Source organism: Ipomoea nil, unplaced genomic scaffold, assembly GCF_001879475.1.
Source record: "Ipomoea nil cultivar Tokyo-kokei standard unplaced genomic scaffold, Asagao_1.1 scaffold3030, whole genome shotgun sequence".
Taxonomy (NCBI): Eukaryota; Viridiplantae; Streptophyta; class Magnoliopsida; order Solanales; family Convolvulaceae; genus Ipomoea; species Ipomoea nil.
Window position 1 is genome coordinate 4,865,423 of NW_017619458.1, and position 71,062 is coordinate 4,936,484.

At 39.0% G+C, this 71,062-nt stretch overlaps 4 protein-coding genes, 4 long non-coding RNA genes and 1 other non-coding gene across 12 annotated transcripts; 5 read left to right on the forward strand and 4 right to left on the reverse strand.

Moving 5' to 3' along the window:
- The first annotated feature begins 4,607 nt into the window (after positions 1-4,607).
- On the forward strand, positions 4,608-13,841 carry LOC109163496 (heparan-alpha-glucosaminide N-acetyltransferase-like). The gene is made up of 13 exons (XM_019312245.1): positions 4,608-4,895; positions 5,530-5,667; positions 6,633-6,714; positions 7,611-7,687; positions 7,800-7,918; positions 8,958-9,069; positions 9,184-9,300; positions 10,209-10,300; positions 10,408-10,474; positions 10,569-10,650; positions 11,635-11,726; positions 11,848-11,991; positions 13,457-13,841. Exons 1-13 carry the CDS (start codon positions 4,656-4,658, stop codon positions 13,601-13,603), a joined length of 1,509 nt encoding a protein of 502 aa, XP_019167790.1. The 5' UTR covers positions 4,608-4,655; the 3' UTR covers positions 13,604-13,841.
- A 4,951-nt stretch (positions 13,842-18,792) lies between these two features.
- LOC109163459 (E3 ubiquitin-protein ligase RFWD3) lies at positions 18,793-25,089 on the forward strand. Of its 2 annotated transcripts, XR_002051275.1 has the most exons (15): positions 18,793-19,408; positions 19,667-19,742; positions 19,836-19,925; positions 20,035-20,079; positions 20,713-20,793; positions 21,281-21,347; positions 21,446-21,498; positions 21,638-21,748; positions 21,845-21,981; positions 22,068-22,107; positions 22,818-22,880; positions 22,966-23,162; positions 23,998-24,493; positions 24,917-25,022; positions 25,071-25,089. XR_002051275.1 is itself a non-coding variant. In XM_019312204.1 (14 exons), exons 1-13 carry the CDS (start codon positions 18,942-18,944, stop codon positions 24,485-24,487), a joined length of 1,917 nt encoding a protein of 638 aa, XP_019167749.1. In that variant the 5' UTR covers positions 18,793-18,941; the 3' UTR covers positions 24,488-24,493; positions 24,917-25,064. The 2 variants fall into 2 exon arrangements, 1 of the variants encoding a protein (XP_019167749.1); XM_019312204.1 differs by lacking the exon at positions 25,071-25,089 and having other exon boundaries at positions 24,917-25,064.
- A 1,462-nt stretch (positions 25,090-26,551) lies between these two features.
- TRNAY-GUA lies at positions 26,552-26,639 on the reverse strand. The gene is given in 2 exon segments: positions 26,552-26,587; positions 26,603-26,639. It is a non-coding gene; the product is annotated as a tRNA-Tyr (tRNA).
- A 5,700-nt stretch (positions 26,640-32,339) lies between these two features.
- On the reverse strand, positions 32,340-44,432 carry LOC109163609. Its single transcript, XR_002051297.1, has 3 exons — positions 44,107-44,432; positions 37,886-37,892; positions 32,340-32,350 (listed from the first exon to the last, which is right to left on the reverse strand). It is a non-coding gene; the product is annotated as an uncharacterized LOC109163609 (long non-coding RNA).
- Positions 44,433-44,492: 60 nt separating this feature from the next.
- LOC109163608 lies at positions 44,493-44,841 on the reverse strand. Its single transcript, XR_002051296.1, has 2 exons — positions 44,757-44,841; positions 44,493-44,658 (listed from the first exon to the last, which is right to left on the reverse strand). It is a non-coding gene; the product is annotated as an uncharacterized LOC109163608 (long non-coding RNA).
- Positions 44,842-45,127: 286 nt separating this feature from the next.
- Positions 45,128-45,465, reverse strand: LOC109163610. The gene is made up of 3 exons (XR_002051298.1): positions 45,442-45,465; positions 45,235-45,351; positions 45,128-45,164 (listed from the first exon to the last, which is right to left on the reverse strand). It is a non-coding gene; the product is annotated as an uncharacterized LOC109163610 (long non-coding RNA).
- Positions 45,466-55,078: 9,613 nt separating this feature from the next.
- LOC109163492 lies at positions 55,079-59,958 on the forward strand. 2 transcript variants are annotated; one of them, XR_002051284.1, is made up of 3 exons: positions 55,079-55,174; positions 59,706-59,813; positions 59,893-59,958. It is a non-coding gene; the product is annotated as an uncharacterized LOC109163492 (long non-coding RNA). The 2 variants fall into 2 exon arrangements; XR_002051285.1 differs by having other exon boundaries at positions 59,710-59,813.
- On the forward strand, positions 56,106-59,190 carry LOC109163491. Of its 2 annotated transcripts, none has more exons than XM_019312241.1 (3): positions 56,106-56,179; positions 58,792-58,918; positions 59,020-59,190. In XM_019312241.1, the coding sequence occupies exons 1-3, from the start codon at positions 56,121-56,123 to the stop codon at positions 59,164-59,166; spliced, it is 333 nt and encodes a 110-aa protein (XP_019167786.1). In that variant the 5' UTR covers positions 56,106-56,120; the 3' UTR covers positions 59,167-59,190. The 2 variants fall into 2 exon arrangements, with proteins under 2 accessions (XP_019167786.1, XP_019167787.1); XM_019312242.1 differs by lacking the exon at positions 56,106-56,179 and adding an exon at positions 58,505-58,717.
- A 7,757-nt stretch (positions 59,959-67,715) lies between the features above and the next one.
- Positions 67,716-69,464, forward strand: LOC109163578. The gene is made up of 3 exons (XM_019312326.1): positions 67,716-68,006; positions 68,082-68,507; positions 68,616-69,464. Exons 1-3 carry the CDS (start codon positions 67,716-67,718, stop codon positions 69,462-69,464), a joined length of 1,566 nt encoding a protein of 521 aa, XP_019167871.1.
- The last annotated feature ends 1,598 nt before the right edge of the window (positions 69,465-71,062 follow it).

The following is a 71,062-nucleotide window of genomic DNA, read 5'->3' on the forward strand; positions in this document are numbered from 1 at the left end:
AAATTCAATGGTTCAATACTTTCAAATGGATTTACTTGAGATGTTGAATCTTCAAAATTCTTTCTTTTAAAGAAAAGATCAATTCTTTGTGTCTTTTTCATTTCAACTCAATCTTCTCATGTTCACACTATTAATATTTTGACAAATCAATTGAATTAACTAAAACCAAAAGAAAAAAAAAATAAACACAAGTATACTCATCAAATCAATATTGTGTACTGTCACTAATTAAACACAATTATATTAATTGCATATTAAGTAGTTAATAAACACATCAAATCACCAAATTAATAAACACAAATAAATCCTCAATTAATACTTTGTACTACCATTTTCAAAACTCACCAAATCACCTAATTACTTCTCATGCATATACTTTGTATACTATATACCTAGTGCTTAGACACTTAGGCCTGTGAGTCTCATTTCTGTTACCTTTGAGCGGTGACTCTAGTTTCTGGGTCAGTGAACCCCTTTATGTTTATTTTGAGGATTGATCTTCGCAGACTAGCCGGGTAGCCATCTTAGTGTGGATTGCTACGGCAGTAGAATCCCCAAACTATTAGAAATGAATGATCCTTTATTTATATCTTTACCTTCATTCCTTCTATCAAGTATTGAATTAACCTAGGCTCATGAGTTGTAAATTTGGGGGTGTTATAATAAGGGGTGGACTGATGGGATTCTTGATGGAATTCCTAGGGTTAATTTCCAGTGTGGGCTTAATATGGATATGTTTAGTGGGTCAAGATCTACTTCTTTTAATCATTGGTTAATGATTAATAGAAGTGGGGGGACTCATGATGGGATATTGGAGATTGGGCCTAGCCCACTGGACTTTGGATGTTAGAGAAAAGGCCTAAGGAGGAGGGCTGATGGGTTGGCTATTGAGGCGAGGTGCGGTGGCGGCAGGGGGGTCGTCGTCGGCGCCAATTGGGGGCGCAGGGGGAAGGGGGTGCGATGACCTCCAGCGGGTGAGGCACCCCAGGTCAGTCGTCGTTGCCTCGGATCAGCCAGGTGGCAGGCAGGTGGTGTGACGGCACGGACGTGGGGCGGAGTGGACATATGGCGGCGCGGACGTGCGAGGCGCGACGTGCGAGGTGTGGCGGCAGAATGCACAACGACGTGCGCAGGGTGGTCGACTTGCACGGCGACGTGCGTGGGGTGGTCGACTTGCATGGCGTCGCGGGGTGGTCGACTCTTGCATGGAGGCGACGGGGAGGGTGACGTGCCCGGTTTATGGGGAGGATGACGTGCCTGGCGTGCGAGGAATGTGGGCGTACGACTCAAGCAAGCATGTGGACACGTGGATGGCGGTAGTTAATATATATATATATATATATATATATATATATTATAATAATAATAATAATAATAATAATAATAATAATAATAATAATAATTGTATACTTATATACATGGTTGAAAAAATAGCTAGGCAATCCTCAGGCACTCGGGGGAGCCTAGCGCCAAGGCGCCCGTGTATTTTTTATTTTATTTTTTATTTATTTTTAAAATTTTTTAAAATTTTTAAGACTTGATAATTATTAATTATTTAATATTTTAATAGTTAATACTAAAATATTAAATATTAACTTAAAAACATATAGAGTTTAAGCAATTTAGGGTTATTTCACTCAAAACAATGTCGTTTTGAGTAAAATAACCCATTTAAAAAAGAATGAAACAATAGCTAATTGGCCGACTAGGCGGTTTTGATGGCGCCTAAGAAGCCTAGTCGGCTGCCTAGCCGACCAGCTGCCTAGGTAATTGGTTAAGATTTTTAAAATTGAGGGATTTAATTGGTCAAAAAATAGTCTTGGACCAAATCGATAATTTTGCTATAGTCAAGAGACCATTTCGATAATTAACTCATTTTTGTATGTATAAAATGGATTCCCCTGTCTTTAAATGTTAGGTTGTCCTCATTCCATCCAACATCACTTGCTAAATGATGTGGAATAAAATAATAATTTTTTTATGTACACACGGTTAGCAAGCTTGCTAATGGTAGCTTTTGCTGCCCCACGTGTACCTTTGAATTTATTAAATGCTACTGGCTCTATTATAATGTAGTATGTGTTCATAAACTACTTTCCCAACCTAATGAAGCACAAAGAGTCAATGTTGCCCCCATTGAGGCTCAATCCCACGACCTCTCATATGGGAATCCAACCTTGGTGCCACTAGACCACAAGGTCTTGGCATTTTGGTTAATATTTAATGTTATATATATTAATTTTTAAAGTGATGTGAAATTGAGACTATTTTTTAAAGCTAATTGGATTTATAGGGATTTAGTGAGAATAGTAAATGAATTGTAAATTTAGTTATGTGTGAGTAGAATTTACTTTTGAAAGTGAGAGTATTGCACGGATAAGAATAGCATTAGAAACCCTCTATTTTTATATGCTTTTATGTTTTTATATAGCCAATCATGTCTGGATACAGGATGTACATACTATTACAGGGCGTTTGGTTGGAGGGGGGAATTATGTGGGAAAGGAATTGTAATTCCATGGGAGTTGAATTACTTGGAATAAAGTGGGAATTTAAATTCCAGTGTTTGGTTGACAGGAATAGAATTACTGGGAATTTCAATTCCAATGTTTGGTATACATGGGAATTGAAAGGGAATAAGTAATATAAAGTCAAAAATGTTCATTATTGTTGTTAGACATTAATTTTAGGTTAAAAAAGGAAGGGGTAATTTTGACTCATCACTATCTTTTTTTCCCAGGAATTAAAACCCGGGGGGACATGGGATTTTAATTCCATAAAAATGGGGGAATTGTAATTCCCTCCAACCAAACTACGGAATTTAACGGTCTTTGAAATTAGGTGGGAATTAAGTGGGAAGGGAATTTAAAATCCCTCCAACCAAACGCCATGTTAGTACTCTGATTACTTCTTACATTTGTTTTTTATTATTTTTTTTTTGACTATTACACATCCACATTTAGTGTACAAATATGTTTTTTGTTGTCACATTTAATCTTGCCGGTCAAATCTCAGGCAATTACTTGAACCTTGTGGTCAAGTGGCACCAAGTTGCTTCTCTATGTGAGAGTTTGTGGGTTCGAGCATCAGTGAAGGTTGCGTTGACTCTTTGTGCGGTTGAGAAAGTATTCTATAAACAGATACTACATCAATACATTGTAATAGAGTCAGTAGCACTCTATATATATATATATATATTCTCTCATCCAAAATTGCTATAATGGAAAATTTTAGTAATAGTACGTATTGTGCATTTAGATTTGAATGGATGATTTTTTCATTTTAGCAACCTGGATGAGAGAAATTTATATTTTTTTTTTTTGGCAAGTAGTTGTCAAAGATTTGATCGGTAGGATTAAATGTGGGAACAAAAGTATACTTATGCATCAAATGTGATAAAATTAATATTTAAGAACCAAATGTAGAAAGCAATGGTGTGGTTGACACCAAAAAATAAAAAATGTAGAAAGCAATTAAATAATAGTCGATGAACAAAAAGTGACAATAACTCAAATGTACTACGGAGTACAATCCAATTTCTTACATACTCCACTATATCGATCATTATTGTGTGGACTATGGTCCACACAAGCTCTGTGGACCATATTTTGTATATTATAAAATAATGTATATTTAGTACAAAAATAATGTACTTTTAGTATATTAATAATGTATATTATATTCAAGAAAAGTACATTATTTGAGTATTGAAAATACATTATTTTGTGTAATGTACATTCAATACACAAATAATGTAAATCATAAAAAATGCCCCTCTATAATATGTCAATTATCAATGTCACCCCTGAATTATGAGTGGTGTAAATGTTGTCCTTCAATTATCAAAACGGTGCACATATAGCCCCTCCCGTAACGGACATGTAGTTCTCCGTTAGTGTACGACACCGTTAAGTCGGAGTAAATATGTAATTTAGTTGTATTTTCTCTCCCTCGATTCGAAGTACCAACGATGGACAGCGGTGGGGAACCACAGATCCGTTACGGGAGGGGCTATTTGTGCACCATTTTGATAATTGAGGGGCAACATTTACACCACTCATAATTCAAGAGTGACATTGATAATTGGCATATTATAGAGGGGTATTCTTTACAATTTTTCCTTTAATATATTAAAAATATACTTTTTGTTATGGTCCATACAACACTGTGTGGACTATAATTTGCCTCACTATATGATCTGGGGTGTGTTTTATAAGTTTAGATATAACAAGTGTCTTGAACAAAATTAAACTATTTTGTCATATCTCTTGTTAATCGAGATATTTGACTGGACAACCAAAAATATTTGATAAATTTAAATTTCAATTGGACTATTGTGTTGGACCATTAAATTATCATTCCCCAACAATTTTAAGCAATACTCCCTATTATTGTTCTTGTTGTTATTTATTATTTATTTAATTTAGCGACAATCCAATTTATAATTCAATTCGTTCCACGGATCATATATGGTCCTATCCGCCAGTCCATGGCCGGCGTTTGACTTCATCTTTGTCCCATTATTTATCTTTTAGGGTATGGGTTCAATGGAATCATTATTTAATTAGCTGTGCATATAAACTTTAATTTATACGGACTATACAATATATGCCAAGTTTAGCTAAGAACTAGCTAAGCAACTTGGCATTGTAACAATGGAGGACCCAAAGAAGTTGGAAGAAGGCTTAGCTAAACACTCACAATCTATCACTGAGGAACCAATTAACAATCCCCATGGCATGAAAGAAGGCGGTGGCGGCGGTGGCCATGGACATGAGCTTAAGGGAAGAGTTAAAGAAGAGTTGGAGAACAAGGAGGAGGAGCAGCAGCCATTGGTTAAGCAGAAAGCCAAGAGGATTGCAACCTTGGACGCATTTAGAGGCCTCACCATAGTGGTATGGTTTATCTTACTTAGTTTTTTGCTTTTATTGACGGTATATTTTTAATGAGTAACACTTTTGATTATGAGAAAATTGATGGTATATTTTTATTAAGTGACACTTTTTTATTAAGATCAAACGCTTATTACTCTATATGCCAAAAGTTATAGTTCACAGTGAAGGTTAAGGTGCTGGACTTGGCCCTTCACCCGCCTCCGCCCAACAATATTCCCCTAGCCAATTGCCAAACTTAGCCTTTTCACCGGCTTCCGTCCAACAATCTCATAGCCACCAATTACTGGACTTGTCCCTTTCACCGCCTTCCACCCAACGTAACAATTCCCCTCCTAGCACCTCTCAATCTTAATTAACTGATGCTGCCCCCCCCCCCCCCCCCCCCCCCACGCACTAGTCTTAACTACATAGTCGAGGCCCATGACCTGATACGCCAAAAGCTATAGCTCGCGAAGGCATAACTTTATTTTTTTTATATACAATTACATTTTTGAGAGGTTACTGTTGAATTTGGTCCTTCATCAGCCTACACCTAACACTTTTGATTATGAGGAAATTATATTTGCAATGATGATTCTTGATATGATTGATGATGATTACTTTTTCTTTGGCACTGATATTGAAAACATTTTAGTTGATGATATTGGTTGATGATGGCGGAGGAGCATATGCCCGAATTGATCATTCTCCATGGAATGGATGCACCTTGGCTGATTTTGTTATGCCATTTTTCCTCTTCATTGTTGGGGTTGCAATTGCCCTTGCCCTAAAGGTAGATCATCTTCTTTTCTTTTCTAGACATTATATAACCAAAAATCAAAATAAAAGATAAATTAAGTAAATAATATAAAATAATGCTCAAGTCGAGATTAGTACATAATATTATTGTCTGCACTAGTTCACTGGTTCAGTTGTCCGTATTTGAGAAAATAGATCAAGGTTTGAATCTTGACAGCGACAGTGTGGGGATTATACCTAGCTAAAGTGTGGAGATTAGTAATATTATTGACTCATCTAACTTATTATTATAACCTCATCTTTGGTTTAATGGTTGAAAACAATATATGACTATTTATATTAACTAGTAATTCACCCGCGCGATGCACGGGAAAAAATTATGTTATTATAAATATAAATGAAAAATAGAAAAACTAAAATATTTTAAATTATTTAATATAAAAATATTTTTGAGCTTCCATTGGTCAAGTATTTATTATTTTTATAGAATACAAAATTACAATTAAAATTAAAATTAAAATTTTGTAAGGTTAATATAATCTCTAATTATGTGTATATTCAAATAAACTTATTCTTAATTGTATTTCATCTATATTATAATTTTCACAATACGAATAATAACTAAGATAATTACATTTGGAAAGCAAATTTCAAATTTTGTATATGGAAATTTAAACTCTAATTGAACACATTTTTTATATGATTATATAATATATAGCTATTTTATTTTTCAAAAGTATATTTTTATATGATTATATAATATATAGCTATTTTATTTTTTAAATGTTGTGTTTTTTTTTTAATAATAAAGGATGTTGTGGCATTAATTGTAATATTAAATATTTCTCAAACCATATAGCTTTATTATATAAAGGATTAATAAAGTTAATTTATAAGGTGAATGAGTATGCATGCATTTCGCACATGGACAATCTGATTTTCTTAAAATATGAAAATCTTTATATATACTCTAACATGCTACCATTGTTAATGTTTCAGAGAATTCCTAAGGTCAGCTATGCAATTAGAAAAGTGATCCTCAGGACTTTGAAGCTTCTCTTTTGGGGAGTTTTACTCCAAGGTATATATATTAAAAAAATTTTATGGTGTTGATCGATTGGCTATAATACTAAATTCAAGTATAGTTTAAAGGAAAATTTGCATCTTTAGTTCCTGAGTTATACCGTACCCAAGTTCAGATTCAGTCCCTCAGTAATGAACGAAGTGTCATGTTTGATCCTCGACGTTAGGAATCCGTCTCAACCTGATGAAAAACTCAAACCCCATTTAAAATTGAAGTAGAAAATTCGCATCTTATTCTCATTCTTATACTGAAACCACTTTCATTCGCAACATTATTTTTCACTTTGCAGCCTCCTATTTCAAGGTTATCAACTCCAAAAGCATTTCAATAACCGCCAATGACTTATTAGGAATTTGAGTCTCGTATAATGAACTTGAGACTCAGTACAAACAATAGAACATTTGATTACCGTCTTCAGACATGTGAAATATACTATCCTCAAAGTTTTTAATTTTCCTTACTAAGCAACAAGGGTAACCAAACCATAACTTTTGAGATACAAGAAAATGTCAAAATTTCCAGGTTGCTTTTGTGAGAGAAATTCACCAAGGACTGAGGGGTAAAAATGGATACGGTCATAAATGAGGGATTGAGTCATCAATACGAGTATAACTCAAGAACCAAAAATGTCATTTTTCATAGTTTAAATTGATAATTAGACTGCACATTTATTATTAATATACATACTATATTCAACACAACCAAGTATAATATATATGATTGTACCGGATATCATTCTCACTAATGCTAATAATATCCGACACAATTAAGTATAGTATACCTATTATACTTGGTACTAACAATATTAGTGTCGATTGATACCATAGAAAGTTACTATGTGATTTTTATCACATGTTTTGCTATCCTAAGGTGGGTATGTGTGATTAATGCAGGAGGGTACTCCCATGCACCAGATGACCTGTCTTATGGAGTCGACATGAAGCATATCAGATGGTGTGGCATCCTCCAGGTGATCCCTATCTTCTTTATCCTTAATTATTTGAAAAATCTTTTGAGAAAATTAATGTATGAAAATATATAATACATATGTTTTGTTTTTCACCTTGTCTTTATGCAAGCAGAGAATTGCGCTTGTATACCTCATTGTAGCTCTAATAGAGATCCTAACCACAAAACTGAGACCAGCCACCCTCAACCCTGCAGCCAAATTCTCCATTTTTACAGCATACAAATGGCAATGGTAAGCTAAATCATTAGTAGAAATGTCATAGTACACCGAACTGCATACAAAAATGTAATTGGAACATCCAATTCAAAAAAATTACAATTGGATTCCTGAATAATTTAAAATCATACAATTAAATCAAAATTAATATATTCTGTTGGTATCAGTTGAAGTAGCAGTTACCTCAAGGTAACCGCCACGGCCCACGGATACCAGTAGAACAAGTCAGTTTTGACTTAATTGCATGACTTTGAATGATTGCAATTTTTTTAGTTGGATTTCTCAGCAATTGTATTTTCGCGTATAATTCGGTGTCCTATTTAAACATTATTCCTAAAATTTTGATAGAACTTTTATACTTTTAATTCCATGATTATTAGGTCATTTTCAAATTTGGTCATGACTTATTATTTCTACCACATTTGTTGCACAACTTTCATTTATTTTTTTTTATTTAATCCTTTTGATCAATGTTTTTGTAGAAAACAATAAGTTATCACATTTCCATTTCAAAACTATATTGGTTTGAACACCTTGACATTTTTAGGGAGAAAATGTATGGTTCCAAATTAAAAATGTGACGCATTTTGACCTTTTCAAAAAAAAAAAAAAAAAAAAAAAAAAAAACTTTAGCCAGAATGACCAAATGTAACAAAAAAGTGAAACTCATACGCCAAATGATGTAACAAATATAATACATACTTTGACACCAAATATTTCAAATTTAATACATTCAACTTCAAATTTTTATCCAAAGCATAATATATATTTGAGAAATCAACATTTTAGTCCCTCTATTGTTTCTTAATTGTCAATGTAGTCATTAGTTTTCAATTTCAACCAATTTGATTATCTAATTGTTTAAAATTTCTCAATTAAACCCTTTCAGAGACCAAATTAACAAAATTTTAAAAATGTAAAAATCATCATTTTGGTTCCTAAAAAGATTTAATTGACGAAATTCTAAACAATTCAAAAATCAAATTAATTAAAATTAAAAATTAATGACTATATTAACAGTTGAGCTCTATATATTTTTATCTTCAACTTTCAGGCTTGGAGGATTCATTGCATTTGTGATATATATGGTCACCACATACTCTGTGTTCGTTCCTGACTGGAGCTTTGTGGTGGTGGATCAGGAAGGCAAACGACAACAATTCACGGTACATAGAAGCCTGCAACATTATATTGATGAACAGTTGCAGAAACATCATACCATTCATTTCCTTAAATTAAATCGAACAAAAAATGAAGGTGTTTTTGCCTAAACTTTTCAGGTGAAATGTGGGATGAGAGGCCATTTAGGCCCTGCCTGCAATGCAGTAGGCCATGTGGATCGTCAAGTTTGGGGCATCAATCATCTCTACCAATACCCTGTCTGGCAGCGCTTAAAGGTCAGTTAGTTCATACTTGAACTGTTAGGATCAAATGGCTATCGTTAGTACTCGAATCCGTGACTTGGTTCTGATACTACTTATTAAGATCAAGCGCTTACTTAAAAGCTATAATTAATAGTGAAGAATCAACTTTATTTCCTTACAGATCGACATCACATTTTCGAGAAGGGACTTGGCCTTTTAAGTCCTTTACCGGCCTCCGTCCAACAATCCTTAGCCATCGGGTATTAGGTATAGACTTAACTTTTACCGGCCTCTGCCAAACTTGAACAACAAATTGACAATCACAGAATCAAAGTTTAAGCTATAGAGACCAACAGTCACTATCCAAGAATGTATATTTATTTCATACTTTAACAACAAATTGATAGTCACAGAATCAGAGTTTAAGCTATTGAAAGCTAGTTTATACTTTTTGAGCAAACTCACACTTACTACTTGAGAGTGTATAAAGGTAAATCTCATCTTGTGACCCTAGCTAGCAAAGCTCATAAGGAGGTAAATTAGTTTAGGTTGTTCATAGTTCACATGTTCAAACGAAGAAGGCCAATAGGTAGCACCTGTTGGGAGTCAAACGAACTTGTAACCTTATAATTACCAAGTCAATAGTCTAACCAAGGTTTATTATTTGGCCAATAGACCTACAGTCATTACCCGAGAATATATATATATATATATATATATATATATATATATATATATATATATATATATACTGGGTAAACCCGCATTGTTATCTTAGCCGGCAAATGATCACAAGCAATAAACCAGATTAGGTTGTTAATAGTTGACCGTCTTAAACCAAGAAGGCCCGCTTTAATGGGAGTCAAACTTGTAACTTTGTAAACTCGTGGTTACCAAATCAACGGACCGAAGTTTATTATTTTTCTTGAATTGTAATGCAGGCATGCACGTTTAGCTCTCCGAATTCTGGTCCATTTCGCGTTGATGCTGCTAGCTGGTGCCATGCTCCCTTTGAACCTGAAGGCCTGCTAAGGTATTCATGGCAAATAAACTCAAGAAATTATCATAGTAATAGTTGCTCTGAATAACTATGAAAATTTTGTTGTTTTTTCACCTTTGAGTTTCTTGTTTTGTTTTTAGTTCGGTTTCTGCTATCATGTCTGGGACAATTGGCATCCATTACGGGCATGTCTTGATTCACTTCAAGGTTATATACGTACTGCTTATAATAAAAACTTTTAAGAATTTTTACCAGATTTGTCCACAGAGCCTGAAAAAAGATTAGATGGTTGAACTTGCAGGGTCATGCTGAGAGGCTCAAGCAATGGCTGTCAATGGGGTTTTGCTTCTTCATCCTAGCCATTATTCTCCATTTCACTGATGGCAAGAATCTTCTATTTTGGTTTTTTCTTTAATTTTTTAATTTGAAAGATCAATTCAATAAAAATTAAAAATAAAATTTCACTTTTGGTCCTACGACTATCCACGTTTAGTCCCCGAGTATTAATTTTTGCATATGATTTCATGAATTTTAAATCATTATCACATTTGATTCTTCCAACCTAATTCTTTGTTTTCGGTGAACAAATTTTAGGCAAGTGACTTGTCTTGAAAAGCAAAATTGTCGGTCACCCTCCCAAGAAGTTTAAGGAAAAAATAATTAAAAATGACAATTTTGCCTTATAAGTCACTTGCCTAAAGTTTCATCACCTGCGACTGGAAATTAGATTGGAAGGATCAAATGTGTCAATGATTTAAAAGTTCTGGGATTAAATGTGAGAAAATTAATAGTCATAAACCAAATGTTGAAATGGGTCCATAGTCATGGGATAAAAATGGAAAAACTCTAAATGGGTTGTTTGGTCGGATGTAGTTGCAATTCAATTACAGCATAATTCTTCTTTCCAAATGGGTTGTTTAGTCAGATGTAGTTGCAATTCAATTACAGCATAATTCTTTGGTCATCCGAATTACAGTGTTTGGTTTGAGGGAATTGCAATGCCACCGAATTGCAATTCCCTCATTTTGTTGAATTGCAATTCATATCCTCCTCCATATGAATTGTCATTCAATAGGAAAGGAAAGGAAAAAAAGAAAAAAAAAATGACTTTTTTTACCCTTGATTATTATTAATAATATTATTACACAGACATTTTAGTCTTTATACTACTCATTTCCAATAATTTTATTCCTCTCTACTAAATAATGTAATTTAAATTCCTATTTCATTCTCACCTTATTCTTTTCCTACCAAATTACAATTTTTTTCTCCTAATTTCTTCCTTCCAATCAAATGGCCCGTAAAAGAATAATAATACTGTAATAATAATAACATCAGCGTCAGCATCTTCTCAACTGATTCTGCAGCTATCCCAATTAACAAGCAGCTGTACAGCTTCAGTTATGTTTGTTTCACTGCTGGTGCAGCTGGGATTGTATTCTCTGCATTCTACATACTGGTAAAACGAAATTTGGGAAACATTATTCTTTTTTTTTTGCTGGTGTTATCTTTCACCATTTGTATGCAAGTGACTTGTGATATATCCTTACATATGTTAAAAAATAATGATCAAACTGCAGATTGATGTTTGGGGATACCGGATGCCATTCCTGTTCCTGGAATGGATAGGCATGAACGCCATGCTAATATTCGTGATGGGTGCACAAGGCATCTTTGCAGGCTTCATCAATGGATGGTACTACGAGAATCCCGACAAGACTCTTGTAAGTATCTTATAGCCTAATATTACCACTACGTCAAAAGTTATAATTTGTATTTTGTAACGAATGCACAAAGTTATTTCCTTATAGTATCACATTTTAAAGAGTTGGGGTGCTGGATTTGGTCATTCGCCTACCTCCGCCCAACAAATACGTGTTGAGCAAATACCAATTTTGATCCCACGAGTATTAGCAAAATGACGGTTTTGCTCAACATGTTTAATTACTACCAATTTTAATTCACGACGACTACTATTTTTAATACCAAAATTCGTCACGCCGGTCACCCCTCCATTTAAGACATGCCGAAATCTAAAAATTTTAAAGGCACTTTCGTCCTTTTTCAACTTAAGATTCCAATTTGAGCATGAATAAAGGGATTTAAGCTCTAAGATCGATCCTAATTTGCAGTTCTCATCCTCATCCTACCTTAATTTGAGGAGCAAAATTGCGAATTGAGATAGATCTTATGACTTAAATCCCTTTATTCATGCTCAAATTGGGATCTTAATTATGGTCAAAAATACTCTTAATAATTTCATATTTCGGCATGTCTTAAACGAAAGGTGACCAACCTAATGAATTTTGGCACTAAAACAATAGTCGTGGATGAAATTTGGTATTAAAACAATAGTCGTGAGTGAAAATTGGTAGGAATTAAACAGGTGGACCAAAACTCATTTTGCTCCAAAACGAGCAAATACCAATTTTGGTCCCACGACTATTAGCAAAATGATGGTTTTGGTCCATACGTTTAATTCCTACCAATTTTCATCCACGACTATTGTTTTAGTATCAATTTTCATCCACGACTATTATTTTAGTATCAAAATTCATCACGCCAGTCCTCCCTCCATTTTAAGACATGCCGAAATCTAAAAATTTTAAGGGAATTTTTGTCCTTTTCAACTTAAGATTTCAATTTGAGCATGAATAAATGGATTTAAGCCCTAAGATTGATCCCAGTTCGTTGTTCTCCTCCTCATCCTACCTTAATTTGAGGAGGAGAACTGCGAATTGAGATAAATCTTAGGGCTTAGATCCCTTTATTCATGCCCAAATTGGGATCTTAATTTGAAAAGGACGAAAATACCCTTAATAATTTCATATTTCGGCATGTATTAAACGAAATTAAAGGGTGACCGGCATGATGCGTTTTGGCACTAAAACAATAGTTGTGGATGAAAATTGGTACTAAAACAATAATCGTGGATAAAAATTAGTAAAAATTAAACATGTGGACCAAAACTGTCATTTTACTAATACTCATGACAGTCATGGGATCAAAATTGGTATTTGCTCCTCCAAAACAATCATTTTGATAATTTTCGTGGGACCAAAATTGCTATTTTCTCTTACCTCAACTAAAAACTTGAACGAGCTGAGTGTGGAGTGAATGTCTTTTTGATTGGCATATTTAATTTAAGCTGTTATTGATCTTTATTCTATGATGCTAATTCTTGTTCAGGTGCACTGGATTCAAAAACATGTATTTTTTGATGTATGGAAGTCTGAAAGAGTGGGAACACTGCTGTATGTAATCTTCGCAGAGATTACTTTCTGGGCAGTGGTTGCTGGGGTGTTGCATAGACTGCGCATATACTGGAAACTTTAAGAAATCAGAAAGCCAGGTTTCAAGGTGGATTATATTATGTGATGTTTGTATCTATAATTGTTATGATTCGAGTTCTTAATGAGTTCATGTTTTTTACATTAGTTGTCAAAAATCTTGTAGACCAGTGACATAAACTTGTGATTTTGGGTAGAAAGTCATAGATTTGGTTAAACGTTCATACTATGTGTTGATTGATGAGCAAGTTAAATTGTAATAATTCAAATGGATTTGTTTGGTACGGTAAAGCCGTGTTTTGACAAAAACAAAAAAACAAAAAAAAAAACAAAAACAAAAACAAAAAATTTTAAAAAAAAATATTTTTTTAAAAAAATCAGTGTTTTTCATGTCAAAATGCTAAAATATTTTGATGCCAAAATGCTATGAGTTATTTTTACTTTCGGTCTCACGAGTATGAGACTATTTTCACGTTTGGTCCATGACTATTAAAATTTTTAAATTTGATCCCATGACTTTTAAATTATTGTCGTATTTGGATCTTGACTAAAATTTTTAGATTGAGGAAATTTCAATTTTGGTCATATGACTATAGGGGTCTTGTTAATTTCAGTCCCTGACTTTCAAAAGTGTCAATTTAGTACCTTAACTATACAATTTTTGTCAATTTTAGTCACTCCGGCCAAATTGCCGATCAAATTTCGCCGAAAAATTTTAATAGTTAAAATAATGAGGGTATTTTGGTCGTTTCACGCCTCTTTTCTTCTTCTCCGGTGGTCCATCTCTTTCTCTCCCGTTTCTGGCGTTCTTTCTCCCTCTAAACCCTATCTTTAATATCATCAAGCCTCCTTACCCCATCATCTTAGTTCATTGCATTCACTGGAAACAGGAGAGGAATGGATGGACTCGCCTGGGAAGAAGAAAAGAGACGTGAAATGATCAAAATACCCTCATTATTTTAACAATTAAAATTTTCCGGTGAAATTTAGTCGGTAATTTGGCCGGAGTGACCAAAATGGACAATAATTGCATAGTTAATGTACTAAATTGACACTTTTAAAAGTCAATGACTGAAATTAACAAGACTCCTATAGTCATATGACCAAAATTGAAATTTCATCTTTTTAGATTTTGTCCAACTACTTTTAAATCCTTATCACATTTGGTCCCCAACTATTAAAATTTTTAAATTTGGTCCCATAATTTTAAATCTTTGCCACATTTAGTCCTTGACTATTAAAATTTTCAGATTTGATCAGGTGATTCTCTAATCCAAAATTAACAACTAATCTCCCTTCTAATTAAATAAATTGTATTTTTTTTACAAAATATTTAGTGTTTCTAAATTTAAATTTGTAATATACTTTTAATTTATTTAACTTAGATTTTAACATTATTAAAGTTTGTATATAATATTTGTATTCTGTAATCATAATATCATTAATTCAACACCATATTAACTTATAAAGTTGATAAAATATATAGTTTATAACTTTATTTAGTCTCATTGGAGAAAAACGAAGAAAGTGGTGATTTGGGAGGAAAAATATAAGTTCATGAAAAAAGTATTAGGAAAAAAAATAATTTTACCGTTAAGATAATTCACTTGCTTGAAATTTATAATCGATAACTAAAATTTAGGTTGAATCGCCAAATGTGGCAATGATTTAAAAGTCTTGGGACCAAATAAATCTGAAAATTATAATAGTCGGGGAGCATATGTGGCAAGGATTTAAAAGTCATGAGATCAAATATGAAAATTTTAATAGTCGGGAACCAATGTGGCAAGGATTTAAAAGTCGTAGGACTAACTCTGGAGATTAAATAGTCGGGGACCAAATATGGAAATGATTCCATACTCGTGAGACCAAAAGTGAAAATAACTCTGTATAAGTGTGTTGAGAATAAATTGTAATAGATTTTGATATGTCAAATTGTATTTTAGGTCCCCAATTTTAATTTTTAGTGGTATAAGTTTTTCGTGTCAAAGACCAAAAGGAAATTCCATGTAAAATTCGAGCAAGATGTATGCATATGAAAGTTCACAAGAATTAATTCGAAAGAAGAAGAAGAAGACGTAATTTGGAGAAGATGATGGCATTGCATGAAGACATCTTGAAGATCAAGTATTTGTGGAAGAAAAGGAGTACATCAAAAAGAATAAAATATTAACCAATAATCCGTATAGGTGAAGTGGTTTTAAAATAGGTAAAATTGATTAAAGGGCCGAGATATGAGATGAAGTTTCAAAATTAAATGAAGGAGGAATTCCGAAATTAATATGAGATGAAGTCTGATTGGGATAAAGTTTTGAATGAAGGAAAGAAATTCGAAAATAAATTGGCGTAAAAAGGAGGAGAAGAGATCACTACAAGAAAAATGCACATAGACAACACTAGAAAGACAACAGTTTTTAACAAAAGTGTTGTCTTTTGTATAAAAGACAACAGTTTGGTCCAAAATCGTTGTCTTTGATGCAACACTTTTGTCAAAGACAATGATTTTTACTTAACCGTTGTTATAAGTGTGTTGTCTTTGTGCAATTTGAGAAAAGACAACACTTCAACGACAACGGTTTTTAAAAACCGTTGTCTATGTGCGTTTTTTAAAAAGACAACGGTTTTATTTAATCGTTGTCTTTGATATGTTAAAGTGTACTTGAATAAACAACACTACAAAGACAACGGTTTTTTAAAAATCGTTGTCTTTGCGCATTATTATTTTTTAAAAGACAACGGTTGTATTTAACTGTTGTCATTTGTATGTTGTCTTTAATAACACTTGAATACACAATACTACAACGACAACGGTTTTATAAAATCGTTGTCGTTGCGCATTCTTTATTTTTTTAAGACAACGGTTTTATTTAATCGTTGTCTTTGGTATGTTGTCTGTCTTTGTTCATCATTTTTTGGGTCAGAGCTCTCAGCAGCTTGTGAATTCAACACTGCTCTTGTTGCTTTTCTTCTTTTCGTTTCTATAAGAACTTCTTTTAGTGTAGGTTCACACTCAATTTCTGTAAATAAGAATGTTATACATGCAGAACTATTAAGCTATACATTCATAATTATAAAGCTACACATCCAAAATTACATAACTATATGTACACAGATCTTTCAAAAGCACCAAAAGAGAAAGCATGAATGATATTTTCATATATTCATAAGTATTAAACTATAAATTCACATTTATAAAGTTACCCCATCCATAATTTCATAACTATATGTCCACAGATCATTCAAAAGCACCAAAAGATAAGGCATGCATGATATTTTCATATATTCAGAAGTATTAAACTATACATTTTCAATTATAAAGCTACACATCCACAATTTCATAACTATATGTTCACAGATATTTCAAATGCACCAAAAGAGAAGGCATGAATGATATTTTCATATATTCGGAAGTATTAAACTATACATTCACAATTATAAAGCTACACATCCACAATTTCATAACTATATGTCCACAGATCTTTCAAAAGCAAGAAAAAAACAGAGTACTGTTATGTATTTGTTTGGGAATAATCATACATTGTTTGAATCCACATTTACAATTTGTGAACTATATATCCACGACTTTTGTTCTTTATATTCAAAATCATTTAAATACGTGTTCATAATGTTCAGATTTATACTACTTGTTGATAATATTCATAAAATCAACGTTAAAAATCCAAAATCACATTGCAAAACCCTACTCAAAAAACACAAAAATGTATTCCGAATCTTCATGTTAATGGTCTATAAGTCTATAAAATGCATAATACCTGAAGAAGAAGTAGAGTTTTGTATAAAATGGCGAGAAAAGTGGGCAGCAAATCACGATCACGGTGAAGTCGGCGACAATGCGATGAAGAAGGCAACAACTTTGACTCCGAGTAGACCGAGAGATCGTCGATGAAAATTGCAACAATTGCGATGAAGCTCTGTTGGGTGTGTGAAGCTTGTTGTAGACGAAAGGTCGGAAATGGCGGAAAAAACTTCGATTGACGCTTTATACTAATAATAAATAAAATTAAAAAAAAAATTGATTGGTGGAGCTAAACGGTGCCACTAATGGTACCGTTACTCCTATATTGTTAAACGAAGTTGTTTTCAACTGTGTGCACCAAGAATGGTGCACACGATTGCACGGCATAATAATTGCCAATTAGGAGTATATGTGCCAAAATATGTCCAACAAAGCCCATGGAGCGTCACATGTAAAAAACCAATCGTTATACTCTACCCCACGGCGCGCGTAGCACTGTGCGCCGCGCGCCTTCCAAAACGACGTCGTTTTGGGAGGCGCGGTAGGAAGTTGCTGCGATTATGTATATTTGTTCACACAATTATGTATATTTGTTCATACAATTATGTATATTTGTTCATACAGTTATGTATATTTTTTATACAATTATGTACATTCTTTTTATATAATTGTACATCTGAATCAGAAAATTTGTGTGTATTATGTTAAGAGTTGATGTGTATTATGTTAAAAGTTTATGTTTATTATGTATTATGTTAGATTATGTGTATTATCTTTTAAAAAGAGTATGTATATTTTGTTATATAATTATGTACATTCATGTATACAATTATGTGTATTCTAGTATAACATTATGTACATTTTTGAACATGAGTTTTTTTTTTTTTTTAAAGAAAAATTAACTGCCATACACTGGGGCGGGAAATTAAAAAAAAAAAAAAAAAAAAAACGACGTCGTTTTGCATCTGGGCGCACAGTGCAACGCGCGCCGTGGTGTAGGATATAAATTGCCGTAAAAAACTGCCAATGTTTATATCATGGCTCATGGTCCATATTGCATTGTAAACTTTGATATGCATTTAATATATTATGTGTGTTCAATTAATAAATTATGTGTCTATAAATAAATTGAATGTATATAATATGTTAACTGCATATATATAACTTGCCGTTAATATATTATGAGTACATAATTAATATGTGTTTGCATTTAATATATCAAGTATGTAATAGAGGGACTAGTACTAAAAAAATGTGTCTTCAATTTAAGGGACCAATTTCACCATATTTCTCTAAGGGCTCCTCACATTCCGACAGAGCATTGTCGGAAGATATAAATCACGGTGACTTAAGGAATCTGTCCACTTTGAATATAATTCTCAAATACGATTGTCGAGATTCAAACTTTGGTCTCTTCTCCCAAATACTGTCCACTAAATCAATAAGTAAGCCCGCAAGTGGTTAGTGATGATGACGTGTAGTACTACTGTGATTTATCGAAAGTTGAAATCCGGGTTCACCAATTAGCCCGCCAAGTCGCCAACTCTAAAATTCCCGGCAGCCCCGCAGGCCGCAGGGATAATCGATGCATTTACCTCTGTGAAGCGCTTCAATCCACATTTGTTCCATGCCCCGAAGGTTGGTCGGTTTCGATCCGGCCTTTATAGCCGGATTCGACGACATCTACGAGGAAGATGAGCGTTTTCTCTATCACGACGAAGAAGACGATGATGATGAAGAAGAAGAAGAGGAAGAGGAGGAAGATTCTGAAGAAGAAACAGATGGAGGAGAGGAGGAAGAGCAGGATACTTCGAGGTTGATGCCGCGTAGGGTTTTACAAGGCGATGGAGGGGCTACGACGTCGTCACAAGAAGCGGTGGTTAATGTTCAAGGTTCCGAGAGTATAATGGAGACGATGGCTGAGGATGGAGGAGCTCAAGGTGCGAAACCGGTCGAGAAATTGGCAGTGATTAACAGTGAGGTGGTGGACGGCAGTGGCGGTGGGGGAGAGGAGTGGAGTAGGAGTGACATTGATGGCTTGTTTTGTCCAATTTGTATGGAGGCTTGGTCTAACGGTGGTAACCATCAAATCTGGTCCGTTCTATACTTTGTTTCTCCAACTTTATTTACTTATATTGCTTAAATTGTTTGTATGAAGTGAAAAAGATCTGGTTTTGTACAATGACTTATCAATGAAGACATTCAGCTTATCCTCTGTGAAAAAGTTGTGCATTTTCTTAACAACTTGTTTTACTATTGAAGTTCAATCTTGATGTCTCATGTCTAAGATGCCCTATCCTCTTAAATTTTACAATTTGATTTTTAATGTTGGTTTTATGGATTCATTTGCAGTTGTCTTCCTTGTGGGCACATATATGGTATATCTTGTATCAAGAAATGGTTACAACAGAGAAAAAGTTCCGGAAAGGTTGATTATTTCCTTTTTTTCTTGGTGGAGTCTGTAAATAAATCCTTCTTTCTTATGTTCATCAACTTCATCCCATCTTTTCCCTTTTTGTAGTGTCCTCAATGCAATAAAAAATGTACAATGAAGGATGTCCGACTGCTTTATGCATCTCAACTTCATGTTGTAGATGAAGAGCTACAAAAGGTGATATCTGATAGGATGAACTTTTTTAATAAGTTTATAACAATACCAGATGAGATTTATAATATACAATTGATCCAAACTCTTTTATTTATTTATTTTTATTTTTCAGAAAATTCAATCACTTGAAGCTCAATGTGCTTCACTGGAGAAGAAGGTGAGAAAAATTAAAGCTTAGAACTTATACTTATCAAAAAAAAAAAGAACTTATACTTATCATTTGGTGGAGATGGTCTAATTTGTTTCTAATGCGTATGGATTTATATTCTATAATAATAGCTTTGTGCTACAAACTGATGTAATCAACTCAACCTTATAAAATTTCTTACTGTGTATAGTTGTTTCTGGTAGCATAGGCTATGAATTCTGTGAGGATTTGAGGCTATCACTTATAAATCACTAAATATTTCGACTTGAATGAATTTGGGCTTTCCTTTCTAGAAGTTCTTTGTGTCATCTTTACTACTGATAACTTCAATATCTAATAGAGTAATCCATATTAAAACTCTACTCTGGTTTCGATGTCTGTCATGGCATCTGCTACAGTTCGCTGGCATAACAAACTCAACTTACACTTTTAGGTTTTCTACATGTTTTCTGGTTCTTGTTTACATTTTTATAATTGCCTTTCACTGCATCTTATTTGTGTGTCAGGTCAACTTGAGTTAAGCATATTGTTGCTTTTCAGTTAATAGTGCCATAAATATAAGCACTGTTATAATCCAGTCTTAAGTCTTCACGTTTTTCTGTATTTGGTTAGATCTTAAGTTACTGAATCTCTTTGCTACAGTGTTCAGATTTGTGCAAGAAAGAAGTTGAGTGGGAAAGGAAGGAAGCAAATTTACAATTGCAAGTGCGCGAGTTAAAGGAGGCATGTTTCTTGTCTAGTAAATTTACAATATTCCACTTTTTTACTGTTAGGAAGAGTACCTTTGTGTTGGCACAGGTTGTTCAAGGTGTGGTTTACCATCATTAGACGTGTTCTTGCTTGCTCCTTAGGCACCCTAAAATCTTCCTCACTTGGGTACAGTATTTTTAGGCATGCAGAACCTGATTTATATGTTTAGTGATTCTTCACATCGTTAAGCCTATTTTATCAACCTTTTTATACTTGTACTTTTCCATCTTTAAAAAAAAAAAATCTATGGAGTACATTGGTTTTCATGGAAGTCAATTATTTGGATCCTGAAAGAAAGGTATATTACAAATGTTATTTACATTTCTATTGCTAATGCAACACTGTGAAGTATGAACATATTTTGTAATGATTTATATTTTATAGTGCATCTTTATCAATTTGGTTAGAGAAAATTTGAATAGGATTAGCAGATTTCTTATTTGCAAATTTGACTTCGCAGAGGAGAACTAATTCCGATTATTTGCCTAGAGACAAGCAAAGCAGGCCATCAGAATTGTACACTTCTGGTAAAAGGATCTGTTGGGAATACTTTTTCTTTTAGTCATTTTATGACAAACATTTGACTAGATTTTAGCAGAGTTCTAATGCTTGTAGTGATGTGTAGGGCATAGTTGCAACTATGCTTGGCGCGGATATTTCAATGGGTTTTCCTTGAAGGTCTGCCATTCTTCCTCTTATATGATTTTTGGTACTTATGTCGTGCATGTGTCTTTGTTTTTGGAAGCTGGAATGCATTTATTCCTATTATGTTTGTTGACTTGTTCAGTTTCTCACATTATGGCTCCATCTTTTACAGGAAGAGATGAGGATCGAAGGTGCTCGCTTCTTTGACGTCGATGTTTCTGGTCAAATTCTCATAATTGCCAGAAGGCTTCCTGGAATGGGGGGAATTCATGTGCTTACAAAAGTAAATCATCACCTTTTGATTGTAAATGCAAACCTCTTCAGTTTTTTTTTTAATCCTAATAGATGTAAACAGGTTTCTTCAACATGATTTTGACAGATGAGTTTGTTATCTCATCATGAAAAGGAAGATATTCAGCTTCCTTTGAACATAAAAGCTATCAAAGACCTTCACATATCACCATACGACAGACTTGTGCTTGTGGCTTCTTTGGGGAAGAAGTTGTCGGTTCTTAGGTAGGTGATCCCCCCATTCCGCTTTAAATGTCTAGCTTAAAAGAATATATATGGGCTTACTTTTGCTTATTTGTTTTTTGTTTCAGTACAGAAAGCAACAATACAGTTCTGACGTATGATTTACCGGTACTATCTCTTGCCTTTTATTTGGTTGTAGAACAAGTTTGATTGTTTAAGTGTTATGGCTTATACAATTTGGTACTCCCTCCGTCCCATTTTGTGTCTGGTTTGGTTAACGAGGCTTGATTGAAGTTATTTTTAATTCAATTTTTCATAATGTTCAGTTTATTATTAATATATAAAATTTATATATTTAGAAACTACATTAAAAGTACTATTAAACAGAAAAAATAAAATTTAAAAATATTTTTAAAATACTAAAGAAAATAAGCAAAGAAGAAAAAGTCAGTTTGACCAATTAATAGTAAATAGGATAGGTAAAATGGGACAGAGGGAGTATTTGGTTATAGTTGCTAAGCTTCTTGTTCTAAGCTAGTGTACTACTCTGCAACATTCACTAGAGCAGTTGATAGTGGTCCTCAATCTCTAGTATGATATTCAGTACTATATCTTGATTCTGTTTTAGCATTTTCCCATCCTGTTCTTTCTTAAACACGAGTGCATATGTTCAATTTTGGTAAGCTTTTTGATGTGGATTTCTTTTCTGTTAAGAATTTAAGATTCAAGGACTCTGGTTACTGTTTGCAAGCTGTGGTATTACTTATACTGTTATCAGTAGTTTGCTAGCATAATGTATTTTATGAGGCAGCATTCTTAATACTTAGTATGGCTTTCCCAATTGTTAAGTATATTCTCCAATGACCTTTGTTGTGCAGGCTGCGGCTTGGTCTTGTTCATGGGATGTTAACAATTCCTATTATGTTTATGCTGGTTTACAGGTCCTAACTTATTTTCTCAGAGAAAGCTTTTAAAATTTTGTGATTTTTTGACTTACTGAAGGTGTAATTGTGTAAATTTTTGCAGAATGGTATGGTAATGGAGTTTGATAGGCGTCAAACTGTGAAACCGGTGGAATCCATGAATGGATTAGCAGCCAAGCCTATTCATACTGTGCACTCCGTTTTAAGTAATCCAGTAACGGGTTCTGGTTTGAGAAGAAGCATTCTAACTGCGTCTTCAGTAGGCTTGTGTCATTGGAACTTTGGTTGTAGTGAGGAAAGGTAACTTCTTTTTTTTTTTTTTTTTTTTTTTTTTTTAAATTAACTTAAATGTTTTCTTTCTTGCACTTGATTCCCTTTTTATGTTAGCTTTAATGTGCTTAGGATGTTATATTTGGTAGTGGTTGTATAGATAATTTTGGCATTTTGAATTGGTATATTCATTGCAAGCTGCTGAAGCTTGAAAACCTGAAACCAGAATTTATTTTAGGGAAAAGGGTCAAATAGGAACTTTACTGGAAATGTCAATCAGGTCCTTAAACTTTTAAAAGGAGCAATTAAACCAATCTTATTTTGGTGCATTGAAGTCCAAAAACCCGTTAGTGACCTGTAATAGCAGGTCACATAGGGTTTCGGCGACCATCCGACCAACTTCCAGGGAGCAGAAGGCAACCAAATATGGTCACCTTCTTGCGGAGTTGAAGAAGGTGATCCAGTTTTGGTCTCCTTCTTCAAAGGCGACTGTTCGATAGTCGCCGGTGTTTGTCTCTGGAATCTCGCCGGAGTTGATCGAAGGGTTGCCGGAACCCTAGTCACCTACTATTACAGGTTACTAACTGGTTTTTGGACTTCAATGCACCAAAAAAACACGTTGATGAGTTTAATTGCACATTTTGAAAGCTTAGGGGCCTAATTGACTTTTCGAGTAAAGTTTAGGAGCCTATTTGACCCTTTTCCCTTTATTTTATAGTTGGTTAGCAGAATATGTTTTTTCTACTATTCTTAAGATTTAAATATAAAGGTGCCATATATCCTGTACTAAGAATTGCAAGTTGCATAAAAACAATGATCTCTTTATTATGTCATTGTATTGATGACTTGTAATCTTTTACTGAAGGCCGCACCTTATTCCTGAATCAGAGGATCAAGGAGTTTGTATTTCTCTAGCTTATGCATCAAGAACCAATGACATTGTTGCCTCATTCCGCCCTAAAGTGGAAATGCCAGGCGACTTCGCTGCTACTCAAACAATGCTTTCTCCCTCTGCTTCTCCCATGGAACAGGCAGTACAAGGCTCTCATGTTGTCTACAGGGTAGCAGGTAGTGGTTATCACAAGGTGGGATCTTCTTGCGCAAATGTGAGTGGTATCCGGTTCCCCAAGTCTACGATCATAGAAAGAGATGGTACAAAGCCTATATTTGCTTACGGGGATGAAGCATCCAGTGAGCTGGTGTTGCAAGAGTTGCCATCTCTGAAGGATGTTATGCGGCTCCAAGCTCCTAGAAATCCCATCCGTGATGTGAAGTATACACATGCATTAAATTCCGGACTGCTGAGTTGTTTGCGCCAGGATACAATGCAGCTTTTTACCGTTAATGGTTCATGAAGAAAGGTAATTGCATGTCACTGTTTCTCTTGTGTTTTCTCATTCATGTTCCAATCATAGCCTTAAATCTCCAGGTAAGTTGTCCCACCCATTAAAGGTACTTACAATTCAGCGAGAGGATTAGTCGCTATGTCCGACAGTGCAAACCCTGGTACACCCCAAAAAAAAAAGAAGTTTCAGTCACACTTATGGCTTAGCATGATTGTTTAGTCATACATGATCACACTCTATCAAGGTTGAAAAAAATCGCTAGGCGCTTGGGGACCGCCTAGGGCGCCTAGTGCGATTAATCGGCGCCTAGAGCGCCTAGGCGGGTGCCTAGGGCACTTAGGTGGCCGACCGCCTAGCGCCTAGGCGCCGATTTTTGCAACACTGCTCTATCTACTACACTCTTTTATCTGTCTGACCATTTTTTGAATTTTGTTGCAGGCTGTCAACATTCTAAAATACAAATGAAGCTGGTTGTACATTCATCATCTTCACTGAATAGATTAGGATTTTGGGTACTCATCTCTTCTGCGCAAGCTATGAGGTGGTTGCTCTCTCACTCTCTCTCTCTCTGTTTTTTTTTTTTTTTTGGTAGCTTGCTTTTAACTCTCTCTCTCTCTCTCTGGTTTTTATTATTATTATTATTATTATTATTATTATTATTATTATTATTATTATTATTATTATTATTATTATTATTTAAAATTACCTGTATAATGGTTTACTTGAAGGTTGAGAGATTGTATTTCTTTGTAATTTGCCTTTGGAACTTATAGTACTCAGCTGCGTCTATTATGGGTTATTATTTCTCCTTTTATTTAATTTTTTACGGAGTAATTCTTTTTTGTAACATCTTTGTTTAGTACTTTATTCTTTTTACAGGTAACATATTACAAGTTTGAACATTGAAACTTTATAAAATGTATGACATTTCAAAATTGCTTTTAGAAAATGTTGTGTCTTTTAAAATTGGACAAAAGCGAGCTACTCCGTATTTATTTATTGGTGACGAGAGATTCACAGTTACTCCCCTATTTCATTTTATCTGTCATACTTATTATTTATTGGTCAAATTAATTCTTTCTTCTTTGTTATTTTTTTTAGTATTTTTTTACTCATTTTTAATTTTTTTTAATTTAATAGTATTTTTGTGTAGTTTCTTAATTATATAAATTTTGTATACTAATACTAAACTTAATATTATAAAAATTTAAATTAAAAATACTTTCAGTCAAGTCTTGTTAATCGAATTAGACACAAAATTGGACGGAGGGAGTATTATTTAATAGTGTGCAATTAATAACTTTTGCTTTTATGTGATAGTTTGTAAATTACACATAAATAGGGATGTGTATTCGGTTAATTGATTCGAATTAACTGAAGTTTTCAAAGTTTTAACTGTTAATTGAACCAAGCTTTTTATCACCGAAATAACCAAACTAAATTTCTGGTTAATTGATTAATTGAAAACTTGTTAACTAAAATTTTAAATTCTTAAAATTAACTGAATTAAAGTTTTTGGTTCAGTGGGTGGTTTGGATTTAGCTACCACATTAACCCGTTCAGTTAAAGTGGCAAGTTCTAATTGGTTAAGATATGAAATAAAAAAGAGGAAAAAGAAAAATAGAACCAATTAAAACTTGCTACATTAAGAAGTGGCAAGTTTGTGACTTGTGAGTGATTAATATAGGAACACTAGACATTTTTCTAAAACATTTAATGATTAACCGAATTAAACTATTTCGGTAAAAAACGGTTAATCGAAATTTTTTGGTTCAGTCAGTTAACCAAATTTATACTAAAGTATGTATACCTCTACGTATAAAAGATAAGTTATATTAGGAAGACTTTGTGCTCCACTTGGTCACCCATGTTGGGCACTTGGGCAACGCAAGCTATTTAGTTGGAATAGTTCCTTTGAAAATAATATGATTCTGGAAGTGATTGTTAATAAAATAGAACAAAAATGTTTCAGAATTTTGTTGAAAGATAAGAGTAGTTTTGGGAATTTCTTTTTTTTTTTTAAAAAAAGAACTCTCCACAAGGCGCAAGCTATTATTTCAAAATAGGAGCTAATCCGACCTGCCGGATTCGAACCAGCGACCTAAGGATGGCTGGATTGACCCACTACAGTCCTCCGCTCTACCAACTGAGCTAAGGTCGGTTTGTGCTCTTAGTCGCCCAAATATTTACTAATACGTAAATTTAGACAAACTGGCGAAATGAAAAAAGAGGAAATACGGAATAACACTTTTATAAAATATTAAAATGTAAGAGCCGAAACGCAAGGAAAATGTATATATCTGCATAGTTTTTTCAAATTGTCAAAAATGGCTATTCCCCCAAAAAAGTTATATGATCTATTCTTTTCACAAGTGAAAAATAAAAATATTTCTTATAAAATATTAGGTCATATAACAACATGTTCTGTTTTACCTCGATGAGTGCTAAGATCAACAAATCAATAAACAATGGGTCCACTCTTCCCATTTTCATAATATATGGTCAGAATTTTCATCGTATTGGTAGCTTAATACCGCATGAGGGGTGCGAACCGAAATTTGCATAATTGTATATTCACGATACAGATAATGAAATTGCAAACCGTATTGCCTCTGTCATGTAAATTAGATAACATTTTCTATGCCAAGCACCATGTGCTCAGATGACACCTCTGTGACTCTCCTTAAGGGAAGGTCACAGAACCGAACCCCGGTGGTGGGTGTTGACTCTTTGGGCTGCAATAGTTAGAGAAGGTATAGAACAGATACTACCTTGTAAGATGTTAACTCTGTTAACTATAGTAGTTAGAGAATGTACATATACTACCTTGTAATAGAGTCAATAGTATTAAAAAAAAAGATAATATTTTCTATTATGAATTTTAAAATCACTTTTTAAAATTGTCTAATCAAATTTATTCATTAATAGTTGTCCAGGGAAAATCAAGCTAAACAAAATTTGCATGTTGAGGTGGTGCATGGAGGATATTAAGGATGTTTTAGATGTAAATAATGTCTTAGTTAAATCATTTCGTATGGCTATGGCAGAAATCGAATGTAATCCACGAGTAGAGGTTAAAATGAGATTAATTGGTAAATGGACTAAGGATGCAAGAACTTATAACCTACCAACAACGTCAGAGGTTGCAACACTTATTGTTGGCGATTTGGATCTAACGATGAGTCATCGTGACATTTTGGTGGAGTGCAAATGTGACAACCCAAAAAATTATTTTCCTAAATTCTATTTAATAAATCTCAAAATGATTATTTTTACTCCTTCAATTTTTTTTTTTTTTTTTTTTTTTTTAAATCGGTGTATGAATTAAATATTTTAAATCGTGATTTTAAACCAATTCAACACCAAGAAGTAGTCTATTTCGAAAAATCCTAAGTTTCGGGTATATCTATGTACCAAGTTTTGACCCAAAAAGTCAATATGAGTGAAACCTATGAAACTTGAACCAAATGTTTTACACTTTTACTTAGAAAAAATCTTATAGAAAATCTATTTATAACCTCAAAGTTGTGTAAAATCATTTTAAAGCCTTAGCTTGTATTAAAGGAGTCTGATGAATTTTACAAACTCTTTTACCCTTTTGCCCTCCTAAGCCAATGATTTGTCACCTAGGGTTTTGCACCCATATAAATAGAACAATATTCTCTTTGTTTCTCTTGATCCCCTCCATTTTGCCTCTTCACTCCAAGCGTTAAGAAATCTGTTAGCAAAGAGAAGAAATCACAGTAAGTGTCTCTACCTTCATCTTCTCCATTCATTTCATCTTCCTGGCTTATTCATTCATCCTCTGCCTCCCATCTCTGAGTTTGCCTTAAGCTTTGTATGTGTTTATGTTTGTTTGAGAAAATAGGCGGTGAGGGTGGTAATCTCTGAAGAAGACAGGAGAGGGATCCACACTAGAGGAGGACAAGCTCAAGGTATAAACCATGGATTCCCAAAACTAAGATTTTTAGTCTGTTAAATGCTAGAATCTTGAGATTAAATGTTTATAAATGTTAGAAGATGCTTGTTGTTGAGTCATTTGTGTGTTGTTGGTATTATATGATTGATTTATTGTGATCTGAAAGCTTTTACTTGAGCTCAGTGTTGAAGTTTTGGAGAAGAAGACCTCTGCTGCACACTGTCTAGTGCACCAGACATGCCTTACGGCCCTAGCCAACGGATCTAGGGGAGATCCGCTAGCCCTAGGACCGTGGTCCAACGGACCAGGGCGCGGATCTCAACGAAATCTGTCACTCAAGGCCGTTGCTTGGCGGAGCCAAGTGGCGGGGCTTCTCAAGCCTCGTCAACAAGCTCCGCCAGGCCAAGTTCAAGAAGGCCGGACCCTTTGAGGCTCGGACACTCGGGCTCGTAACGACGCGCTAGAATGCGTTGTTTTCATTTGATTTTTGAGTAGAAGCATGTTTAGCAGACAAGAATGAAAGTTGAGCTCTGTGTTGTTTTTTGCTCTGAATAGAAGTCTGTGAAGGGAAATTCTTAGCATTTGATTATGTGAGTGTTTGGGTGATTATGATATCTTGCTCTATTTAACCCTTGATTAGAAGAATTGTTGAGTTATTGAATTTACATCCATGAGGTAGTGTATTTCTTTCCAAGCTTTACAGAAAAAAGAGCATTTTAGCATGTTTTAAAATTTAAGTACATTAAAGGCTCTAAGTAAAGCCTAGGTCACATTTCAAAACCTATATCTATTTTGGAAAATCTATATCTTTTTGCATTGAGAAGTTTGCATGATAAATTGATTTCCAAAACTTGAAAGAGAAGTTATATGATATGTGCTTGTGCATTGAGAAGCTTGCATGACATCTAGATTATTTGCATGAGAAAAGAAGTTGCATGAGATATATATACTATGCATTTGGTGAGGAAAAACCCATGTTTTGGAGGTCCCCGTTAGGACTATGTCCTTTCGGAAGAAAAGAGAAAGAAAGAAGTTTGAGAAAAGAAAGAAAAGGTCACAGAGGACCGACAGTTGATTTAGAAGTAACTTGGTCGATATTTCCGAGTTGCTAGGTTGGATACTACCCGTTGGGCTTGAAATCCCGGTTAGGGGGTGTGCACACTGACAAGTACGATACCTGATTCCACATAGTTTTTATAAGAACCATGGGTACTGGTTCTGTGGGCGAGATGGGTATTAGGCCGTCTAGATGCCGAGCCCGGATAGGTCCATTCATGATTCGTGAAGTTCCTACCTCGCCCGCGAGTTTAGAATGAAAGCAAGAAAGAAGAAAGAAGAGAAAAGTGACTCAACAGAGATCCTTCACAGAAAAATGTTCATTTTTATATAAAAAGCGAGAGTATATCTATATATTTATATCATCATATCCTTACCTGTGTCATGACTTAGCATATGTTTCATTTAGAGCAATGTGCGGATTGGCTTGCCAACCTTGGCCAGAATATTGATTGGGGAACTCTCATCCTGGATTCGCCTCCGACGGATCTAAATGCTTTATTGGATGCCGATGCTCGTAGTAGACCCGTCCCAAGGATTAGATAACGCCTTCTGCTGAAGGCGTCAATTGCACCTAAAAAAAAAAAAAAAACAGAATGCCAACAATCCTAATTCTAATTACAATAAACAAACCACAAATCCTAATTGAAATAAAAAAAATCCTAATTAATTGCAGTAAACAATAAACAAATCTAGTTACAATAAACAGTAAAACATAATACCAACAATCCTAATTCTAATTACAGTAAACAAATCACACATTCTAAATTTCCAATTCACTGCATACTAAGCACTTAGGGCAGTAAAACTTGAAATCAAAAAATACCTTTGCAATTAGGGCATTAGGTCGTGAGCCTGTGAAAGTTAATGGTGATTAGGCGAAGGTGGATTGCGGAAGGTCTGGTGGTAAATGGTATTGAACTAATTGAAGGCGAATTTGCAGATACCCAGATAGGACCGTTGAAATTGATTGTCGCCGATGGTGAATGGTGGATAAGTGGATTTGCAGATTGCAGTTTGCTTCTAACTTCTGAACTGTTATTGATGGATTTGATGACACAATTTTTACCGTTGAGAAGGCCTGGCAATCGACGAGTTGGCGACGCTTGGGGTGGGTGCGAGTCTGCAAGAGAGTTTACGTCTCAAGTCTCCTCGTCTTCTCGTCTTTTTCGACAGGGGCCCGTGTTCCTCGTAAAGTCTCAGAGATGCGACCAAAACGGAAAAATAATAAAAGAATTTTTTTTATAATTATATATATATATATATATATATATATATATATATATATATATATATATATATATATATATATATATATATATATATATATATAACTATGGACTATGGGCCCCTAGGTAGAGATGGGCCAGGGCAAGGGCCCAGCCTGCACTTACCTAGGGCCGGGCCTGCTGATGGTGAAGACGAAATCTAACGGTGTTAAATGCTTCTTCCTTGAAGAAGACAGAAGGCAGAGGCATCGCAGCCTAGTGGTGGAGCTAGCGTTGGATGCATGGGGTTTTCTCTTCAATTTTTTTTAATGCCACTCTTCATTTTTCTTCACTGAATGTCATTTTTCATTTTTTTAACTGAATGCTTGGCGAAGTTACAGCTGGAAAAACGAGAAGGAAAGATGGTCGAATTGAACTCCCCCGGAACTGCCCCTCATCTTCTCCCTTTCTCGCCGGTTGACCCTCTCCCGTTTGATGGTTGAGGAACATGGCTTTTTTGTCGCGATCCCCATAGACCACGTCAAAATGATGGTGTTAATTCTCGTGTATGTAGAACGTATATTGTATGTATAAACAATAGGGTAGACAAGAGAAAATAGCTCAAAGGAATCTCTTATTCATTGATGTTTTTGTTTGTTGTATAGTACATATTCTAGAGAGAGGGGAGAGGTCTATATCTTAGAGAGAGAGAGAGAGAGAGAGAGAGGAGAGGGTCCTCAACATGAAGGGCTAAAGCCCTTTATATAGGCCCAAGCATTGACCTTGACTTTGACCGGCTGACCCGAACCGTTTGACCCCGACCCGTCTATGAATGAGAGCATGGACGTACATAGAGGTACAATCCGGGGTATATATCCTATCAGACTTACTTCCAAAGAAACCTATTTTTGTTCATGGTCAATTGTATGTTGTAATGTGTAATATTCAATTTACTTTTTATTATTATTTAATAATAAGTTTTGTTTTTAAAATTATTATTTTTTAATTCATGTATCTATTTAATTTATTATACTTAAATTAGGTCTATCATAAAGAACTTAAAATAATTATAGTAATATTATCTCATATAACACAATAACAATATTTCTAATATTTAGTCCGTGCAATGCACGGATAAAATACTAGTTATTGAACAAAAAATGATAAACGTTAAGTACTAATAAGGACACAAAGATAATATTGTGATGCACCATTGTTGTAAACTTTAATTGGCCATCATATTTGCCTTCAACACTTCAAAAATTCTTTTGCCAACCAAACATTAGAGTTCAAGACTTCAAGAAATTGTTGAAATTAAAAAATAATTTAAATTCTTCCGAACCAAATGGACAATTTTTTTTGGAATGAATTGATTACCTCTTTGCGGAGCATAGAGCTAGGTGTGAATGCTCAACCAGTACCACACATTCGGCAATCATGATGTCAAAAATTTTTGGATGACGAGAAAAATCTGCAATCACTAATTGAGAGTGTGTACGAGATAAACTCGTCTTGTGACCCTAGTCAGTAAAGTATCACAAAGAGGTAAATCAAGTTAGGTTGTTCATAAGTGATTGGTTAAACCATGAGGCCAATAGGTTGCTCGACACTAGTACAAAAAAAGCCATCTGAGTCTCCTATATAACACTTTCCGAGTCACCTGTACAGGTGACTCGGATTCCAGAGCCTCTGAAAGTGTTTAGCTTTCCGAGGCACCTGTATAAGGTGTCGCGAAAAGCTAAATAAGCATTTTTTATTTTTTTTATACAGACTTTCCGAGGCACCTGCTATGCTGCAGGTGCCTCGGAAAGTTTTTTATTAATTAATAACCGCGACACCCAAGCACTGGTGGGTGTCGCAGAAAACTTTTTTTTTTTTTTTTTTTTTTTATAATTTCTTTCCGAGGCACCCTCAGCACTGAGGGTGCCTCGGAAAGTTCCCATTTAAAAAAAATAAAAATAAATAAATAAATAAATAAATAAATAAATAAATAAATATATATATATATACATATATATATATATATATATATATATATATATATATATGTATATATATATATATATATGTATATATATATATATATGTATATATATATGTATATATATATGTATATATATATATATATATATATATATATATATATATATATATATATATATATATATATATATATATATATATATATATATATATGGTAGGGAATATCCCGACCGATTTGCCTTTGTTTTTCTCTCTTTGTTTTGCAGGTAACAGGTCGGGCTTCATGTGAAGAACCCGGTCGGGGTCTGACCGGGAGTTGCCCGAGCAGTAGTGTCGACCACCGAGCGGTAGCCCTTTGGCCAGAGAGCTGACAAAGGACACGTGGCGGCTCTTTACGACGACAGACAGGGCACCCGGGAGGATGACACGTGGTGGCTACGTGGAGAACATGCCGAACGGTCGGATCCTTGTCCCCGGCACAGCGGCTATAAATACCCACAGTAGCTACAGTGTAGAGGACTTTTGGACGATCGATAGGTTGTTACTAGAGAATCCCGACCGCAGTCAGTCGGCACTCAGAGCAACCAAGTAGATTGTACTTAGGGCCTCTACCGTGATCAATAAAGATATTACTCGCTTTAATTGGTCTCGGGTTTATTTTATATTGCTTACGTAGAATTAGCAGTATCATTTTGGCGCCGTCCGTGGGGACCTGTGCAAGAAAGCAACGTCTTGACGAGCACTCCGTCTCTTTGCAACAATGTATCCGTGGGCTTACAACAACTTCGCCGACGACCAGGCGGATGCAGCGAGTTCATCTGACCACCATGCTACCCAAAAGCAAGGTTAGACAGTGGAACTGAATCTTAATCTCTCACCACCGCATTCGTCCAACACATACCCGGTTGCTCAACAACCGGTGAACTACATTCAACCGGGATACCCAACACCCGGTCAGCCGTATCAGCAACAACCGGTGATGTATCCCGGCCAATATCCATGCCCGGTCCCACCTCCGCCGTACGGGTATTGGCCTGGCCAACCGATGTACTACACTCCCCCGGTTGGGTATCCACCATATACGCCTGCTTACACGGCTCCAGCCGCCGCCCCTCCAGTTTACCCGACCGCACAGGTAGAGCCGCAGCGTCAGTCCGCTTCCCGGGCTCGACGCTCGGCTCGTTCGCGGTTGGGGTCGGGGGGTGCTGATGCGATGGAGGCACCAGGGCAGGCCCAGCAAGCGGTCGGGGTTCCCGTCCAAGCGGAGGACCCCGAAGAAGTTGCCCGAGCGGCAGCTTTTGATCGTCTTCGACCAGAGATGCGTCAGCGTTTAGGACCCCAAGACCCGAACCGCCAGCAAGAAGACGTACAGATGCAGGAGGCCAGCCAGGAGGCTTCATCCGGGTATAGCGGGTCGAGATCTCACCGACGGCGACGCGCTCGGGATACAGCCCAAGCTGCTCAAGCCGCCGAGCTCAACGAGACCCGAGGATTACTCTATAACCTCCAGGCGGAGTTTGCGCAATTCAGAAACGCGCACCCTGCAGCACCCCCGATCGACCAACCGACCCTACACCAGACGCCTGTCACAGCGGCGGTGATGGCTCAGCCTTACCCGCTTGATTTAAAGGTCTCTGGAGAGAAAAGTTATGATGGTCGGACAGACCCCGAGGCTCACGTTAACGACTTCTACAGCAATATGACGCTGAAGGGCGTGTCAGACGCCGTAATGTGCAGGGCTTTCTATTCCACGCTTACCGGTCGGGCGGTGGAATGGTTCCGAACTTTGCAGCCGGGTTCGATCGACAAGTTTGACACCTTGGCGATCAAGTTTGTGAGAAAATTCATCACTTCCAAAGTGGTGAGGAAGCCCTATATGTATCTGGAGAAGGCCAAGCAACTTGAAGGAGAGAGCTTGACCGATTTCCTCATCAAGTGGAAGGCGGCGGTCGGGGAGGTTGAGCCCATGGATGATGCGACCGCCACTCACATGTTACACATCTCTCTCCGGGCGGGGTATTTATATCAAGATTTCATTTTACACCCCCCGGCTACGTATGAGGAGGCCCTTCGAAGGGTCACAGATTATGCCAATGCCGGCGAGGCGAACGCCGTAAAACGCTCGCAAGAGGTCGGGTCTTCGTCCCGTAAACCGGCCGGCCGGGCGGAACACCGATCGGGTGATGACCATCCCCGATCCCGCACCAGGCTGGGCATGACACTGAAGAGTGTACCCACTTGCGCCAACTGTTGGAGGATTTGCTCAATCTTGGAAAGTTGGACAAGTGTGTGGGGAGGAGAGAAGACCCCAAGAGGAACACCGATCGGAGAGATCAGCGGCGCTCCCATCACCGCTCCGATCGGTCAGGTCAGGACCGAAGAGACGATCGAAGAGATGATCGTCGCGATGACCGACGGGACCCTGACCCTCCATCTAGCAGCCGACCAGCAGGAAAGCCGACCATCCACGTTATTTTCGGTGGATTGGAAGACGCTTCCCGGCCGCGGAGCAATTGCCCGGTCGCCGTGGTAGATTCCCGGGAGACCGGGAAGAGGCAAAAGATGGAGCCCATAACCTTCACCCTGGAAGATCAACCCAGCAGCGGCGACCACGGCATGGAGGCGCTCGTGGTCACAATTGATGTGAAAGGGACGGATGTCCAGAGGGTTATGGTCGACACTGGCAGCAGTGTGAACGTCCTTTATTTGGACGTGTTTGAAAAGCTTGGACTAGACAGGAAGGAGCTGACTCCGGTCGGTGTACCACTGTCTGGCTTTACCGAGGCTCTTATTTACCCCGAGGGAAAGATAACGCTCCCAGTTGAGATCGGCACATCTCTGAAGTCGATCAAGACGGAGCTAGAATTCGTTGTGGTCATCCTCCACTGCGTCCACAACATTATCTTGGGCCGACCCGCCATTATGAAGATCGGTGGGATAATTTCAATGCCCCACCTGTGCATGAAATTCCCCACCCCCAATGGGGTCGGTGTAGTCCGCGGCGACGTCCAATCCGCCCGGAAGTGTTACACCCGAGCGGTCAACAGACGCGACTCCGGTTCGTCTTCCCGGGTGAACACCATAGCCAAAGAGGAGGCTAAAGATCGGAAGGAACAGCCTGAGCCTTCCGAGGAGATAGAAGAAGTTCCCCTATCCGAGGACCGACCGGATAGGAAGATTAAGATTGGCCGGGCCCTCCCCTCCGAGCTCCGGGCGGAAATTTTGGCTATACTCCGGGAGTATGCCGATATTTTTGCTTGGGGGCCCGAAGACATGCCCGGGATCGACCGATCGGTAATCTACCACAAGTTAGCCGTCGATCCCGCAGCAAAGCCGGTCGTGCAAAAAACCCGGCACCTTTCTTCCGATCGCCGCGAGTTTGTTAGAGAAGAAGTCAAGAAGATGGCGGCGATCGAGCACATCCGACCAGTGATCTATCCCGAGTGGGTGGCCAATATAGTCCTTGTTCCTAAGCCCCCAGCTTGGAGGATGTGCATTGATTTTACCGACCTCAACAAGGCCTGTCTGCTCGACCCGTATCCTCTACCGAGTATCCACCAGATGGTCGACGAGACGGCTGGGGCCGAGTTAATGAGCTTCATGGATGCATTCAAGGGTTATCATCAAATCATGATGCACCATGAAGATGAGAGCAAGACAGCCTTCGTGACCCCGGACGGGCTGTATTGCTACCGGGTGATGCCGTTCGGTCTCCGGAACGCGGGAGCAACCTATCAGAGAATGGTCAATATGCTTTTTGCCGATCTACTGGGCCGAACGATGGAAGCTTACATTGACGATATGCTGGTCAAGAGTCGGGACCGATCCGACCACACTCGGGATCTCCGGGAGTGCTTCCAGATCATGAGGAAGTACCAGTTGCGGCTGAACCCGACCAAGTGTACATTTGCGGTTCAGACCGGCAAGTTCCTCGGCTATATGATGACTAAGAGAGGAATTGAGCCCAACCCGGCCAAAGTAAAAGCGATTCTGGACATGCAACCACCTTCTACCGTTCGGGAAGTCCAGCAATTGACCGGTCGGTTGGCAGCCCTTAGCCGATTCCTCTCCAAGTTAGCCGAGCGCTCTTTACCTTTCTTCAAGGTATTGCGAAAGGTTAATGGATTCGTCTGGGACGAAGAATGCCGAGCGGCTTTTGATGAGCTGAAGGAGTATCTCATGTCACTAATCGTGCTCTCAAAGCCCGAGCTCGGAGAAGAGTTAGATGTATACCTCGCCGTCTCCGATCGTGCAGTAAGCGCAGTATTGTGCCGAACCGATCCGGAGGGGTTCCAGCGACCGGTGTACTATGTAAGCCACGCGCTACATGGTCCTGAGCTCCGGTACTCCCGGTTAGAGAAGGTCGTCTACGCCTTATACATTGCCGCGAAGAAGTTGGCTCCCTATTTCTAGGGTCGAGCAATTCGCGTGCTGACCGATCAGCCGATCGGGCCAGTCCTCCGAACTGCTTCATCGTCTGGTCGCCTAGTCAAGTGGGCGTTGATGTTGACCCAGTACGCGATTGAATACCGACCGAGACCAGCTATCAAAGGTCAAGCCTTGGTTGATTTCTTGGTCGAGTGCACCGCCCGGGATACCCTACCCCTCGAGGTTGCGGATCCTGAGGCTGAGTGGTGGTCGTTGGCTACTGACGGGTCGAGTAGCAAGAAAGGAGCAGGAGGAGGAGTGGTGGTTACGAGCCCGGAAGGATTCAAAGTCTATTTTGCTCTTATGTATCAGTTTCATTCGACCAATAATGAAGCCGAGTACGAAGCCTTTGTTAATGGCTTACAGTGCGCTCGGGACTTGGGGGCTGAATACATTCGGGGCCAAACAGATTCCGCACTCGTGGTCGGGCAGGTTCTCGGAGATTATGAAGTTAATGGAGAACGTCTGCAGTTATACCGAGACCTAGCCATGGAGAAGCTTGCTCAGTTCCGGGGGTATACCGTCCGGCACATACCCCGATTGGATAATGCCGACGCGGACATCTTGTCAAAGTTGGCTCAAGATGCCCCGGAACATATGTCGTAGATAGCACGAATCTTGGTGATCCCGAGACATAGCATCCATCGCCTACCGGTCAATCCAATCCAACCGGTAGAAGACAGTTGGATCACCGATCTAAAGGAGTTCCTCGAGCACGGTCGACTCCCAGACGACCCACAGCGTGCTCGGAAGGCCAAGCTTAGAGCCCCAACATTCCAAGTCTTGGACGGTCGTCTCTACAGGCGATCGTACGGAGGACCTCTTATGCGGTGCCTGACCGCATTTGAGGCTGATCTGGTCATGAAGGAATTGCATTCGGGAATTTGTTCTTCACATCAAGGAGGCCGATCGTTAGCCCGTCGTATCATGCTGATCGGGTACTATTGGCCGTCCCTCCAGCTAGACTGTGAAAAGTTAGCTCGGGAATGTGAGACGTGCCAACTGTTTGCCCGGATGCCTGGACGACCGGCAACTTTCTATCAGCCGGTCACGACTGCAATTCCCTTCGCTAGGTGGGGGGTAGACATCTTGGGCCCCTTCCCTCAGCTCTCTGGTCGGAGAAAGTTTGTGATTGTCGCCATTGATTACTTTTCCAAGTGGATAGAAGCCGAGCCCTTAGCCACGATCACTTCACAGCAGTGTGCTCGCTTCCTTTGGCGCAATGTGATTTCCCGCTTTGGCGTGCCCGTGCATCTCATCAGCGACAACGGCCGCCAATTTGTAAGCCAATATTTTCAAAATTTCTTGGCCACGATCGGGACGACCCATGTCCGGTCGTCGGTGGCTTACCCGCAGGGAAACAGACAAGTGGAAAACGTTAACCAGACGATTCTGGAAGGTCTAAAAAAGAAGCTACACTCGGCTGGTCATAGTTGGGCCGATGAGTTGCCATATGTGTTGTGGACTTATCGGACGACCCCGATGGAAGCTACTTTGGAGACCCCTTTCGCCCTGGTTTATGGGGCAGAGGCCCGACTCCCGATCGAGGCTTGGATCCCGACCGATCGAGAAAGAACCTATAATGTGGAGGAGAACGAACATGCGATGGTCGTGGATCTCGACGGGGTTGCAGAAAAAAGAGAGCTAGCCGCTCGGCGCATGGCTGAGTATCAGAAACGGGTCAAGAGTTCGAAGGATGTACGGGTCAACCCTCGTTATTTCCAGGTGGAAGATTACGTTCTACGACGAAGGGAGGCCAGTCAACCTTTGGAAGGCGGAAAGCTAGCTCAAAATTGGGAAGGGCCGTACATCATCAGTGCTATTATACGGCCGGGTACGTACCGACTGGAGACGACAACCGGTCGGATAATCGAGGGGACTTGGAATTCCGAGCACCTCGTTATGTTTAGGCACTAGCCTATTTTTTATAATCTTGGGACGAAGTGGGGGCTCGACCTGCGAGTTGGTCCCGGTCGTCATATGTAATTAAATTTACTATTGTAAATATTTGTTAACCGCCTGCGAGTGGGAAGGTTTAATGTATATACGATCGGTGATTGCTTGACCGTTTGTATACGGCGGCCCGGTCGGTTATTTTCTATACCTTTAGTGCATGCAGATTAAGTTACATCGACCGAGCGAGTTTATCGACCGGTCAAATACGCTCCTCTTCGGCGGACATTCGGATCACGCCATTTGATCGGGGAAGCCAGGAGCGTTCAGCATAATTCCCCGACCTATTCAACTTCTTTCCACTATCGCACTCACTCGTGCCTCGAGAGCACAATAGTGTGGGGGCTGGGATAAGGAAGTGTCTGTAGGCCCGTCGCTCGGGAAAAACCCGACCGTAGTGGCTTACTTATTTTCAAAATTTCGTCAAGGCCAGGAGATCGGGTAAACCTGATCAGGTTGGCCAGTATGACGTTGATATAAGTCCGTTGTTCGGAGATATCCCGAACGTGGAGGCTTACCTATTCTCAAAATTTCGACAAGGCCTTTGGATCGGATAAACTCGGTCGGGTAGGCCAATGAGACGTCGAGATTTTAGATGTGCGACCGGGCCATAAGGCCATAAGGTCGGATATCGAGTGGGGGGAACAGTGTTTTGGATGTGCGACCGGGCCATAAGGCCACAAGGCCGGATATTGAGCGAGTAGGAATAGTGCACGACCGGGCTAAAAGGCTGTAAGGTCGGGCATCTATGATCGGTGTACGCACATTGAAAATGAAGATGTAAAGTAAAAAATGAACGGCACAAGTTGAACACAAAAGTAATTTATTAATCAAAAAACGCGCCCGGTACAACTCGGGACCGGGCTCCCGATTAGCATCACTTACACAAGGAAGTAGAATTTAAAACTATCCTACTTCTTCGCCTCCTTCGCTTCATCCTTCTTAGAAGTACCCGCCTCGCTCGGGGTGGTTCCCGTTGACGTGGTCGGGTTGGCAGTGATCTCCTTTGAGGCAAAAGGGGAAAGACCGGGATCAGCCAAGTCGGGAGGGAGTGCAGACAATACGAGTTGGAGGTCGTCTCCTTCGAGAGCTTGCCCCAATCGTTTTTGAGCATTCTCCAGCATCTTCCTTTGGCCGGCCTTGAAGGCCCACCGACCAAAGGATAGAATCAGATCCTCCCCAACCTTGGTCCGTCGAGCGGCTGTGAGGAAGGCTGAGCCTACCTTGCCATCCTTGAAAGCTGATTGGGCCAGCTCGTCCGGATTCTCCAGGCGGGTTTTTAGCTCCTTGTTCTCCCCGATCGCCCGTTGGGCGACCTTCTCCGCCAGGACCCGGTCCTCCTCACTCTTCTTCAAGGCCTTCTGGACTTTCTCCAGCTCGGCCTGGATGTCCTTAACCTCCTGAAGACGTCGAGCAGCCATCTTCTTGTGACGGTCGGCTTCCTCGGCCAGCATTGCCCGACCTTGAAGAAGTTGAGCCGCTCGGGAGATCTGCAATGAAAAAATGTTTAGTCAGCTCGACCAGAAGCACTTGAAAAATCTTTAGAAGAAGAAGGTGCTTACCTCGGCCAGGTCGTGGCCAATCCGTTCAGCCACTTGAGTTGGGGTCATCTTCCCCAGATCTTCTTTAACTGGCCCGGCGTTCCCGATACGGGCCAGTATGGACGACTCGTCCTGGTTTCGCCCGGTCGACGGGCTCGGGCTATGCTGCTCCCGGCGGCGTTTGATACCGCCCACCTCGGTTACGCCCCGCTCCGGCGCTTTTTCTTTGCCCCGAGCGACTTCCACCCGGGTGACCAGTACGTCGCTGGGCTCAACCACAAAGCCCTCGGCCGTCGTGATGGTCGAGGTCCCCAGGGGTCGGGCCACAGGAATTTCCTTCTGCCCGGCTGGCTTCGCCTTCGCTTTCTTTTTACCGCCAAGGGAAATCTTGGCGGGTGGGGGAAGGGAAGTGTCGTCATCTCCGAATTCGGCCATTTCTGCAAGATAAAAAGGAAACGGTTAGCTCGGGAAGATAAAGAACAGTCGGGATATAAAGGGTCGGGGGAAGTAGTTAGCCTCGAACCTTTACCCTTCCTTTTTCCCCGAGCAGGCATCCTTGCAATTGTTACACCCGCCGGCTCGGGTTTGTATTTTTCGGTCAGGTCGTAAACCGGATCGGGGAGTTGGGCGGCTTCATAGCACTCGGGCGATTTGAAGATGCGATACTCGTAGATCTCGCTCGAGATCTTGGTCACAGCATCTATGAGGGCCTGGGTCTCGACTGGGACGACTTGTCTTCGAAAATGCTGGCTCCAGACCCTCTCGACCGGGAGGATCCACGGATCATATTTTACTGAAAAGATCCGGTTCTTCCACCCCCGGTTGTTCCCGGGCAGCCCCTCAATCGAGCATTTATCCGCTCGGGACTGGGTCATCAAAAATCCACCCCCGTACGCGGCTGCCAGCACCTTCACTTGGTAGACGAAGTTGAAGAGCTCCATGGTGCAGGCTAAGTCGTGCCGACTGCAAATCTGGGGGAAACACGCGATCATACAGTGCGCGTTCGGGCAAATTTGCCCGGGCATAACCTAGTAATAGCCCAGGAATGCGGTAAGGAGGCTGGAGAAGGGGAACGTGATCGGGGCCATTAACGAATCGTAATGCATCCCGATCCACTTCCCCTGATGCCGCTCGATGATATTCCCGAGCTGCCTGCTGGTGTCGAACTCGACCCGACCAGCGAGAGTTGCCGCGATTCTGCTTGCTTCCCCTTTCGTCAGCAAGCTCATCTGGCCTTCGACGCTCTCGCTGTTGAGGAACTCAAACCCGTCCTCGCTTGGCGTCGCCGGCCCGGCCGGGTCTTCCTCGACTGTTTCCGTTTCGTTTGCCCGGTGTTCCACCTCGGGCTCGGCTTGAGGGTAATCCCCTATTACCCTCGTAGGCGTTTCCCTAACGCCTGCATCCGGGGAATTTCGTCCGCTCGTGGACGTCTCATCGCTCCCCGACCCGCTGGAGCTCGACCCGGATGTCCCCGACGAGCTCGATGACCCTTCTGGCCCGGGGGCTCGGTCGGGTATGTGCTGTGGTCGTTGCTCGACCTCTGGAGAGTAGGACATGATGTCCACCTCCTCGCTGCTCTGCTCGATCGTGTTGTCGTAGTCTGCGATTGAAGCGTTCTGGCTTTCTGAGTCCGACATATTTTTCTACCTAAAGGTCGGTCGGGGTTAGTATAGGGTTCGGGAAGTTAGTTCGAAGTTAGTTCTATCCTACTCCTACGCAAAGCTAAAAACAAAGTAAAAGCTAAAGAATAGAGAGTTTACCGATTGGAGAAACTTCGCTGAAGTTGGTAGGTAGGTTGCTCGGTTGATCTGCTGAGTAACTCGCTCGGGACTCTTAGAGGGTGCTGATTGGATCAGAAGATTGAGGAAAGTTCATTTGAAGGCCTCAGGGCCCTATTTATAGGAGAGCATTTAGGCGGGAAACCAATCCATTTGCGTGACACGACCAGCGCTGATTCCGAGGCGACCGTTGCAGTCGCAGAGGCTGGCAGTGGCCAACACGTGGCGAGGGAAGGAATGACAGCTGGTCGGTCGGTTTGTTGGCCGACGTTTGGGCTTCTTCATCCCGTCCCGTTTTTTCCCGGACGGTCAAAAAGGCCCGGGCTGGGGGGCTTTTGGTAGGGAATATCCCGACCGACATAAGCTTTACCCCGACCGATTTGCCTTTGTTTTTCTCTCTTTGTTTTGCAGGTAACAGGTCGGGCTTCATGTGAAGAACCCGGTCAGGGTCTGACCGGGAGTTGCCCGAGCAGTAGTGTCGACCACCGAGCGGTAGCCCTTTGGCGAGAGAGCTAACAAAGGACACGTGGCGGCTCTTTACGACGACAGACAGGGCACCCGGGAGGATGACACGTGGTGGCTACGTGGAGAACATGCCGAACGGCCGGATCCTTGTCCCCGGCACAGCGGCTATAAATACCCACAGTAGCTACAGTGTAGAGGACTTTTGGACGATCGATAGGTTGTTACTAGAGAATCCCGACCGCAGTCAGTCGGCACTCAGAGCAACCAAGTAGATTGTACTTAGGGCCTCTACCGTGATCAATAAAGATATTACTCACTTTAATTGGTCTCGGGTTTATTTTATATTGCTTACGTAGAATTAGCAGTATCAATATATATATATATATATATATATATATATATATATATATATATATATATATATATATATATTGAAATACAACAACAATAATAATAGTCTATTAGATTTTACAAATCAACAATACAAGAAATTCTAAAAGAAATCAAACTAAAATCCAAAAAACTACATATATAAAATATTCATTGATCAAGATATAATTCAAGAGTTAGAGATAGGAAGAGTGCCACATGAATTCCTAGCCTGTAAACCAGTTCCACAAAAGTAAGCAAAGATAACATATTCCAGTTACATTCTTCCCCTTTCCCCTTTAGTTTCTCTTATCTTTCAAAACCCATAATTCATTCCTCTTTTCTAGACTATGGTCAGTAACCCCTTCAGCACCATTTTCTACCAATAGCCTAATGACTGATTCATGCTTTTCCAAGATGGCCTCCCATAATGGTACTCTCCCTTCTGTATCTGTATATGTTAAAAGACAAACAAAATGCAGAAAATACTATAAAAATTACTTCTTAATAGTACTTGTTGCTGGTTCTTGATTTCAATCATCTGACCCATTAAGAACTGTAATCATGTTACGAGCAGCACCTCTCACAACCAAGCGAAAATCCCTTCAGACTAAGATACTTAGCATATTTCTGCAAGATATATGCAAAAGAACAAAACAAATTAGAATTTCACCTAAATGTTTGATTTACCATTGGTATAGATTCAAAGACATAAGAAAACCTAAAATACTAATTAACTTAGACAAATTAATACTAATCATTGGAATGGGAACAAGATAGTATCTTATGGTGTCTTACTACATGCTGATGATAGGTATTAAACTTATTTGAAACACTCATTCTTGGGTCAATGAAAGAACTGTGAAAGTCATTCCCCATTATAAAGATACACAATCTTACAGAATGAATTTCAAATTATTCAACTTACTATTGGATGCTAATCTCATCACAACCTAAACTGCATTAGCGATTCAAAAATTAGTTGGATTGATCTCTAAGTTAAGAATTCACTCTCAAATAAGTTAGAAGAGCGTCTTCTATAACCTGAACTAGACCAGGGACAGGATACGCCTTCGGTCATTTATGGATATTCGATCAAAACTATACTCTGTACATTCCAGATCAGCATTAAAAGAACTGAAAGATCAACACGACAAATTTGAAGCATCCATCTAGCTTCTCATCTATTATTCAAAATTGTTTCAAATAAAGTAAGATTAACACCTGTTTAACTGTTTTGAGCTCCATTTCTAATTGCTGAATATATCACCTATTTTGCTCACAGAAAAAGTTTCAAAATACACATATTACTCATGTATCAAACACAAAGCAAATCATTACGCACTAATATTAACCTCAGGATATTCTAGCCCAAACATACCATCAATGGCAAAACGAGCCAACCTGGATGCTCCCATTCTTTTGAACAAGGGATCCTTAACTTGTAAAAGTGTCACAGACTGCTTCAACAGATTGTCTCCTAAAAAGGTCAAATCGTATTATTACCAACACCAATCAGAAAAATAAAATAACTATAAATTCTAGGAATTGTTGAGTTTAGAACTTGCAAACACACACCCATGTATGGGAAAAACTGATAAGCTACAACTGTTGCAGTCCCAGCAAAAAACAGTTTCAATAGGCACCCTATTTTCCTTTCAGCCTCTTCTTCTAAGGATCTTTCATCTACAAAAAAAACATGTATGCTTATATGAGATAGAGATTCTCAACTACCAAGAGTAATAGAGCCAACCACCCCCACAAAAAAAAATTAAATAAATAAACACACACCAACGATAACATTTTTTCCTTCTTACCATGCGGGTTGTGAAGTCACCAAATGCCTAAGTTCTTGATTGTCTCTTCCGTTTCCAGTGGTAAAATAAAGGCTCCAGAACTTTCTCCAGATCCTGAACCTTAACCTTATATCCTTGAAAGGTTTTGCTAATGAAGTTTGATTGGTGGTTCCACCAGACCAAACCAAATCTAATGAAGAAATTTTGTTATTGAGAAAGTTTTCCTATTCAATATAGGACATTGCTACGAAAATACATACCTGATAACTGTTTAGACCATCACCAACCAAGCCAAGTTCAGCCACATATGGTCTGGCACAGCCATTAGGGCAGCTAGTTACTCGGATCACCACAGATTCATGATGCTTAAGACCAACCTGAAATCATAGAGCCAAAGCTTAGCAGTACACATCATTGCCTAATTTTCTAATATCATAATTCACATGTTTCCGCTGTCTACAAAATACCTTCTCAAACATAACTCGAACCCGTCAGGTTGAGGTAGCTGTCCACTCAGAAAATTGATGAAAGTTGTGAGACAGATTCATACAGAGCAAAGAATCCTAATTCATGATTGAGAATCAACAAATTATTCCAAGTGTAAACATTATTAACAACACTTACTGTTCTTTCTTCCGTATTCTTTCTTTCAAATTTTTCTTTTTTAAACCAAATTCAAAGCGTAGTTGCTCAATTACTATCACCTTTTTAAAATGAAAAATGTAAACACCCACTATAAAGCTAAAACAAATGTAAACAACGACAACCATCTTTAAATATGGAAAAGATGTGTACATAGACAGAAATGATCTAAGAAATTGAATAAATAAACTAAAATACATAAGCTCAGAATTCTAAGAACTCAAGAAAGCCAAAGTAACAGAATGATGACTGGAAGATAAGGACTTGTATATTGAAATTTTATTTTCCATATACATTTAAAATTCGTCGGCAACGGAATCGTCAGCAAGAACAACACTATACACAACAAGAACAAAACTCGAAGCTTACAGGATCTTTTACTTCAAGTCTACTGACACAAGATCTAAATATATAAATATAATATAATATAAAATAAAAATAAAAATAAAAAACAAAACTTACCTCAAGGTCGCCGGCAATGGAGCCGGGCAGTGAACTGTAGTGGTGGCGAGCGGCGAGGAGGCGGTTGGCGATGGCGGTCGTTGTTGTGGCTGTTCGGCGAGGAAGCGGTTGGCCGCGAGGAGGCGAGGGGAGGATGCGAAGAAGCGAGGAGGCGAGGCAGCGGCGTGGGCGTGACGGATCGTCGGGTTTGGGATCGGAGGATTTGGCTAAGGGTTTAATTTGGGGGAAATGCAGATAGTGATTGACTGGGGCTATTTTATTAATTATATATTGCGGATACCCTATTATTATATTTTAATAATATAATATTCGCGGCTCCTCTTAAGAAGGTGCCTCGGATTCCCTATAAAATATATAATATCTGCGGCACCTTCTATTGTGGGTGCCGCGGATACCCTTATTATTATTTTAATAATATAATATCCGCGGCACCTCTTTTCAGTTGGTGTTGCGGATTCTCATATTATTATTTTAATAATATAGTTTTCGAGGCACCTTTATTCGATTGGTGACACGAAAAGATTTATCATTTTTTTCCTGCAACACCTTTATTGTGAACGTGTCATGTAAAGTGTGACTTCTATTCTCAATTTTGTACTAGTGCTCCATTGACAAACATGTAATGTCAAAGTTTTACAAGAAGCAACTACTTTGCTGCTGCGACACTCCGGCTTTACATATACCTCCAAATGATCATTCATCTATTTAGACTCGCTCTTACAATTTAATTTTGTATTTGAAAAACATCAGATTCATCGAATATACTATAATAAAAACCAAATGAGGATTCCCTTACCTCAAACACACACTAGAGTACTTCTGTCTTGTCATTTTGCATCACTTCATCAATTCCTCAACTAATAACTCTATTTAAACTCCATGCCACCCCTCCCTCACAGAATCATCAACCAATTAATTAAGAAAGCTAAGCAATAATCATTCCCTCTCAGATCAGTGCCTTTATTATACCGTCACATTTTCAAGAAGTAGGATATTGGACTTTACCCGGTCTTCAGCCTCAGCACAACAATCTTCTAGCCATCTAGTACTCGACCTGACCCTTTAACAACTTCCGCCCAATTGAGAATGAAGTTGGTTCATTTCCTTGCATTTTCTCTCGTCTTCGTTGAAGCTGCTTTTGGGGACTTGGTGTGTGAGGAATTGGGTGTTGGCGTCTGCTCTTTTTCAATTTCATCTTCCGGGAAGAGATGCTTGTTAGAGACTTATCCATCCCGCCACGGGACTACGAAATTCCAGTGCAAGACATCGGAGGTGGTGGTGGGAACTAATATGCGTGAACATGTTGAGACAGATCAGATGAATGTATTGCTGCCTGTGGAGTTGATCGGAAATCAGTCGGAATATCATCTGATTCCCTCCTCGACCACCGTTTCATCGCTAGACTTTGCTCGCCACAATGCTACCAAAACTGCCCCAACATTGTTGATCTCTACTACAACTTGGCTTTTGAAGAAGGTGCCTCCTTAGCTTTCTTTCTTTTCCCATGACTTTTTGAGATTAATATAATGGACATTATTTCTCATTTTTGCAACATTTTTTACAGGAGTTCTTTTATCAGACCTCTGCAAGGCACTAAGGACCAGTTCTGGCCGTGCAATGACGTCACGGTTTCTGAGCTCTGGTGCCGCCTTCGCTCCGGCGGCAGCTCCGACATCGGAAGCATCGGCTTTTGCTCCAACTTCGACTGCCTCTGTTGATTGTGCTCCAGCACCTATGTAAAATCACTAATGGTTATTATATGTTTTATGGTTTTATGATATGATCCATCTTTAAATTACATATTCCTATTTAATTTGTATGTAAGATTGCAGTGTATTATAAGTATTCCTTCTTTATTTATGCAAATAAAATAATTCAAATCTTCTATCGTGTTATTAAGAATTGGTATATTCCTTTTTTTATTCTAGAGTTCGTTAGAGGACGAAATTAGGTGATTTTCAAAGTCAAAGATTAAATTAAGTAATACTTCATAGTATAGGGACCAAAACTTGTATTAACTCCTTATGTTTAATTCTAAATGTTTCTTATATGGATTCAAGTGCTTATTTTCATCCCTTCTATCTTCCACTTGGCCGTCACATGAATTCAATCAAGATGAACTCTTAGTTGGTTCACAATATGCACAATCTCTTCCTTAACTGCAGTCAAAGTACATCATGCATGTACATATCTCTAATTTTCCGGTGATCTTTTCCACTTTTCCACACACCACTCATCGTTGCCAAAGGGGCTCACTTGATCACGCTGTTTGAATTCATCATCTTTTATTTTGACTTTCGGTGGCCTTTGGTGTTACCAAAGACCACCTCATAGAGCAACCAGAATAAGTCGTCCTTAATGAGAGCCTTGTATTCGACTATATATTCCTTCTTAGTAGGAATTTAGGAATCTTTGCTCTAGACTCGCTACTCCCTTCTTGTCGCCCTATGAAATAGAAATTGTTGGCTTTGTGTCAAAATTAAGGTGCACTGAGGCTTAGAATTGAAAACACCTTCAAAGATTACACTTTTACCGGAAGTTGTACGTGTTGAATTTGTGATAATGGCCTCTGCTGCACAGTGGGCTGCAAATTTGGTAAAGCTCTGCATCCTCTTTCACTTTCTCTTGAAAAAGCATAGAATTCTAGAAAAATAAAAATCGTGTTAATACCCAAAATCGTCCTCGACTATAGTGGTTTTTCTCAATTTCGTCCTAAACAACTTTAGTGACCTAATATCGTCCCAAACTTTTGTGTTTCGCTCAATTTAGTCCCAGACTTTTGTGTTTTTGCTCAATTTAGTCCCTCATTTGTTATTCTGTCCATTTGGTGTTAAATAAATAGACAATTCAGTAATTTTAATATTGGCATCTCTTTACTCATAGACATGTGAACTGCGAAATCCTTTTTTTTTTTTTTTTTTTTTTTTTTTTTTTTTTTTTTTTTTTTTACGAATTACTCCCAGAATTACTCCTAACTGCGAATATAAAATTTGATTTGTAGGTCCGGGAGTAATTCTGGGTGTAATTCGTACAAGAAAGAGGAATTTCGCACTTCACAAGTTGAAAGTAAAGAGAGATCAATATTGACGTTACTGAATTATCCATTTATTTAACACCAATTTGACGGAATAACAAATGGAGGACTAAATTTAGCGAAACACAAAAGTCTGGGACGATATTAGGTCACCAAAGTCGTTTAGGACGAAATTGAGAAAAATCACTATAGTCGAGGACGATTTTGGGTATTAACTCAATAAAAATCGCACCATTAGTGAAAGTAAGGGATTATTTGTGTGACACCCCGAAAATCCTATCCTTTAAATAGGATTAATTAGATAATTAATTCTAAGTCATGCTTGTGGACTTTCTTATCAATTTTCCAAATTGATAGTCGGAGGACTTAAATTGACCAACTCATTGGTCAATTGATTTAAGTCAAAAAGGGGGACCTTTGGCTTTGATGGTTGTACCTAACTCTTTGGGGTCTTCCTAAGCTTTTCTAGGGAAATTAAGGGCATTATAGTCTTTTCCCATTTGCTTGGTCTTGAAGCCTTACCTTATCAAGCCTAAATCTTATTCCCCCACTTTGGCAAGAAAACCTTTCTCTACCTTCTCTCTAAGAAAACTTGGCTTCTTCCCCAAGCCAAGAAGAATCTCCTCTATCCTTGCTAGGAATCATTCCAAGATTCCACCTTTCCATCTCCCAAGCTTAAGGAAGGGTAAGATCTAGGATTAGTTGGTGTTTTTAGTTAGCTTTACCTAGTCTTTATCTAAGATTAGTGTTTTCTTGTGGTTTTGGTGGTGTAAGAAGATTTGGTTGAAGAGGAGCTTCAAGGAGAAGCTTAGGAGGGAAAAGGGAGAAGTCTTTTGGTCTACAAAGGTAACCCATGCTATACAAAACCTATTTTCTACTTGCTATTGATGATTCTTGACTTCTATTGATGATTCTTGGGGTTAATGTGAGATTTGATGCATGATCTTGTGATAATGCATGTTTAGAGCTTGTATCTAGGTTTCTTAAATGCTATCTTCTAATCTATTCTTGGGTTCAAGTCATTTCCTTGTTGTATGTGAGATTTGGGGTGTTTTGGACTTGAATTTGACCTTGAAAATGAAATTCTCCGAAGGGAATTATTGTGCGAGCAGGGCATTCCCCGCGGGCGAAACGGTGGGCAGATGTCCGCCCGCCGCCCCACCCGCGGGTGGAGGTGTGTACCCGGCGGGCAGAGCCGCGGGTAGGTACCCACCTGCGGTTCCACCCGTGGGGTACACAGGTGGGATTTTGGCGGGGGTTGTTTCCCCGTGGTTCCACTCTTTGGTTTGTGATGTTTTGGCCCCCCTTTGTTGGATTGTTGAGCTTGTGTGTGTCTCCTTGATGTTTCGTATGTCTAGAACGATGTCCTAAGTATCCGTGATAGGATTTGGTGTCTTGAATCGTGATAATAGTCCAACTTTGTGATTCGTTGGATTTATGTGATGTTTGAGATTCGTTGGAATCATTTTGGTTTATCCGTTTGATGTGCATGCTAGTTATGATGTCGTTGATGCTAGTATGTATTGTTTGTCCATTCCTTTTGAGGATTGGCAACTTGTGTTGCCAATCATGTTGATATTGGATTAAGTTCGTTGTTGTGGAGTATTGTTTCATGTCTATCATTGAAACCTCTCGATTGATTTCTATGATGTGATCTTGTACATTTGTTGTACCCGTTGTTGATACTTGATTGGGCTATTGATGAGCCTCAATCCTCTTGATGATGACTATGTGTGACTATGAATGAGAATGGTAGTATTGTGACTTGAGCTTTGTTCATGAGTTCGGCGGTATGTGACTATGATATTTAATGGTACCCTTGTGTACTGAGAGTTCGACGGTATTGTTTGGCGGCAGTTTGGCTGGGGACAACGGTCCCAGGCGGAATAAGGTTGGACTCAGAAATACAGGGTGGCACTCGGAGGTAGAGGTTGGAACTAAAATAAGGCCGAGGGTAGCCTTAAGGTTGGAACAGAGCATACGATTGGAACTTGATATTTGTCATTGTGTGATTTATTGTATTCATTGCTTATGAGCATGTCTATCGAGAACTCTACCTTGATTATGGTAGGTTGCGTCTATTGTTGAGTATGTTGCTTGTTGTCCTTATTGACTTGTTGATTGTTGTTGATGGTTGGTCTTTGTTGAGAGTGTTATGTTATGTCTCTTGATGTTCCCTCTCTTGGTTTAAAAATGATATATACGGTATTCCTCTATCTCAAATGGTTTTTATAAATCTATATATTATGTACTTAACGCGTATTGGTGGGTTACCAGCATCTTTCGCTGACGGGTGTTATCCCTATGTTTTTACAGGTTATGAGTAGCTTTTGGAGAGCGCGCTAGTGGACTGTAGATAGTGTAGCTCTTCGCATTTTCCCTTGTTTAGACTTATGGCCTGTGTGCCCTATCTCCTATGACTTTGTTGTTGACTTTTGGTTTAGACTTAGCTTGTGCACCTATGTTGAGATAGGTGTGGCATAGCACCTCCGTATTTAGACTTTGCTTCTGCTTTATCTTAATGGATGATTCGGGTCTTTTTTCTTTAATTTAAGCTTTTAAATTTTGGTAAAATCGGGGGTGTTACAGTTGGTATCAGAGCCTAGGTTTGAGCCTAGGATGTTAAGAGTTGAACTTTAAAAAGTTAAGTTGGAATTGAGACTCTAAGTTGACCTCTAAGTGACTAAGTGTTTAAGACTTAAGACTCTTAGGACGCGCGGTGAGATGTGAGTTTCCTTTATCGCTTGTTGTGTTTGCTTTGTTCGTTCTTGTTTAGCCGTAGCTCTCTCGCTTTAAGCATCGAGTAAGGGTGCAAGTCTCTTCGTTTCCTTGCCGTAACCGTGTTGTTTCTGTAGAACCTTGTGATGGAACCTCCTCGCTATCGCGCCCGGACTCCGGATACGCCCAAAAGTGAACAGTTAGCTCAGAACCTCCAACACCTCACCTAGACTATGCAGACGCTGAGTAATGCCCTCCTGCACAACAACAACAACAACCCTCCACCACCACCAGCTGGAAACCGCGATGTTGGCCAGCAAGTTTCGAGTCACCCACCTCCCGTTTTCGCCGGGGAAGAAGACCCCGCCCTCCTAGAAGAGTGGATCCGTTCCTTGGATAAAATCTTCGCCACTTTGCTTTGTATCTCTAGATTCCTTGTGTATTGAATTCTTGTGGTGACAATTGAGTTGATGTGATGGACAATGAGGGCTTGACTTTTACCGGGATTCGAGATCATGATATTATATGAATCGGGACTAGTCCCCGCGGATGTTACTGAATCGGGACGTCGTGTCCCCGTGGAATTATTGAATCGGGTCCTTTGACCCCGCGTAAACCATGAATCGGGACTTAGTGTCCCTGTGGGAATCTCTACCGGGTCCACGACCCCGCGGGAATCCATAGAAAGGGTCCTTTGACCCCGCGGTACATATTAGTTCTATGCCCTTATGATTGTTCCATTGTGATTCGAGTCATTTGGGGACTCCGCGGTGAATGACTTGGTTTGGGTATGTCCTTTGTGGATTTGGAACATTGTCGGTGATTGATTAATTGTGATATTTGTGTTGAGAATCATCTTGTTGACGATTATGCTTACCTTACCTTATTCGTTATCTCTTGATTCATTATCTCTTGATTCATTATCTCTACTTCTTGAATTGAGCTATATCGTTGGTTATCTCTTGATTGTTATCTCTATTCTTTGAGTTGATTCGTATCGTTGATTCGTGGTTTTGAGAGGTCACTACAAGAAAAATCGCGAATCGCGACGGAATTTCGCGACGGACAATATTCCGTTGCAATTTAGCGACCGAAATTGCGACCAATACATTCCGTTGCGAATTGGCGACGAAATTTAATTTCGTCGCGAATTTTGGCGCAAAGATAAAATCTAGCCCGCGAAATATTGGCGGCAAACATTCACGACTGAATTTGCTACCGAATTAATTGACGTCGTCCATTGAGCGACGGAAATGGCGACCGAATTTTGTTCCGTCGCGAAATGGCGACGGAAATTACGACCGACCATATTCCATCGTTAATTGAATTAAATTTTGTTATATTGCCTAAATATGGCGACGGAAATAACGACGGAATTAATTCCGTCGCAATAATGTTTTTAAATTTTATTTTTTCTTCTACTTTAAAGTTTAAAATTTAAAACTTATAACCTAAAATTAAAATTATGTTTTGTCCGCCGTTTCTTCATTTTTTCATCCCCTGTGTCCGCCATTTCTCCGCCGTACTCACGAAGCCAGGAGGCGAGCTGCTCACGAAGCCAAGGAGGCGAGCTACCCGCGAAGCCAAGGAGGTGAGGCCGCAACCTCAAAAAGACCAATTTCTGTGAGTTTTTCTGTGAGTTTATGTACTCTTGAGCTAGGTTTAAGGGTTTGGATGACTCTTGACTAATTTGTTAGAGCCTGTGTACTCTTGAGCTAGGTTTAAGAGTTTATCTGTGTGAGCCAAATTCTGTGTTGAGACCAATTTCTGTGTTGAATTGTTGAAGGAAGTTGTTGAGCTAGTGTTCCGTCTCAAAGCCCAAAGCATACATGCATTTTCTTTGTTAAAAAATGTAGAAAAACTAAATATAAAATTAAAGTATTTGAATTGGCTCAACTTATTTTATCTAAAAGGGACTAAAGGATTAGAAATGATTATTATTGCTGCTATTTTACTTTTGAAGATGCAGTTATTTTGGCATTATTGCTTTATGTACTCCTTTTTGTGATTGGAATTGTTGCTCTATTGCTGGGCGCCTGGGCCCTAGGGAGTATTTTGGAGCAATCTGTAATGGTTATGCATAATGCTTAAACATAGTTATTGTGTTAAGAGAAATTTGGTATTCTTACAATGATTTCCCTTTATGTTTGCCTAGAAGAGGATACAATTTGTGCCTTAACCTACATTTCTTTTAAGCAAATAGGCTTACTGTTAACACATATTGTTTTTAGTTGGATTCATTTCTATACACACTATACTTGATAGTTTATTAGATTAGTTCTTGTTTGGTGTAGGGTTGAGTAGAGATTAAGGAGTATAATTGAGAATAGACTAAGGATATTTTGTGAAATTACCATGTGCAAATGTTGAAAATTTGTATGAGTTTGTACAATGTTACAGAAAACTATGGGTGTTAGTGCCTTAATAAAGTTATCGGACAAATGATGTCTTAGATGATAATGCAAACAGGACTGATATCAACTAGAGGGATTAAGAAATTGACTGTTATGGAACCATAATGTGCACAACTATGCAAGGTGAACCTATCACTCCTTTTCTTCATGTGATTAACAAGTTTTTACGTATGAAAGGGAGAGAGGAAAAAAAAAAGTAAAAGAGCATTTGTTTGCATGCCAGTGTGTCTAATTTCACAAGTTGATTTAATGGCAATTTCACAGACTCTTCTATATAACTACTTTTTGTATCTTTAGCTATGTTCTGGTGGCAGGTTTGTGTTTACCATCTAGGGTAGTTATACACTACACAAATTTTAGCATACCATGATAACAGACATTTGCATTTTATACTATTTGACCTTTTAAATTTTTTAATGATAGAGAAGTGGCTTTCAAAATTTTGGGATATCCTCACATCTATAATACCATACTAATTCCACTGAGAAGAAATATATACCAGAGTTTCAAAGCTTGGTTAAAGTTTTGTTTGTTCAACGATTCCAATGTAACATTAGTCTAGGATGATGAATTTATTGATTATTAAAGGGAGGTCTTTGAATGCTGCAATTATGATCTGTTATTCACCTCAATATCTATTATTCTCTTTCTTCTCTTCTTGGATGCTACTCAACACTGACTTTTTTTACAATTATTGATGACTTTTCTGCATTCCCTTCTTTCATAGCATCAGTATCTGCAGAGGATGATGGGTTAATGGAAAGATCTTCTTCCTCTGTTATTGCTTCTTCATTACTAACTTTGGATACTGAAAATTACTTTCATTTGTAGGAAAGTTAAGCTGCAAATTACAATGATGATTGGGTTTCTTCTGCAATTCAATCACTGAAGAAGGCATCACCTACAAGCCTTAGATTTGATTGCTGATCGGTATGTTACAAGTCCAAATCATGAGTTAAATTTCATCTTGAATCAACACTGAATTATATTTCATCCTTAATTGTTTGTTTAAAGCTAAATTCATCAACAACATTTCCATGCAACACCCTTATATGACAAATATTGTTTATTGTTATCTAGGTTTAAGAGTTGATTCTCTTACTTCTATCGATAATAAGTACTAATTTGATTGCTTTTTCTATTGCATAATCATTACTTTGAAAATCATGATAATGTGTAAATATGTATGCATCTATAAATGAGTAATATGGATAGAAGTTGGATGTATCACATACGAACTCAACGTGGTAATCTTAGTCAAATTTTTATCGACAGATTGGAAACATTTATTGAGTTTGAATGTAGTAAGCCGAAATTCATGGATGGAACTAAAATTTGATGTCCATGTAAAAAATGTCGTCGTCACATCTCATTTGAAGAAGCTGTGATTGTGAGATTTCACTTGTGCAAATTTGGTTTTGTGCCAAATTACTTTGAGTGGAATAGACATGGAGAAATGTCACACAATCAAACTTCAATGGAGTTTGATGCAAATTGGAGTTTAAATGAGCAAAATGAACCGTTGGAATCATATCAGCAGATGGTTTATGATGTCACTGGTCCAAATCTCATAGCAAGGAATATGCGTGAGGAGCCAAATGTAGAAGATAAAAAATTCTTTGACATGTTAGATGCTGCTGATAGACAATTATGGTCTGGTTGTGAAAAGTTGACACAATTATCTGTTGTGGCTCGATTGCTGAACATAAAGACAGAATATCGTCTGCCAGAGCAATGCTTTGATGCATTCTGTCAATTGTTTAAGGATGGTTTACCTGAAGACAATAACATGGTTGATAGTTTTTACCAGACAAAGAAACTAATACAAGGGCTTGGGTTACCAGTGGAGAAAATTGATTGTTGTAGGTTGGGGTGCATGCTGTATTGGGGTGATGATAAGGAGTTAACCCAATGCAAATTGTGTCAGCAACCAAGGTACAAAAAATCAAGTCGTTCATCTAACCAACCACTTGTCTCTTACAAGAAAATGTATTGCTTGCCATTAGCTCCAAGACTGAAGAGACTTTATGCTTCAAAAACAACAGCTGCTTCTATGAGATGGCACAATGAGGATCATGGCCATGATTCTGGTGTTATGTGTCATCCTTCTGATTCGGAAGCTTGGAAGCATTTTAATGCAACGCATCCATCATTTGCATTAGAAAGCCGTAATGTTAGGTTGGGTTTATGCACAAATGGATTTCAACCATTTGGACAGTCAGGACAATAATATTCTTGTTGGCCTATCATCATTACACCATATAATTTGCCTCCATCTATGTGTATGAAAGAGCCTTATGTGTTTCTGGCTGCAATAGTGCTTGGACCCAACAACCCTAAGAACAAACTCGATGTTTTCCTACAACCTGTTATTGCTGAATTGAAACAATTATGGGAAGAAGGTGTGCTAACTTATGATGTCTCTTTGCAACAAAATTTTCAAATGAGAGCTGTTTTGATGTGGACAATTAGTGATTTCCCAGCGTATGCTATGTTATCAGGTTGGGGAACAGCAGGAAAACTAGCATGCCCATATTGTAGGGAACATTCACAAGCATTTCGGCTTCCTAATGGTGGAAAAATATCATGGTTTGGCAATCATAGGAAATTCCTTCCACTTAATCATCCATTTCACTTGAACAAAAAAAGATTCACAAAAAATCGTGTGGAAATAGGTCATCCTCCACTGATTAAGAATGCACAGAAATTTTAATGGAAATTGAAGAATTTGGACTATTAAAAGTTACAGATGCTAATGCAGAAGAGATGAATAAATCATGCAATTGTAGTTGTGGATGGAGAAAACGAAGTATTTTTTGGGATTTACCGTATTGGGAATCAAATCTCATTCGACATAATCTTGATGTCATGCACATCGAGAAAAATGTTTTTGAGAATGTTTTCAATACAGTAATGGTGATTCAAGGTAAAACAAAAGACAATGCGAAAGCAAGAGAAGATTTAAAACTCTTTTGTAACAGAAAAGAGTTAGAAAAGAACCATGCCACAGGTAAATACCCAAAAACTTGTTATTCATTAGACAATAAGCAGAAACAAGTGTTATGTGAATGGGTGACAAATCTGAAATTCCCGGATGGTTATGTCTCAAATATGGGAAGGTGTGTAGATATGAGCAAGTACAGGCTATTTGGAATGAAAAGTCATGATTGCCATGTTTTCATGCAAAGGTTAATGCCAATTGCATTTCGAGAGATGTTGCCAACCAAGGTTTGGGAATCAATAACTGAACTAAGAATTTTCTTTAAAAGCTTAGCTGCAAAAGTCATTAAAGTTGAAGAAATGACAAGACTAGAAGATGAAATCTCAATAATTCTCTGTAAATTGGAGAGCATATTTGTTCCTGGATTTTTTGACTCAATGGAGCATTTGCCATATGAGGCTAGGATTGCTGGGCCTGTTCAATATCGTTGGATGTATGGGTTTGAAAGATAACTTCTAATATTAATGATGTTAGATGCAATTGTATCTAATATTTGAATAAGTTTTATTCTTTTTTCAATTTAGATTGCTCCATGAGTTGAAAAAAGATGTGAAAAACAAGGCTAAAGTGGAAGGGTCAATTTGCAATGCATATTTAGTGCGTGAAGCCTCTATATTTTGTTCTCATTATTTCGAGCCACACGTTTATACACGTAGTCGAAAAGTACCTCGAAATGATGATGGAGGAGTTCCTGAGGAGGACGAAGAAAATTTGTCCATATTTAAATATCCTGGTCGCTTATATGGAAGATGCTCGTACCCTAGTATGAGACGAGATAAAGTTAATTGGTTAGTTGTGTGTAAAGTTCAACCTCGGGGATGGATAGAATCTTTCAAAAAGGAAAATGGTCAAACGAAAGATATTGCTTTTCAAGAAAAAGAAGTTGAAGAAACTGAAATTGCAAGTACTGTGGATGATGATTCTTTCGTTAGGTTAAGTGATGAAAATGTGGAATATCTCGACATTCCTAACATCAATTCAGATAACAATGAAGAGGAAAATGATGAGCTTGAATTTGAGTCTAGTTCGTCAACTAATGAAGATGAAGATAATGATTGTTATGATGATGATGATGACGACGACGATGATTATGAAAATTAGAGTTTATGTAGGTAATTCAAAAGTAATGCTTCATAAATATATATTATATGAAACACTAATATATATTACACTTTTCATATTTTTGTAGGAAAGATGCCAAGAGGACGTGGAGGTCGTTTTGCAGCTAGACTTTTGTCAATAAATGTTCTACCACTTAATGGAAATCACACATCGGCATTGGCATCGGCATCAGCATCGGCATCGACATCGACATCGATTCCCATAGTAGCATCAAGACCCTTATCACCATCCACGCCATCTACGGCTACTAATAATGGTCAGGTTGGACAAGATGTAGTTAGGCAACAAGGTGATATGGTTGACTCTGTAGGAGTGCATGGACGCCTACGAATTGATGTTAAGGATAATATGTAAGTTAAATTAAAATGAAATTTATTATTTGAATATATATTAATTTTTTAAATTTGACTTTTCCTTTTTATAGGTTGACTAGCTCAGATGTATGTGCTAGAAAAATTACTAAGTTGTTCAAAGAAAGAATAGATCCCAATGGTTATGCATGGGGACAACTTAGTGTTGAGACAGTTGAATTTTATTGGGAAGAATTCAAGGTAATATTTAATCTCATGCGTTGTATTTTAATTCTAAAGTGAATTATTGTTATTTTGTTTACATGTCTAACGTAAGTTCATATTTACATTGTGTTTTGTAGAAATTTTTTGAGTGGGATGCTACTAAAACTGCTGTAGTGTATAATGTTTGGGAGATAAAGGCTAAAAGAAGATATGCTGATTACATAAGCAGAATAAGGAAAAAGCCAAGACCTCCCTATGTCCCACCAGAAATATGGACAAAATAGAATGATGTTTGGAATTCTGAGGAGGGCAAGAAGAAAACAGAACTGGCTAAGAGAAATAGGCGTGGAGGAGTTTTAACTGGAGTTGCTCAAACTACCCATACCACAGGATCAACACCTCACGTAAAAGTTACAGCTCAACTTGTAGGTTCATTTGAATTGTTTAAGTTATAAGTATTATGTGTTTTGATTTATATGGAAAGAAGATATGGAAACCTGAGATTTATTTGAACTTGAATGATTTGGTAATGAGGATTGATTGAACTTAGGAGTAGAAACTGCAGAGTTAATTTGGGAAGCACTAGCCTAAATCTTTTAATGAGGATTCTAGGTAGAATGAATAACTAGAGTTTACTTGACTCCAACTTTTATGTTTTTTGTTGATTGTGATTGTGTTTTATTGTGTTTATTGATTGACGTTGGAGATTATAATTGAATTGTATTATATGTTGAACAGGGAGATAGTCTTATTTACAAAGGAAACTCTGCCGAATTTTTTCTTACTTTAATAATTGCTTTTGTTTGTTAAATATAATTTGTAGGAAGGATAATTGGGTCATTGTCCATCGTATTATGAACTGTTCAGGCATACACATACCAAACAACACGATGGGCAAACATTTATAGCTAAAAAAGCCAAACAAATTCATGTAAGTTTAATTTGTTTGAAGTTTTTAAAATATATATGCCTTTACATATATTTTGTACTAAATCTCTAACATATTTTAGGAACAAGTTGAATCGCAACGGGAGATGTTGGCAGAAAATGGGGAGCAGGTGGATGACAATCAATTATACTATTACGCGGTTGGTGGACACGATAAGAAAAGAAGAGTTTATGTACTTGGTTCATATGGTTGTTCTGTTGTTCATGGTCCAACTAATGATAACACTTCTGACAATATGACACCAACATCGCGACCACCCGACAATGCTACTTCTACTTCTGCAAATGTACAACATGAAATTCAGAGTTTGAAGGAAATTATTCTCCTTATGCAATAACGACTTGATGCTATTGATGGCGGGAGAGCGAGTATTTCATCATCACCTCCATCTCAAATCAATTGATTTTAATGGTTGTTTGTTAATGTTGTTTAGACTTGAATGGACTATTATATTATGTATTAACTATTAAGTGTGGATTGATAATGTATTAATATGTTGTTTAGACTTGAATTGACTATTATATTATGTATTAAGTGTGGATTGATAATGTATTATTATGTTGTTTAGAGTTTAATTGACAATTATATTATGTATGAAATGTGGATTGGTAATGTATTAGTATTTTAACTTAATTTAGAATTATGTTATCTTTTATTTTAAAAACATTCATTACTATTTAAAATCACAATTTTATTTTAAAATAATTCAAAAACGCGACGGAATCGCGACGGAATATAATATTTGCGACGGAATATTTGTTGGCAATGAAGCGACAGAATTACGACGGAAAACATTTCCGTTGCGAAATGAGCGACGGAATTCGCGACCAAGAAGATAATATGGCGACGGAATATTCGGTTCAGAAATAACGACGTATTTGCGATGGAAACAGTTCCGTTGTGAAATGGGCGACGGAATCGCGACGGAAGTATTCCGTCGCCAAATGGCGACGGAAATATTCCGTCGCTAAGTCCGTCACCAAAAGTTGCGACAGAATTATTCCGTCGTCTTTCAAAATACGACAAGGCGATAGATAACAGAATAAATTCCGTCGCGAAACGCGATTCGCGACGGAATATTGCCCATTAGAGACAGAAATGCGTCGCTAAGATAACAAAAAATCCATCGCTAGTTCCCTACCACGACGATCTGGTGACAAAATTTGTAAGGGAATAGAAACAGACTTTTCCGCCGCTAAATATAGCATCAAAAATTTCCGTCGCTACATGTAGCGACAGAAAATGTCGTCACTCTTTTGTTTCTAATATTTGCATTGGATGCACAACTTATCCGACCCTTTTTTCATCTTTTTTTTTTTTATATATAATTATTTTTAATTTCCTTTTCTCTTTATAATGTTGATAATTTTTATTATATATTTATTTAATCACACAACTCATACAATATGTTGGAATGGAATAAGCCCTTTGAGTTATACAAATACACAATATATAATTTCTCGCGATCTAGATGATACACTTCCAAGTCATATCCTACTCATCCATAGGCATAGATGACTACATCCATCTACAAAGGTAAAAGCATGACTAACATGCAGCATTTGAAGAAATGTCAAAGTGCCAAACTATGCATGCTGCACAACATGGATTACTTTTTAAACACTGTTAGACAGTTTTTCTTCATAACATACATGTTGTTCTGTACAAATTATACACAGGAATCACTTTTTTCCTTATCAACAAAGAAATTGTGAGGGGAAGACAAAGCTCCAAGCATATCCATGGTCAACTTCTTAAACCTACCTTAGTCGAGCAAGCGGGAGCCAAGCTAGAAATGCTTAAGTCTCGATCATACATGCACTGGATCTCCACCCTGTTATCTGTTAGCGACTTATCTGGTATTGCGGGAGTCAATTCTACCACATCTCCCATTTTAAGCTTACATGTGGGATCATATCTCGAGAAAAAAAAAAGAGGATAAATCATTAGCAAATTTTAGTATTAAATGAGATGAGAAGAAGCATACCTCCAGAACATACACTTCCAATTCCTCCAGCCTTCAAATCTTCAATCACTACATTTGCATCCTTACAAACATTATCCTATGTATAGCCATGTAAGCATTGAAAATTTAAATAATATTATTGAACCGTGATGGGTAATTGATCATTAAGTTAATTACTTTAATTAGGCTAATTGGGTTAATTAAATGGCTCATTGGATAATTAATTAGTTTAATTACTTAATTAAATGTAATTGGATGTTGGATTGTTCGCCTGAAATGATGAAATATTTAATCGAGTTGGACCAGACTGCTTGGATGAATTGGGTTGCCTAATTAGCGGGCTTGACTTGGTCTTGGCCCACTAAAATTATATGTGGATTATATAATTTTGAGGAATTTGAATATTTGATATTATTTGGAAATTTAATGAAATCATGAACCTTGACACAATGCTATCCCTATGCATTCCTTAATTTAATTATAGAAATTAAATTAAATAAGGAATTAAGAGTTGGTTGGAGATTTTCTCTCACCCTCACCACTATAAATAGTGGTTTCATTTTCAAAGAATGAGCTCTGGAAATCTGCATATCGAAGCTCTGCCGAAATCCCTCCAGGATATCGTCTGGAACACGCCCGCAGTTGTACTGCATATACCGCGCTGAGGAACACGCCACTTGAACACCGAAAGCCCTTCTTTGAAGATCAAGCTGCATATTAGCCCTTCATTGAGGAACAAGCTACTAACTCCGGAGGTCCTTCAGCAAGGAACTACTCCAGTTCGTCACACTCCCAAACTCGGCATACTTCCAGTTCAACATACTTTGAACTCGGCATACTTCTAGTTCGTCATACTCCTGAACTCGGCATACTTCCAGTTCAACATACTTTGAACTCAGCATACTTCAAGTTCAGCATACTCTGAACTCGGCATACTTCCAACAGGGAACTACTATAAGTTCAGCATACTCTGGACTCAGCACACTTCCAATTTGGCATATTCCAAATTTGGCACACATCTAATAGACATACTTCTAGTAGAGAATCAGAGGACTTCTCCTATACAGAGATTGTACCCCTTCCCGTTTGATATATACTTGATACTTCATTGTAACCGATACTTTGAATTTTGAATATATACAATTCAAGTTTTTCGCGTTTACATATTTTGGCACGCCCAGTGGGACATCTCTGCCTCTCATCTCTCTACTACTTCCATACCTCTACCTGCGCATCAAATGGCATCGAACAACCCCATGTTCAGGAGGACCTATGCCCAAGCTACCAAGTCCAAGTTTACGCCTGTAGCTAGCTCTGGCGCTACGCAGAAAATGCAAGGTCTGCTGACAAAGAATCGCGCAAAGGATTTGGGGGTCCAAGTGCCTGAGCCTCAGTCCATGGCACGACGTGTGGTTCTAAGGCTCGACAAGGCCCCTGCCGCCTCAAAGGCAATTGCTTTTGCTGGAAGTCCACCTTCACCCAAGGGAGCTACCGATGGTGATAGTCTAACTTCTATGTAAGGGAACGCTAGTAGCGGGAGCACTTCCCCCGTAACTCCGCCACACCCATTATTGAAGGCTGCACCTGATTGGTCGCATGTCTACAATGTCATGCCGGCTATGGCGACAAACACAGAGTCTGTGGAGGAGCAATTAGCTAGAATTGCTAAGTCTCTAGAAGGAATGGTTGTCGCCCTCCAAAATCAAGAGAAACGGCTTAACACCCTCGATAATAGGGTAGGAAGCATCATGGAGGAGTAAGGAAGTCGCGCTCCAGGAAAGCAACCCGAAGGGCAAGAAGAGGTTGGTCAGCAATCACCACCACCTCCTGTTAGCCATGCGGTAGGAGAAGTTGCTTCCCACTTACCTGCAGTTGAGAAATCTATACCAGTCACTGAAGGTATGATACCGGTGGATCAGTTGAAGGACTACATAATGGGGGCTATCAAAGGCAAGTTGGATGACGGTCAGCCCTCATATTCATATGCTAAACCCTACACACAAAGAATTGAGGAGTTGAAAATGCCATACGACTATCAACCCCTTAAGTTCCAGCAATTCGATGGTAAAGGAAATCCTCGACAGCACATTGCCCACTTTGTGGAGACATGCAATGATGCCGGGACTTATGGCGATCTGTTGGTAAAGCAGTTTGTCTGTTCATTAAATGGAACTGCGTTTGATTGGTACGCTGACCTCGCGCCCGGCTGCTTTGATAGCTGGCATGATATGGAACGTGAGTTCTTCACCCGTTTCTATAGCACGAGGAAAACGGTCAACTTCTTGGAACTCACCACTACTCACCAATGGAAGGGTGAACGCACCGGTACCTACATCGAAAGGTGGAGGGAACTATGCTTGAATTGCAAAGAAAGAATATCCCAAAGTTCTGCAATTGAGATGTGCATCCAAGGCATGCACTTTGAACTCTCCTATATCATACAAGGGGTTAACCCAAAGTCCTTCGAAGAGTTATCCAGTCGTGCTCACGACATGGAGTTGAGCGTCGAAGCTAGCGGAGGGCTCAACATATTGAACTTGCCTAGCCCCTCCAATGCACCTGGAAAACAAGAAGTTAAAAAGTGGAACAAACCTTTTCCAAAGCAAGAAAAGAAAGAAGTGATGAATGTGAAGGCTACTCCTATGACAGTCTTCACTAAGGCAATTGAAAGGTCTAGGCCAAGACCATTTTCTGGCCCGTCAAGGGGTGGTAGAAGGCCGACAATTAAAGAAAGGCAGGAGAAAACTTATCCTTTCATGGATTCCGATATATCTCCCATGTTTGATGAGCTACTCAAACTTAGACTCATTGAGTTGCCAGAAATGAAACGTCCTGAGGAAGCTTCAAGGGTGGATGATCCACACTATTGCAAGTACCATCGTCTTCTTGTTCATCCGATCGAGAAGTGTTTTATCTTCAAAGATAAAGTAATGGCACTGGCCAGGGATGGAAAAATCGAGCTTGCCGATACCAAAGCGAGCTCAAATCAAATCTCGATTACACCCGGACGGTTCGCTCTACTGTGTACTGAAAAGGAAGATGGGAAACAACGGAAGCGTCCACTCCCCTTCATTGTTAAGCACGCTGTCGGTCAAAGTTTAGAACCGCAGCGGAATGATAACACGTCCGAAGGAAAATGGGTGATTGTTACTCATAGAAAGAAGAAAGTTGAGCCTGTGAAGCATCAAAAGCACATAGTGAATAGTTGGATTGAGAAAACCTCAAAAAATACCCATGCCCGCAAATCAAAGACGAAGGGGCATGTCAAACAACCACGCGCACCAGTTCCTTTGGCTCAATATATGCCAAAGGGATTTGATTTTCAAGGGGCGGGCACTGCTAGCTCCTGCCTAAATACAAATGATAAGCCAGAAGATAGAGGGGAATGTTCATCTGCCAAACATATCGAGGATGAGGAAGTGCTAATGCATAAGGCTACTTCCTACTCCACAGAAATTACCTTCAAGGATGAAGACTTGTTACTTGGAGGCACGCCAAACAATCGCCCACTGTTTGTTGAAGGCTACACCCGTGGGCAAAAACTCAAAAGAATTATGGTTGATAAAGGCTCAATTGTCAACATCCTACCCCTTCGAGCTGTGAAGGACCTTGGTATATCTACAGATGAGCTTGCCCAAAGTCTTCTAATGATACAAGGCTTCAACCAGGGAGGGCAAAGAGCAATCGGCATCATCAGACTTGACTTAAAAATTGGAAGCCTGAGTTCAGGTGTCCTCTGCCATGTCATAGATGCAAGGACATCTTATAACTTGTTACTTGGAAGGCCGTGGATACATGAAAATGGGGTGGTACCCTCGTCCTGGCATCAATGCCTCATGTTTGAAAGGAACGGCGTAGTTGAAAAGGTTGTCAACGATGAAAGCCCTTTCACAGAGGCTGAGTCTTACTTCGTGGATGCAAAGTTCTACATTAAAAAGCAAGTTATTGTTGAAGATATTGAGGAAAGCCATGACGATCCACCTTCCCAATCAAAGTCGAAGGGAAAACAAGTTGTAGAGGGAGATCAACACAACACGAAACTCATCTTCCCGCTTGCAAGGATTGATACACTCAAAGCAAATGTAGCAAAATTATCTGAAGAGAAAGGTGGTGATAAAGTGGGCCAAATATTCCCCACCAAGCGTACCGAGGGTTTCGACCCTAACGCTTATAAGCTTCTAGCCAAGGCTGGCTATAACCCCAACGAGACACAGAAGTTGGGAAAGCTTATCCCAGAAGCCAGCGGTAAAGGCAAGGCAAGTCACCAAGAGCCTCAAACGCGCAAAGGGTTGGGCTATGTCCCCCCTAAACCAGTGCGAATTCTTATAAACAGGGCTGCAAGTAATTGTATCTCCACGGAGGGAAGCGAGTATGACCCAAAACTCACTCCTACCAATGATAATGGGCAAGACAAAAAGAAGTCAGTCTTCGACCGAATCGGTAAGGCGGACTCTCGACGCTCAGTGTTTGATAGATTGGGGTCAAGTCCTAAAGCCCTAAAGAGAAAGTCGATGCATGATCGACTTGGAGCTGTCCAAGTTGTTAAAAATAGTGCCAATGTTCCTGCTGAAGTGGAACCTCCCAAAAGGCTTAGAAGCATGATTCCTTCTCGGATGAGACGAGAAACATATATTCATGTTTCATGTGGTGAAGTGTTGAAAGTCCAACCGAAGACCATTGTACACACTCGTGTACATAAAGAGGAAAATGAGGAAAGCGTAGGCTCAAGTGATGACGTACCACCAACCACTCAGGGAGAGGTGGCATCGTCGTTCCATATCACTTTGTGTGATGAGACCCCGATTGAGGGGGAAGATGCGGAGGATGCACCCCATGAGTTAGAAGAAGGGGTACGAGCCACGGTGGATGAATTAAAAGAAGTTGATCTGGGAACTCCTGAAAATCCTTGTCCTATCTTCATTAGCGCACTCCTATCTGATGAAGATGAAGAAATCTATGTTACATTGCTGAAAGAATATATTGATGTTTTTGCATAGACATACAAGGAGATGCCAGGGTTAGACCCAAAGGTAGCTGTGCACCGCTTAGCGGTGAAGAAGGGGTGTCACCCGGTTAAGCAAGCTCAACGACGCTTCCGCCCCGAGCTCATTCCCTCGATTGAAACAGAAGTTAATAAGCTTATTGAGGCTGGCTTCATTCGTGAAGTTAAATATCCAACCTGGATATCCAGTATTGTGCCTGTGCGCAAGAAGAACGGCCAGATCCGCGTTTGCGTAGATTTTCGAGACCTCAATGTGGCATGCCTGAAAGATGACTTCCCGCTTCTTATCACGGAGTTAATGATAGATGCCGTAACTGGACATGAGATCCTATCATTCATGGATGGCTCCTCCGGTTACAATCAAATCCGCATGGCGCCGAAGGATGAAGACTTAACTGCATTCCGAACGCCGAAAGGCATCTACTGTTACAAAGTAATGCCCTTTGGTTTGAAAAATGCAGGTGCTACATACCAAAGGGCTATGCAGACAATATTTGATGATATGCTTCATAAAATGGTCGAATGCTATGTAGACGACCTGGTTGTGAAGTCGAAATTGCGCACAAATCACTTGGTGCATTTAAGGAAATTCTTCGACCGCCTGAGAAAGTTTCAACTCAAAATGAATCCCTTGACATGTGCTTTTGGGGTTGCTGCTGGAAAGTTCCTCGGGTTTATTGTTCGACACAGGGGCATCGAGATTGAACAAGCCAAATTGACACCATAATGAAGATGCCTGAGCCGAGAAACCTTCATGAGCTTAAAAGCTTACAAGGGAAGTTGGCTTACATCCAAAGGTTCATATCAAATCCAGCGGGAAGATGTCAACCTTTTAGTCGGTTGATGAAAAAAGGGCATCCCATTCATATGGGATGAGGCATGCAAGAACGCATTTGAGAGTATCAAGTCATACTTGATGAAGCCGCCTGTGCTAACCGCTCCTGTTCATGGACGCCCACTAATCCTCTATATCTCCGCCCAAGACAATTCTGTGGGCGCCTTGCTTGCTCAGGAAAACGACAAGGGGAAAGAGAATGCTCTCTACTATCTCAGTAGAATGATGACCCCGAACGAGTTAAATTACTCCCCGATTGAAAAGCTATGTTTGGCACTTGTGTTCGCCATAAAAAAACTTAAGCACTACTTCGAGGCTCATACCATCCGGCTTGTTTCCAAAGCGAACCCGGTGAAATATGTTATGGCGAAGGTCGTTCTCTCCGACCGACTCGCAAGGTGGTAATTATTGTTTCAACAGTTTGAAATTATATATGTGCCACAAAAGTTTGTCAAGGGGCAAGCCTTGGCCGATTTCCTGGCAGACCACCCAATACCTGCTGAATGGGAGTTGTCTGACGATTTGCCTGATGAAGATGTGCTTGTCATTGAAGTCCTACCCCCATGGAAGATGTACTTTGATGGAGCTTCGCATAGAGAAGGGGCAGGAGTTGGAGTTGTCTTCGTCACTCCAGAAGGCGAGGTGTTGCCATATTCATTCACCTTGACCGAGCAATGTTCAAACAACGTTGCTGAGTATCAAGCATTGATACTTGGGCTCGAAATAGCGGCTGACATGAAGCAACTGAGAATTAACATTTATGGAGATTCAAAGTTGATCAAAAACCAAGTGTTGGGTCTATATGAAGTGAAAAAGGCAGAGTTAGTCCCATATAACAACTATGCAAAGATACTAATGCAATGGTTAGGGGATGTCACAATTGAACATATACCAAGGAAAGAAAACAAGCAGGCTGACGCCTTAGCCGCATTGGCTTCAACTATTACTCATCCTACAGCCTGAGTGCGAGTATGTCAAAAGTGGGTAGTTCCACCAATCTTCAATGAAGACGGCTCAGTTGATGAAACTGTTGAACTCCCTACTGCTTCAGTGTATGATATTGGCAAAGACGACTGGAGGCAATCGCTAATTGACTACCTCACTGATGGAAAGTTACCCGAAGATCCACGTAGGAGGGTGGATATAAAGCGTCGAGCTGCTCGCTTCATCTACTATAAAGAGACGATGTATCGTCGTTCATTCGAGGGAGTATTTCCCCGATGCCTAGGGGAAGAGGAAGCTTTACAAGCTATGCAAGAAGCTCATTCTGGGGTTTGCGGTGCACATCAATCCGGTCCCAAGTTGCACTTCCATATTAAGCGAATGGGTTATTATTGGCCTACAATGGTAAAGGATTTCATAGATTATGCTCGAAGGTGTCAGGCTTGTCAATATCATGCAAACTTTATTCATCAGCCACCAGAACCTCTACACCCAACAGTTGTGTCTTGGCCATTTGATGCTTGGGGACTTGATGTGGTTGGCCCAATTACGCCTAAGTCATCTGCAGGGCATGTATACATACTAGCTGCCACCGACTACTTTTCAAAGTGGGCTGAAGCCGTGGCATTGAAGGAGGTGAAGAAAAAAAATGTTGCAGACTTTCTCCGTGTCCACATCGTCTATCGATTTGGTATCCCGCGATATATCTTAACAGATAATGGGAAGCCCTTTGACAACAAGTTGATGGACAAGATCTGCAAGCTTTTTGACTTTAAGCAGCGAAACTCGTCAGCTTACTATGCAGCTGCGAATGGGTTTGCTGAAGCTTTTAACAAGACCCTATGCAATTTGTTGAAGAAAGTGGTCTCAAAATCGAAAAGGGACTGACATGACAGAATGGAAGAAGCTTTGTGGGCAAATAGAACCACATATCGCACACCTACTCAAAGCACTCCATACTCGTTGGTGTATGGTGTAGAAGCGGTCCTGCCTCTATAACGTCAAATACCTTCCTTAAGGTTGGTTATACAGGAGGGTCTTACTGATGAAGAAAATGTTAAGCTACGCTTGGCTGAGCTAGAAGCCTTGGATGAAAAATATCTACAGGCGCAACAAAGCTTGGAGTGCTATCAAGCTCGCATGTCTAGAGCTTTTAACAAAAGGGTATGGACAAGTTCCTTTCAAATGGGGGACAAAGTCCTAGCTGTTCGTAGGCCCATCATTGTCACGAGAAAAACCGGCCACAAGTTCACTTCAAGGTGGGATGGTCCCTACGTGATTTTAGAAGTTTACACCGGCGGGGCTTATAAGCTAATTAGTGAAGATGGTTTGAAGATCGGTCCGATTAATGGAAGGTTCCTAAAGCTTTACCACCCTTAAACTTGGGGTGTCGGCACAAGTCATGAAGATGTGATGAATGACTCATCCACCAAAAATGCAGCATGTGGTTAAACTGCTAATGCATATCGCTTTGTCTATGGGTGGGCCCAAATCATAGACGCTCCTGGCCCGCATGAGTCTAAACTGTGAACGGCCTTACTTTGTAAAAAAAAGATCATTTGAACTACGTTTGACTTGATCTCCTTCATAGGAGTACGTAGGCAACTTGGAAATCAAATTATCTAAGTTCAGTCATAGCAAAAAAAATCCAACTCATGTTGCAAGAATGTTGTATCAAGACAATCATCCAATAAATTAAAGTAAAGATGTTACTACTAAAAGACCAGCATACAAATGAGAAGCATTCAATTATTAAAAGTTAGAAACGAAACGACAAAAGTTCTTGCAATCAAAAAGAGAAACTAAAGGACAAAGAGCATCAATCAATAAAAAATCCTAAAGCTAAGCATATCGTCTTTGCAGGCTTCTAAGCCTCTCTTTGCCTCCTTTAGTCTCACTTCATCCTCTAGCGTCAGTACAGTTAATTCTTGAATACGAGTGACCTCTGCCTCAGCCGTCGAAACGGCAGTTTTAGCGTTATCCAGGTTGTCTGTGATTTCGGCAACCATAGTGTCGCATTCCTCCACCTTGGCGCGAGCTAACTTCAACTCTTTCTCCAATTCCTCTTCCCGATCTTTCGCAGTCTTAAGCATCTTGTGTTGGCCCAGTAGATCCTTCTTGAATCCCTTAAATTTGTCTTGTGCGTTCTTGAGCTCATCCTTCGCCGAAGATAAAGACTGGGACTCGCTCGATGTTTTGTCAGAAATCGTGGACCTTAGGTTGTCAAAGACTTGAGCTTTTGTGAAAATCTCTTCAACTCGTGTTTCCAAAGGATAGATGTCAATGTCTAACTTCCGCAGGTTTGTAAAAGCATTCATAAAGTTCTCTTGCAAAGAAGAAACACGCTCTACCGAGGTTTCGTCCAACTTTTTGCGGAGCTTGTTCAAGACATTTATGACGACCACCTTAAATTCTTCCAGCACGAGGTCTTTTCCATTAAAGACAGAGACCTCGGGTCTATCTTGCCGACCTACGTGTGGCTCGTC

Coding starts and splice junctions, on each gene's coding strand:
- LOC109163496 (XM_019312245.1), top strand. CDS start 4,656: ATGGAGGACCCAAAGAAGTTGGAAGAAGGCTTAGCTAAACACTCACAA. Junction 9,070..9,183: donor GCAAACGACAACAATTCACG/GTACATAGAAGC, acceptor TAAACTTTTCAG/GTGAAATGTGGGATGAGAGG. Junction 11,992..13,456: donor AGAATCCCGACAAGACTCTT/GTAAGTATCTTA, acceptor ATTCTTGTTCAG/GTGCACTGGATTCAAAAACA.
- LOC109163459 (XM_019312204.1), top strand. CDS start 18,942: ATGCCCCGAAGGTTGGTCGGTTTCGATCCGGCCTTTATAGCCGGATTC. Junction 21,749..21,844: donor GAATTCATGTGCTTACAAAA/GTAAATCATCAC, acceptor TGATTTTGACAG/ATGAGTTTGTTATCTCATCA. Junction 23,163..23,997: donor TTTGGTTGTAGTGAGGAAAG/GTAACTTCTTTT, acceptor CTTTTACTGAAG/GCCGCACCTTATTCCTGAAT.
- LOC109163491 (XM_019312241.1), top strand. CDS start 56,121: ATGCTGTATTGGGGTGATGATAAGGAGTTAACCCAATGCAAATTGTGT. Junction 56,180..58,791: donor AAATTGTGTCAGCAACCAAG/GTACAAAAAATC, acceptor TCCTTTTTATAG/GTTGACTAGCTCAGATGTAT. Junction 58,919..59,019: donor TTTATTGGGAAGAATTCAAG/GTAATATTTAAT, acceptor TGTGTTTTGTAG/AAATTTTTTGAGTGGGATGC.
- LOC109163578 (XM_019312326.1), top strand. CDS start 67,716: ATGAAGCCGCCTGTGCTAACCGCTCCTGTTCATGGACGCCCACTAATC. Junction 68,007..68,081: donor TGAAATATGTTATGGCGAAG/GTCGTTCTCTCC, acceptor GTGCCACAAAAG/TTTGTCAAGGGGCAAGCCTT. Junction 68,508..68,615: donor TAATGCAATGGTTAGGGGAT/GTCACAATTGAA, acceptor GTATGTCAAAAG/TGGGTAGTTCCACCAATCTT.